Source organism: Anopheles ziemanni, chromosome 3, assembly GCF_943734765.1.
Source record: "Anopheles ziemanni chromosome 3, idAnoZiCoDA_A2_x.2, whole genome shotgun sequence".
Lineage (NCBI taxonomy): Eukaryota > Metazoa > Arthropoda > Insecta > Diptera > Culicidae > Anopheles > Anopheles ziemanni.
The window spans coordinates 76,884,039-76,956,127 of record NC_080706.1 but is presented as its reverse complement, the minus strand read 5'-3'; the positions used below and the strand labels follow the sequence as shown (position 1 = coordinate 76,956,127).

The 72,089-nt window shown below is 41.5% G+C and overlaps 1 protein-coding gene across 1 annotated transcript; it reads left to right on the top strand.

The window, feature by feature from the left end:
- Positions 1 to 24,029: 24,029 nt before the first annotated feature.
- LOC131285520 (uncharacterized) lies at positions 24,030 to 35,908 on the top strand. Its single transcript, XM_058314378.1, has 5 exons — positions 24,030 to 24,138; positions 24,196 to 24,394; positions 24,688 to 24,995; positions 25,065 to 25,730; positions 35,799 to 35,908. The coding sequence occupies exons 1-5, from the start codon at positions 24,030 to 24,032 to the stop codon at positions 35,906 to 35,908; spliced, it is 1,392 nt and encodes a 463-aa protein (XP_058170361.1).
- Positions 35,909 to 72,089: the final 36,181 nt, after the last annotated feature.

Below are 72,089 nucleotides of genomic sequence, written 5' to 3'. Positions count from 1 at the left end.
CTTAAGGGTTTACAGCCTCTAGAAAACTGTTAGAATGGAAAACTCTTTTCCTTCAATAGACACGTTAATATCTTATCATTTAATTTCTTCCGTTACGTTATGGTTATAAATCCTCAAATCTTCCAACTTCTTCATTGATCACAATTCTGCAAGAAAGTTTTGAGATGAAATTCAAACACTTATCCAGGGGAGTAAAAAAGTGTGTGGATCTTTTCGGAAGTCAATATTCGGTGGAACGCCGGTATCTTCTGGGGTATCTAAAGGTTTTGAGTATTACCTCACAACAAACAGTTTGTTATGTGTTTTAACTTACACTTGTACCGTTATATATAAAAAACTTCTCATTGCATTTAAATGCATACGCTTCTCAGCGCCAATGCAGATGTTCCTTTAATTACGAGCAAAAAGAATTCGTAGACCGTAAACAAACGTTATCCGTTCAAGTAAAAGCTAAGACTTCAGATAGAATTAGAACCTTAGGAAGGATTTTATTGATATCTTTTATTAGTACCATAAAGAGCCGTTGACTAAATTACGTCTATCCAAATACAAATGATTATTTTTCATACAAGTTAATTGGAACATAAAATATCTTGCTTTTATACTATATTTCTAAGCTTAGTCACTTACGCTATTATTGTCCACAAATGTCACCTTACAGAACTCGTAAGTTCTCACTCAAACCTAACAAATCTCAGTTCGAAAAGTCAGTCTAACATGAATCGATGTTGAGCGAGAGGTTTCTACCTCTAATACGCCATACTAGTCAGACTGGTGGTTCGCTGAACCGATCCAAGCCTGGGGATACGCGTTGCGAAAACCCTCCCTGCATCTCCTTCGTTTCCACCGTCTTAGAACGTCGCTCCATTCCACCTGCTTCTCCCTCCCACGTGCAAACAGTTTGGCGGAACTGCTGGGAACTGTTTGTGCCGGCGGCTAATGTTCACTGTTTCACTCGCGCCCGGCCGGTTTGGTTGTGCCGTGCCGACGTTGACGACCCTACCCCGACCCCGACCCACCCGGTAAACGCTTGTGTCTCTCCGCTTTTCGGACGAGTTTGAACGTTCCCTCTACGCCGAGTCACGGAACGGCTTGGGATAGTGCAAACTTCCTTTTTTTCCTGCTGCTGCTGCTGCTGCTGCCATCTTCTACCCTTTCAACTAACACCTTCCACTGCAGCCCGCGAAACCCTTGTGCCTGCCATTTCCCTTCCCGCTGCTTCCACTTTTGCACACCGACGAGACCGTGGTGGGGTAATTTGACCTCATTTCACGGACATCGCTAATGGCAATATTGTCGATGCACTGGAGAAGAAGAAACTGGCAGAAGTCGAGAGCGAAAGAGCTTCTAGTGAGCCGTGCAAAGAGACGAGACGTTCCTTTCCCTCCGCAAAACCCAAAACCCCTCACCGAATCCCCAAGAACTTCCTGCTTTGGGGCTCGAGCGCGCCCGTTAAAGGGTTTGTCTTGTCGGCTTTTGCGCTCACGGGTGTTGTGTGCCGTTGGATGCAGCGTGGACGCCGCGCCACAAACACCACACATCGTACGTGACCTGCAGACGGCGATGCACATTGGGCAACGACGACGACGATGACGGCGGGGCAGGCGAACTTCCAAAGAAGCAGGAAGTTTCCGCACGATGATGAACCCTCGAGAGTTGGAGCAGAGGAGAGAAACGCAATAAAAACAACGTCTTCGCGTCGAACGTCTCGCCCGGGGGATGAACGCGCACGGGTTGCGCTGGCGAACCTGCTGCTGGCAGATGTTGGCGATGACCGCGATGCCATCTCGGAGGTATCGGTTTCAATCTGCAATTAAAAGTTAGGTTAGAAATCAGAACTCCTTGGTTCGTCGCAATTCAATGGACAAGATTATCAGATTTTGCAATTGCAATTCACTCAACACTGCACTTGAGTGTTGTTGTGATTATAAGTCAATTCATATTTTTACAAGATTTAGAACAGTTGGTATGAGTCATGGAAAACTTCGCGTCTTATCAGCTTTGCGAGAGTGTCCCAGTTTTGCAAAAGCCTCATCGGCCTGCAGACGACCAATATTTTAGACTCAGTTTTGTTATCGCCAGACCGGAAAGGGAGTGGGGGAGCCTTTATCGGTTACCGGCACGGTTTTTTTTTCTCTTCATTTTTCGATTCAGAAAAGTGTGCCAAAACGGATGGGAATTCGGGCGGAAGAATGTTCGATAAATCTGGTCCCCAGGGGTGGCACCGGGAAGGCCGGGTGGTGGAATGTTAAGGGTCGTAAAATGTGTGCCATCGGTTATCGCTGCTCACTCAGAAGTTGCGGTAGAACGGAATTCATCAGAACTTAAAGAATCTTTTCCGTTACTGCTTTTTTACTGTTGTACAATTTTATTTATGTCTACGTCTTTTTCTTGTCTATTTTCATATCTTTTCTTGACCTTTTAGCAAAGAACAGAAGCAAAACAGGCATTAGAGAGCAAGAACAAGTTTACACCAAGATTAAAATAGTTGATAATGGATAAGATAAATTCGTCAAAAGTTTTCCTCTTCACGTAATACGCTTCAGCGGTTGCCCTCCCGTCTAGCTGCTGAAGAACAGGATTTTCCGTTTCATATGCCACATGCTTCTCGGTTTTGTTTACTCTTTCCACCGGTTGCTGCACCGTCGTTCCTCAGTTGTTCTCCGCCGAGTGCCGGAATGGGCGAACGTCGTGTCGACGGCAGCGAGCGGGCCACAGACCGGCCGGAGGTTCCATAATTGCATCTATTGAAAATGCAACCAATGCAACCGGAATGCATAATGATGTAATAATCATAAATACATTGCGGGCCCGCGGGCGACACAGTGTGCAACCCCGTCGCGTTCCGTCTTGGTTGCCGCTCGTTTTCCACGGCTTTGTGGCGTGTTTTATTTTGTCTTTTCGTCCGGGTGTTCCCTTGGGTTTACGTGCGTGATGGAGCACGTTGGAGTAGAATAGTTTTCCCTTTGGGAGGGAATGCACACTTTGCAGGGAATCGTTCGTCTGCAGTGAAATGAAAAATGTCAAATAATATGCAGTTAAAAGGAACACTTGGAACTGTGTTGGATGAAAAGCTTAAGCGGTTTAAATATAAGTACTTTGTTGTGAGTAACTATGAAAGATACGTGAAAAGGCTTATTACACGTAACTGACGTATACTTTACATATTTTAATTTTTTTTTTAACATAGTTGCTTAGATGCAAACAATCTGATTTATAGCCATCGCCAACCTTTACTGGCCTACGACCAACACAAGTGAATGACATATTTTGGTACCGCAATCCAAGACCTCTTCGAAGGTGTGACGCGTGGCGTTCGAATGACCAACGACGACCCACTCAAAGCCAGCACCTCGATATCGCGGTTTTGGATCTTGTGGTTCGTACTATTTTTAGAAGCGGCTAGCCTTTGCGCGCGGCCCAAAACGGTGGGGCCTATTTGGGAGGTCTCAGCTGGTCTCTTTCATGGTGGAGATTAACGAGACATTGGTGGCGAAAAAATGTGCATGTTCGGCCGGTCATGCTGCGCGCGGAGGGTCTTATTCGTCATTGCAGTATTTCTCATGCCTTCTACATCCGAATTCGTTTGAAAAATATCAAAGTCCGCTCCGGAGAACACATTATCGGATTCGGGGTAAATTAAGAGTTCGCCCAGCCGAAGCCTTTAATTACACAGTTCGTGCATGATCTTTTGTGCTGGAGTTTGTGTGCTTCGATATGGTAGACGCAATCCCATCCATCTTGAGCGAGTAAGATTAAGAGGCCTTAGTCGAAGACTTCGGGTGCTTATTCTGCTTCCTGCTAATCCTGATTTTGTTTCTTACCTTTGATTGATACCGTTTAAATCGAATAGGTATAGAAATCTTCACTTTGCACTTAGAATAAAGTATTAGTGATTCGTAAAAGAAAATACCTTAATTTTACTAGTTCTCCAAAATTATGTTTGCTAGAAGAATGCAGCACTTTTTCGTTTTGTTGATAGCCTTCAGGGTGTTTGGTGCGACAACTAAAAACTAGTTCCTACAATCTTAATTCGCCATCAACAACCGAGATCCCTGGTCTGGTATCGTTTCGGAATTGATTATCAAAATTCGACGTTGATCTGACGGGATCCGCCCCTCCCCCGGAATCCGTTCGCCATCAATCAACCGTGTGTGCATCAATTTCCGCCCATACACAGCAGAAGGGAAAATGATAGCCTGCGAAACTGCTTACCAAAGAGGGGAGGCCGCCCCATTAGTAGTCCCTCGGAATTAATCGTTTACTTGCATGCGGTGGCATAACATCATCCTTTTATACATAGGGGCAAAGGATGGCAACAGCGGATGGCGATCGAAACTGGCACACACAATTAGAAATTTTGTAGTCGGGATGACCTTCGCCCATGGTGCGGAGTTGCATTTTAGTTTGTTGTTTCTCCATGGGCGAGTGTATGTGTTTGTTGTGTGCGATTTCTTTGCCCTACCACTTCTGGAGGGTTCAGGTCTTTGGCTTTTAAAATTATTCCAATTATTGCATCCGACGAACGACAACCAAAGATTTTAATCAAGGGCCAAAGCGTGTACCAACACATCTTTGGATGGGACAGCAAAAAACAACGCCAAAACAAAATGCATTCAAGGTTATACACACACTCATATATGTAGATACATGAGTGGAGGGACTTTGGGAAGTGTTTGCGAGGGGTTCGAGAGGATCACGAGCAGCTATAGACGGAAGACCCTGTCGACTACCACCACAGGGATCCGACAGGGTGTATAATGAGGCGCACGGTACACCGGATAACGGTAGTCGTAATTTGTCTAACAGCTTCCCCTTCTGGTTGTTCAATCCTCTGCTAGCCTCCTGCCAGGTATAGTCACCTGGTGCCAAATAACAAAACGAAAAAATGGAAAAGATTGCCAATGTAGACCCAAAGTCTGTGTATCGCTTGCACCAGCACTCCTGGTTTTTTTTTATTGTTTGTGTTGTCCCGGCATTTCGGTCTGTTCCTGTTCTTCCTTTTGGTCCAGTGTAATTATATACCGTGCTGGAATTAAAAATCCAACCTTCCCCGGTATGCGCACACCGCAGTCGTAGTCCATAGGAACCCCCTGAGGGTAACGAGGCAGGATCTCCGGGCCTACCCTTGTATTGTGTAAGGTCGAGCCTGGCCCGAGGCCATCAGTGAAGGATGATTACCAAGGTAGGGAAGGCTACACAAAGGGGTATATGGTGCACGTGTGGTGGCGTCCCTCTAGGCTCCACGATGGAAACTTTGCACCGGTAGTTCCCGGATTCGTTTTATCAGATGCTACCTACAGAGGGCAATGAAATGATTTAGAAAGTAATCCTATCAACAAAAAACATGTAAGGCTTTAATAATCTAAGGATGATGAATGAATCGGAAAGCTAAACTGGACGCTCCGGTTTTAGGAATAAACTGCATGCATAGGAGTAATTCATTCAATTCAGATGAACCTGTGACTCAACCATAATTAAATGAAAGTGGCTACCGATGACCCCTACTACAACTTCAGCGAGTTTTGCGGATTTTTTTTTACCAAACGATTAGTTGAAAGCCACACATAAGCAGCTTAGAACATCACGTTACTTAGACGCCTGCTGGTAGCAGTTCCGTAATGTCCCACCACTGGGACAATCTGGTGAAAGAGCTCGACTATCGTTAGGATGTTGTTTACAGCGCGGTACAACGACGTACACCAGCCGAGTCCCGCTGAGCCTTGAAGGATTTGTCGAGGATATACCCAGGCAACCATTGCGCCGTACGCAACCGAGTCTCGGAAGGTAGGTTTTTTAAGCCCTCCTTGCTATTAAACCCTCGCCTCTGGAAAGCTATTTATTAGAGATTTGCGCGCGTTCAAGCAAACCACGCGGGCTAAAATCTGGGAGGGTCCAGCCGGTAGAACGTGCTACATCGGGTGAGTACGGGCCGTTTAATCCCGGGGTTAGGTTGCTAGGCAACAACAACTGACAGAAAGTCCGTAAATTGGCAAACGCCGGTTCTGGTGGGAAACGCGAACGGCGAACACGAGCTAGCGATATGGGATCGTTAAAGCCTCCAGCTGCCATCCCACGTGGCTTCATGCTGTGGGCCCAACACCACCCACCTTCGCGCGGATTGGCCTTTCGCTTTCGAAAATGTACTAGCGCTTCGATTTCGACATCGGTTTTGCTCGGTGGGCCAGACCTAGAGTGTGGAGCATGCATGACACGCTGGAACCGGGTCTGTTGCAGTCCGGGTGCAGTTGCTGCTCAAGATTTCGCCTAACAAGATTCCTTTCTCAACGTCACCCGCCTTTTCGAATCTGCAAGATCACGTGCGTGATGGCAGTATGGCCATGTTGTCGACAATAAATGTCGTTTAGAAATGTAGCGCTTTTATAAGAACTACATTCCAACGTGATTTTTTTCGTCGGTTGTTTCGTTCGAAATTGCCTGATAAGTTACAACACTTGTTATAAACTTAAATGCGTTTTATAGAATTTGTCCCAACGAGCGCGTGTAAAAAAGAATAAAGCATTTACTGGGGACGCTTGCTCGAGCGAATGAAAAAAAAACTATTACTTTGACGGTCGACCTCAGGGGAAATCGATCCTACGATATCGGTGACCGGTCAACTGATTGGCGAAGTTCCGTTTTTGGCGTTTGTGTATAATATCGATCTAGGTATCTTTTCTCAGCCGAATTGACAGCAGGCGTTAGGAACGAAAAGTGTTTCTGACAACTGATGGGAAATATGGTATAGACAATACCAATAGGTTGTATTTGTTCATCAATTAAGGTTTTTTGGACACTATAAAAAGTTTTCTTGCATGTTAAGGTCTGTATATTAATATCCTGAGAACTGCACTAATGAATTGGTAAAGGCTCGGGCCACTTTAGAATTTCATTCCTCTATTTTAACAGTAGATAATCGAGACTATCTTAGAGTTATGCAAATGGTATGTCATATGTACACTGCATGTGCCTATCTGTTTTGTGTAATAACGTACCGTTGTATGCGCATTATCCTTTTAATTTTTTCCCGAGCTGTCATTTTTTTCAAATTATGCTTCTTTCCTTGTAATCCATGTCGGATTGGTAGACTGTATTGTTAGCAGCGTTGTTATTTTTGTTTGTTTTTATGTTCCTTTACATTCTCCACGCTGGTCATTACCTTCAATTACACGATAATTAACTATCTCTGGGCTATCTCTAATTTGGCATCTCTGAGGCGTGTTTGTGTGTTCTTGTTTAATCTTCATCTGTTCATTCCTTTTTCCTTCTATCTTCAGATCTATCTTTGAAGACGATGAACCTGTCTTAGCTGGAAAAAGTAGACAAAAACATCCTCCAACTTGTTTGTGTCTGCCCTTTGGTGTGTGCGTGCATATGTCTATGTAGAAAGAAGGACATGCGTTTTTTCCTTGTGAAGTATTTTATGCAACTCATGATTCCCTTTGAGGTGAGTAAAATCGACTCAATCATACAAAGCCTTTTCTATTGCACAGTATTTCAAAAATATGCCCAGCTTCATCACACGCCTTCAAAACATTTCTTTCCTCCATATGAGTATCCGTATCATCTTTTTTCTATTAGTATTTTTCGTATCGAATCTTTCTTCGAGGATTGCGCCTACGATTTGCGATGAATTAACAGTAACTAATAAATGAATGGGGGAGAAGTAGCACCGAATATCAAACTAAACATGATGTTCATGATGTATTAAAGGGGTTTTCCCAGCGCCATGGAATGTGTTTTGATAAAAAAAGTATACATTCAATGGTTTAAAAACTGTTACCATAAAAGTTCTTGCTAGAAGGACGGGTTTTGTTTCCAAAAGAGGATACTTTAATACTTTTTAAGGTTGTTCACTGTCCTGGTAAAGTACATTGAAAAGAGTTTGGTTATTGGTTTGTTATAAACTAATTTTCAAACTTTCAAAGAGTAAAGACATGGAACATGAATTGTATTGGGCTTGGCTTGTCGTATAAAATTGTGTCTAGCGAGCCATTAAAAAACTCTGCACAAGATGATAAGTGATCAGAATTCAAATTATGAATCTGTGATATCGATTAACTTAATTAAAATCTTGTTCATCTGTTTTAACATCAATGATTCTCCGGATTATCTTATCCCTTGCGATGCAGCAAGTGCGAAACGCAATGATAGTGTTAAATGTCCCAAGCTTATCTGCAAGCAATTGACAGTTAAATCGTTCCGCTCATATTCTCCTTTGAGAAACTGAAATCGGCAAAAACTGGAAAACATAAAGCAGGCTTGACAAAAAATGAAGAGGATAATGCTTCGTCTTCCTCTCTCTGAATATCTTTTTCTCACATTATGATACAAAGAACCCCCAGGGTTTTGACTTCCGCTCAGGGGATGGCGGTTTTTCTAACGGTGGACGCTGTGTATGGGGGTCACACATACACAAAGCCACTCCAGGACATCGATTTCACGGCGCGAGTCAGCTTGAGCACGATTGAAAAGTCATGCTTCGCTGGTGCCCATCTGGGTGGACTTTAAAACCGCCAGCTAAGCGCCTTAGTTCCGTTTTTAAAAATGGCGAAAGTACCATTTAAGTTCAAGGATCGGCACTGTGGTAAAAAACCAGATGAAAAAAAGGAAAAATCGTGAAGAAACAAAAAATCAGTGTGGATTTCCGTTGAAGTAACGAACTTTTCAGCGAAATAAGGAATCCCTCTTGGTTGGTGGTGTGAGTGTCGGTGCATCTTTTCGTCCTTTCAAGCACATCACAAGACATCCTCAAGACAACCTTCCGGTCGGATGTCGCGAGGGGTTTCCAGGGGTCAAAGAATTCAACCCCATCTGACCTCGGGTGAACTGTTCCTGATGCCTAAGGGCCCGATTGGAGTTGAAAGATTGGGGACGATTTAGTTCCCCTTCCTAGGCGAAGGGTTTGATCTGAACAAGAACCCGGCCAAATCTACGGGTTCGAGTGTAACGGACTCCGTTTTCAGGTTAGATACGGAGGTAAAAATATTAATCTTTGAAGAATCCTGTGACTGGCCCGCTGACCGAACGGTCGGCTTGGTATCTCCGCGACCGTTGGCAGCCATTTACCCCGGAATAGGCCTCAGCCGTAGAACCGGTTTGTGCACTCGAGAGTGTCATCGGGACCGGGTGATTTAAAACCTCTGGAACATTTACGTCCGTTGCGACCCCGTCAGGTTCCGGTGGATATTTCCTAACTGAATACGACTTGACGGTTAATTCGCGCATCAAGCTTATCTCACTGCGGGAGTCGACCCCTCGACCGATTTTAAATCTGGCACAATCGTAAACGTCAATAGATTGCTTATCGGGTTGTTGCATCAATTCTGTACAAAAGTATGATAAGTGAGGGTAACCAGCTCAAGGGTGTTCATGACAGAATCGTTAAATGCTGACACCAGAACTACGAATCCAAATGAAATTCGAATAAGACAGATAGACGGGTTACAATACCTACCATTGGTAAAATTAGTTTTTATTGCTCATAAGCCACAACTGTGATAAAGCTCCCAGATATTGGTATTAGTCAATGCCGTAGATTATCTTTGGTATTAGATGTGGCTGCTAAGAGACTTTAAAATCAACTTTAACTATTTTCATCATGTACCATTTTCTCTTAGAAACAAATCTACATTGTAGAAAAAGTCAGAGCTATCACGTTCGCTTTTGTAAAGTCTTCGCAATTTTGATTTAATTGTTGCTTTGGGAAACGTCCGTCTCTTAATTCAACGAATAGTCTGCGCTGCGTCATTACCATTCGAACCTGTTGAAATACTCATAATCGGATGATAATGATTCCCGGGAATGTTATTTCATTGCCTACGAATAAAGGCTCCCTCGGTAATTCGCTTTTATTGTGAGTGTATCGAATTACTTGGCCCGTTTGGTTCCGACAGTCTTTGCATCTTACCAGAATCCTTGAACCATTTCCTCTTGGAAAAAATCAGCATTGGACCATGATGTCATTGATTAGTTTTCTGGATTTCTAAGCAATCCATATGCCGACTCATGGGATGCAAGAAGCGTACTGGTTCCTATGAAATTTGTATCGATCACAAATTGTATCCAATAAAACATGCAGCTTGACGTTATACCTAAGTAGTGTAGTCAAGTTCCAACGAAATGTTTACACCAATAACTTGTTTATAAACGTAGCTAATGCTAAAAATTGGTTAGTACTTCAGAAATTTTGTTTTCTTTGAATCTTTCATAACACACTACAGCACATGCAAATGGTTCCCAAGTGATGTTGAAGTTGTTTTGGCGTGTGGTATAATTTTGCAATCAAACTTATGTTGAATCCATAAGAATTTACAAAAACATCATATTTAGATTCAGTGTAAAATATTGTTTAATGTGAACGGTCATCAACGCCAAGTTAAACATACAATAAGCTGCTGTTGCTGAACGCCGGAAACAGTGTATATTCTAAAAGCCTTTACAATAATCATAGTCACTTAAAACATTTTGTAGATTCGTTGTATTTTTATGTCATATCAACAGTTTACTAATCTTTGGTTTTCATATTTAGGTTCGGTCAGCTTTGCTCGGTCAAGGCTTATCGTCACGCAATTACTGTTTTTGCACTTTCAACTAAACGCCTTCAGAGGCCGCATAATGGTATAGAAGCAAATGCCAGGCTGTAATTAAAAAATTATACCAGATAATTTTTGTATTTCACTTTAGGTAAAACGGCCCGGTTATACTTCCCAGTTATAGAACCCAGTTACAGGACCCGGTAACAGGGCCCGGTAACAGGGCCCGATAACAGGACCCGTTTACTGGACCCGTTTACGGAGCCTGGTAACACGGCCCGTTTACAGGGCCAGTTTACAGGACCCAATTTCAGGATCCTTTTACAGGGCCCGGTTACAGTGTCCGTTTACACGGCCCAATTACACTGCCCGTTTACCGGGCCCGGTAACAGGGCCCGTTTACAGGCCCAGGCTACAGGGCCTGCCCTTATGGATGTAGTTTTATTATTAATTTTATTCTGCGTTGGTTATTTTCATCACGTTGAAGCACCACCTTTCCCATGAGTAAATGCAATGTTCGAAAAAATTGTTTCCATAATCACGACAACGTTTCATTTCCCTCCTATTACACACTTTGAATGAAACTGTGTCTGCAGATTTCCGCTTTGCTTTGTTTTATTTTCCGGCAAAGTGACTATCGATTCTAACAAAACAAAAAAATATCTTTCTGTGTTCACGAGTGGAAACTATAGTAAAAAAGGACCATTTCGACATTATTATTCCGACCTATGAAGCAGATCTAATAATTGTTAAACTAAATACAATTGAGTGAAAGCAATTGTAGTTCAAAGGTGCAACAAGTTGATCATGACAAGTAGACGAACTAAACAGCTTAGTGTTACTATACTATGAATGGTCGACTCGCTAAAACGTACGGAAAATAACTTGTTGTGGTCTAGTTGATGATAAGTTAACAATGTCAACTATGGAGATTGCTTTTAATACTTTTAAATCCACCGAATCGATCAGATTGCTCGATAAATCGAACCTAGCAATGTTGATGGTGCTGGCGTCGTTGTCACTCTTTCAAAATGATCGTATCCTGTTGCGAATAAAATCGATCCACGAAAGTTTGGCGTGATCACAGAAGATAGCAAAGTCTATGTACTATATCAGTGAATAACTCATAACCACTTTGGACAGTTTCTTCTGCTCAGCATACTACTGATAATTTGAAGCTCTTTAATGGGGCTCTTCCAGTTTGTCGTTCGTATTAACCGCCATCTCCCGGAGTCCTTTTTGTTTGGTCTCGAGAAAGTATGTGTTGCACTTGTTGGACAGGTGTAGTCGTTGCATGATAGGGGAGGATTGTATGTAGACACGACTATCTGCATCCATCCTAATGTATTCCAGTATTTTCGCGTCAACATTGCAGACCATTAGCCGGATGAACATCACCATTGTCACATTACGTGGAAAGTATTGCTACAGGAAGACTTCCTTGGCAGAGCTTTACTTTATAATTAGGAATAATTTCAATGAAATGAAATTTCATGTGTGTCATAACAATTTGCACTCACGTTCACGGAACTGTCGAGGGAACCTCATAGCATTTTAAACAGTCACTTGAAATGGGATAATGATAATAAACTTCATCTATCTTTAATAATTTGGCTACCAGCTGTGTTGCTAGGCAACTGTGTAGTATTAATCGAGTATAATCGTTTATAACGCAATTATTTTTATTAAATATGCATTATCTGGCATTTTGGGCTGCTAAAATAAAAACTAAGCCCTAGATTGGTTTGTCCAAGTCTGGGCTAAAACAACGCAGCAAGCTGGTATTTTGGAACCGCATTGCATACCTTTTCGGGTTCTCGTATCTTGTATACGAGGGCAGACTGCAGTCTCTTTTTACGAATGGGTATCTAATGATTATTCCGGTTTCTAATGAAAGTGAATTCGGGTGTATGCAGATCTTTTGCAAAACCTCATGGTCTCGTTCACAAACCGCTGATTTTTTTTGTTCCTCAGTGTACCACGTACAGTCGATCGGGTTGCAGGCCATTTGGAGGCTTGTGACATTCGGCGACGTTCCATTGACATCGAAACTGGTGATCAAATTGTGCGACACATCAATATAAGTACCTTTTACTAGAACAAATGGTAGGTCTATGTTTGTCAACAAATTCATTTTGAGTAGTATCGTATCAATTTGCGGTGGAAAGCGGGTACTGTTCAGGGTGATGGCCGTCATGTTATTGGCGTTGAGATGCAGCTGCCTCAGGTTCCACATTGTTGCGAAGCTTTCTATGGTCACAGAAGTGATCCGATTAGACGCCAACCAAAGCGATGTTAAATTTTTAAGATTCTCCAAGCATGTAGGAAGACTGGTCAGGAGATTGGTGTTTATGTTAAGGAAATTTAAATTAGGAGTATCCCACTCGCATATGTTTAACGCCTGTAACTTGTTCTCGCTGAGATCAAAATAGGTTAAATAATCTGATATCAGATTTCCGGACAGAAGCGCGATTTGGTTAGCTGCTCCAGCGATATTAGAGAAAGCTCGAAATAGCCCCAAGTCGACCGAATGAATCAGGTTGTATGAAAAATTGATGTAAGTCTTGTTGAAGTTGTTGGGTTTGTTATAGTCGTTTGATATAGAAGTGATCTGGTTTCTGGTTAAAATAATTGATGATAGTTTCGCGAGTCCACAGAATATGGCGAAGTCCAAAAGATGTATATGTGATTCAATAATCTCTAGCTTGTATAGATTCTTCAGCAGTCGAATCGTAGGAGTTACACTCGTTAGACTACTGTTGACGATTTTTAGTTCCCTAAGCTTATCGTTCTCCTCAAACTCCATCGTTCGCAAACCTGTACGTTTAATCTGAAGGAAGTAAATGTTACACTTCCCGGAGAGGCTGAGTCGTTGCACCGCTGCAGAAGGATGTATGTAGACGCGTTTCGCTGGACCCACCCCGATGCCTTCTAGTATCCTCGCATCAACATGACTTACCAATAGGCGAACAAACGCAATAATTATTAAGTCATCGGGAATGTATCTATAATGGTAGGTTTCGGCGGTGGTTCGCAGATTTGTAATCACGCACATCCCATGGTCGCATTTGAGGCTGACGGCTTCGAGATGCGTTACGATCGTGAAGCACAGTAACAGGCTGAAATTGTAGAGGAGAATAATTCTAGTTAGTTGTAATACAACACGTAACAAAAAGTTCACAAAGCACAGACCACGGTAAGAAAACAGATCCAATCATCATTCACCTAATGTAAAACTAACTACGTTCGGGTCCACTAGATGTCTACGTATCGGTGGTAGATGAATGATGTCAATGCTTTTATAGTGCAGTGAAGCGCCGATAAAAATGCATTTACATCATTAGTATCGTCTAGTGCTATTGTAATCAAATTGTTTGTCTCAAATTAAGCGAATTCTCATTTACTCTTATTGTTAAATAAAAAACAAATACCAGGCTAATAATTGTTGCTCTTATTTGGCATTTAAGAACAAATTACACCCAAGCAACTTCCGGTGATGCAACCTGGAGCATTAATCAATATAACAGTAGCTATGGTTAGTGTTGGGTAGCCACTGAGCAGTGAGTTACTTACTTGCATCAAAATCTTCGGTAGTTCTGAAACATACTGGTACTCTGGTGGCTCATATACTGCTCAGGTAGCTCATCTAATCAGGTGCCTCACCTACTCAGATCTGTTAGTGGTAAAGTGGTTCTCAGTAAACTCAGTTTTGCCAGTGGCTCAGCAAACTCAGTAGGGTTTTTCTCACCAGTGTAACTGAGTTTTCTAAATCACAGAGCCCAACTAAGTTTTCTGTTCTACCAGCACAGCAGCAGAGGAGTTTACTAAGCCATCAGTGCAACTGAGTTTGCTGATCAACCTGAGGCGGTAGTCACCTGAGTAGATGAGCTACCAGTGCAGTAAGTGAATCACCTAAGTAGGTGGGCCATTTGAGTCGGTAAGCCACCTAAGTATTCTGCAGAGCTACGTCGATACAACACTTGTATTAGCTAGGTGGCTCACTCTGATCGCCAAATTGAGCAATGTAGCTTGACTCTGTTCGCTCAAACGAGTTACTTGACACAACACTAGCTATGGCAGCTAAGGTAAAACACAACAAATAGCTGTAACAAATGTAAAAAAAGTATTAGTAATATTTTGACCCATTAAGTGCTTTTTTACATTTTAAACGTAATGGCATCTTCTTTTACACCTTTTACCACAGTTTAGCGCGTTGGTCAAGGCTTTTAGTGGCATCGTCCAAAATATTAATACGAACGCCAGAGCTATTAAGATAACGCGAGCGTCGTTCAGCGATTCCCTCCAAAGCATTAAGAAGATGGCAGACCCTTCTAAGATAATGGGAGCACGCTTTCCGCGTTGGCCGCACCTATTAGACCGTTTGCCGCACCTTTTAGCGGCAGTCATTTTTCCGAGCTTTTTGTGAGCTCGTTTGTTCAAAGAATTGATTGTAGAGGTGGGTGTTTCATTTCGTGGTTTGAATTTTCCGTTACGTATCAATATTTTCGTATATTTTTTGTTTAGCTGGATTGTTTTTTCAAATGTCTCTCAGATGTTAGACTTTAGACTAACTCGCGTTACAAGTGAGAACGTTAGAGTACACTAAAGTGTAACTCACCTAATTTAAGTATTTAAGCATGTCGTTGACGAGGTGGTGTTTTGGTGGTTTTGCAAGGAATACTCGTCGTCTACTCTTCAAGAAAAAAGACAACAGGTACATTGAACTGACACAGTAAACCATATGAACATTATGTTGATACGGATACGATTTGTAGAATCATGAGAATATTTCTTAACCCCGGAATAGTAAAAGTAGGCTAACGGGGAGGTCTGCAGCAACATCAAAATGGCCCAAATCATGTACAGGCTGGCCCCGGTTTTCGTCGGCCTCGGTTTTCGTCGTTTGACAAATCGTTCGAAGCCGGTTTATAGTAGCGTGCTTTGTTGTTTACTTATGATTCAATGCATTTTGTAAGACAGAAGATCCAAACATCGACTCATAAACGAGTGGTGCAGGTTTTCTGCTCAGACTTCTTCGCTCAATCAAAAACATCTTCCAATTGAAGCACTGAATGTATTATTGTAAACCTACACGGCATGGAAACCAAAGAAGTAAAACGGAATATAAAACGGTTGATGGCCATTGATTTGATGATAAAACACACAAACTTTGTTATAGTTTGAAGAACACCTTCATATCAACCACTGAAAATTCTGACGAGAAGAACACACAACGTTTGTTCTGTGTACACAACCAACGTTTGTTCTGTGTCTTGAGTAGGTATTATAAACGGAAGAACTTTAGTCCGCTAGCCTCGGTTTTCGTCGCCGTCAAAGTCCCGTTTGGTGACGAAAACCGAGGCTGGTCTGTACTTGGTTATTGTACTAAATCTTGGTTTGTTCTCAAATGTAAAGTTGTCTTGCACGGTGTTGGCCGTTGTTTATTTTCACTAGTCCGTTTAGCCTATGGTTTTCTTTCTGAAGTTAAATGGAGAGACGAGGATTTTGACTGCTTGCTCGGTCCTTTTATATCTATCTACTTACGGTACCTTTCACTAACACTATTTAACACTATAATCTATTCCTAACTATCTACCTATAAATAATAATAGCCTATCAATAATATCCTCTCCTTCTTGGCTGTCCTTGACTGCTACCTGCTAGTAGTTCATCCCTAAGCGTCTGTTCTCTATGTTAGAAGCGGCGCGAACCAGGGTCTATACCCCATGTTAGGGGCGGCTGTACACTCTGTCCTGGTATCCTACGGGACGTGAAACAGATAGGAAGCGTTGTTCCACCGACGAGACAGGAGGCCTTACAAGCCACCCCCTGTATCGCTGCAACGAACAGTCTTCATGAAGAAATACCGATTTGAACCAATCATGCCAGACCCACGCAACTGAAAAAGGACTACGATTGGAAACTCGGTGTAGGTCTCTTACCTCACGAGGGAGTACCAGAATACTCGCAGAGGAAGTGAGAGCCTGCGGCTTCGAGCCTTCGGCTAGTAGCACTTCAAGCGGTTCGTTGGAAGGGAGTTTCGAAGAAAGTCTTACTTAATTTTTATTATCTGAATCGCTACTTCTACTTACTATGAGCTTTTAAAAAGTAAGTTTTTACATTGATGCATTCTTCTTTCAGTTTTTGTCAAGAAGGCAAATTGCGTTGGTCTCTCAACTGGCATTTTGCAATTCCTACATCTTTTTTTACAGTTCTTTTCACAGCTTTCTTAAGCTCACCTTCTTGTCTGTGGCAAAATATGAATCAAGACAGAGATAAACGATAGGAGATCAATAATGCAAGAGTGTGATTGCAATCAGCGTATTTTGATGGCTGAATATCACCACGTCTTTTTTATACTTTTACATATGAGTGTATTTTACGGTGAGTCGATCCCACGGCACCGAATGAACCCGTTTTATACCCCGCATTACTGCTTGGGTGTCCCGGGAAATCCTAAGCTACAGACCAATTTAATGTTTATTGTAGTATAACAACGTAGAAAAATTTGGTACTAGATAGTCTGTATCCTAGTGCATTAATTGAATGTGTATCCATTTTAATGTAATCGAAAAGTAAAAAATGGTTCAATATTTCAGCATTTAAAATTTGCACAATTCGTGAAAACAACACACAATCCTCGACTTTTCTTTCCTAGAAATTCACATAAGGTCGTACGCTAGTGATTAACCTTAAATTGAGTTCCTGCATCTCGGTGTCCGAAGATATTCGTTGCGATTCCAGGTTGCAATTTCTTTTCACGAATGAGTATCTAACGATATCCACTGAAACGTCTAACGTCTCAACTGAATTTAAAGTTGGATGGACCACCTCATGGTCTCGTTCACAAACAGCTGATTTCTTTTGCTCCTCAGTGTACCATGTACAGTCGATCGGGTTGCAGGCCATTAGGAGTTTTGTGACATTCGATGACGTTCCATTGACATCGAAGCTGGTGATCAAATTGTACTCTACAGTAATTCTAAAATTTTCTACTGGAATGGACGAAAGGTTAAGATTTGTCAATAAGTTCCTATCGAGATTTAGTCGTTTCAATTTAGGTGGGAAGTGGGTACTGTTCAGAATGACAGTTGCCATGTTGTTGTTGACGAGCGACAGGTGCGTTAAACTCCACATGGTTGCGAAGCTTTCTATGGCAACGGAAGTGATATGATTTGCGTCCAATACGAGGTCGTTAAGGTTGTTTAAATTTCCCAAGCATTGCGGAAGGGATGCCAGAAGGTTGTCGTACAATATGAGCTCTTCCAGGTTTGGGGTATCCCACTCACATATGTTTAACGTTTGTAATCTGTTGTTTGCCAGTTTTAAAATACGGATAGTTTTTGAAGTAAGATGTCCAGACAATGCCGCGATTTGGTTGAAGTGTAATTGAAGTTCATGGACGTTAAAGAAGGTGTCAAACACCTGCAAGTCCACTGAATTAATCATATTATGTGACAAATATATCCACTTTGTTGGCGTCGTGCAAGATTCTGTACTGTTGCTCGTAATGGAACGTATCTTGTTTAAACTGAAATCAACTTTCGACATGTTCTTTTGCCCACAGAAGATGGTTAAATCCAGTCGTTGGATAAGTGACCGCGAGATTTGTAGTTTACGAAGATTCTTTAAAAGCCTTATCGTAGGAGTTACACTCGCTAAACTGCTACCGATAATTTTAAGCTCTTTGAGTTTGTGGTTTTCTTCGAACTCGATCTCACGGAGACCTGTGCTTCGCAGATAGAGGAAGTATATATTACACTTGCTGGAGAGGCTGAGGCGTTGCATCTGCGGTGCAGACTCAATGGAAACATGTTTCGCTCGACCTGTCCCGATGCCTTCCAGTATGGTCGCATCAACATGGTGCACCATCAGCCGCCAGTACACCACTCTTACCACATCCTCGGGAATGTATCGATAGAGGAAGGTTTCTTGCGGAGTGCGAAGTTCTGTAATTCCACATAGCCGCTGGTCGCATTTGAAGCTGATGGCGTTGAGCGGCGTTACGATCGTAAAGAACAGCGACAGGCTACAATTGAAGAACAAAATGTTTCAAATGAGCTCGAAAATGGCACAAAAACGTTCACAAGCCTATCTACCAGTGTAAGGAAATAGATTTGACAGCCATTTATAAAATATCACTCTTCAGTTACGTTTGTCAGGATCGTTTTGGGTTTTGGATTGTGGGATAGTTAATGCGTTGCTTTTATATGCCAGAAACAAGCCGTAACGATAAGCATGAACATCATTAGCAATAACGACTATTATAATCCTATCGAGTATCATAAATGAGCCATGTTTAAATTTTATGTGTTGTTTTGGTTTATCTTAATTGAGACAAGTATTGAAGGTGTGTGTAGTATTTTTGCATGTGTTAGTTTTGGTTAACTGAAAGTCATATAGCTTGTTTATAGAAGAAAACATAACGAAGATGCGCAGCATAGAGCATGGAATATTTAATCCTGTTTAATATTTAAAACAATGTTTCACTCATTCGAACAGAGATTCTTGCATCTTTTGGGAGCAATTGTTGATTAGAAGCGTACATTTATTTCAGTAGTATCGTTCGGTTCAATTAATATATATAACAAACAAAAAACAAATGATTTTTGAATGTTCCTGCAACAAATTGAATGATATTGTTGAATAAAACCGATTGAATTGTATGTATTACCTTACGTATGAATTATCATGTCGTTATCAGTCGATTGTGCTATGTCTTAAGCTCTCAACGAAAGCAAACAGCTTCAACCCTGAACGTTATCAGGTTCAGTTTCATTCAAATCTACACACTGCAGTCGTTTATAGCTTACGTAGCGGATGATCCTTCAAAAGTATCTGCGTCCTTTCGATGCACACGATGTAGAGCATTGCATTTCGCATATTGACATCAATGGCTATTCCACTGAGACGCCACCATGTCCTGCGCTTGGGAAAATGGAAGCAGCAATGGGATTCGCCATTTATCATTCAGCAACCAATAACCTGCTCATAAACTTCACATTCAACTTTCGTTGCACCTTCTTCCAGCACAAACCTCGTTTCAGCTACAACTGGAGATCACCACAACTCACATAGTTCCAAAATAGACCTCGTTCTAATGGACGGAAGGCACTTCTTAAACATCATCGACGTACGCACGTACAGCGGCGCAAACGTTGACTCGAACCATTTCCAGGTCATGGTGAAGCTACGGCATAAGCTCTGCGGTGTCTCAACACATTGCGTCATCGGCTTGCCGCCACGCCAAACGTCGCAATGTGCTGAGACAACGAGGGCCACATCCTCACGAACGAGTGAGAGGTGATCGAAAGGTGGAAGAGCTACTTCAACGGGCGGAATTAGGAGAACCCAGTAGCAGTGCAGGCAGTATCGAGCAGCACATTAGCCAAGAGGTTGATGACGATGTGCTCCCACCATCCTTGGACGAAGTCACTAGTGCCATCAAGCAGCAGAAACAGAATAAATTAGCTGGCAGTGACCGGCTGGAGCTACGACTGTTCAAGATTGATGCGGTAGAGCTTGCCGTCAGTATGAACCAGGTATTTGTGAAAATCTGGGCCACGAAAGGATACCGGAGGACTGGAAGTGATAAAATGGACTGTGATAACTTTCAAGCAAACACAGTCCTCAATGCTGCCTACAAAATGCTATCCCAAATACTGTTTTACAAATGTTGTCGGCAGCTACCCAGCTAGATTTGTTAGAGGTAAATCCACCTTCACTCCATGGCAGATATTTCAGAAGTGCTGAGAACATTCAGATCCCACCTCTTCATTGACTTCAAGGCGGCCTACGATACCATACGCGGCCTACGGAGCTATGCGGCAGCACAGCTTCCCTGAGAAGCTGGTTCGGTTGCTAGAGGCCACATTTTTTTTTTTTTTTTGACGAGAGTTCGCATCTCGTACTCCTTCCTCTAGCCTTCCTCTAGCCATAACCAGACTCGTCCTCTTCCACTCTTTGCACTTGCGTACCTGCACTCAGCGTGCCCGCTTGTGCCACGTGCGACCCTTTTGTTCTGCTGATGGTCAGAAGATTTTCAATGGTTGGCAGGTCCATTCTACTCGTCTCTAACCAGCAACCCCAGGAGAGTGAACCGGAGCAAGCTCGACGGTGCCACAATCCTTCGTAGCCAGACGTCCACTCGTGGCTCGCACAAAAGTCTTGGTCTCAGTGCCCTGGGACCAGCAAAGCACTGGTCACCAGACCGCGACTTCTGCGACTTTTCGTGAATCTTCCAGGAGAGTGAATCCCTTCCGAAACACTTCCTACGTCTTCACGGTCCTGTCCGTTGACATAGGATCCATCCTAACCTCCGGAGAGGCTGAACATACCAGAGGGCTAGATAAAACCAGGATTAAAGATACCTTAGAAGGTCCGTTCCGACTGCGGCACCACGAGGAGGCCAGTATTCCAGGCGTTCACGCCGCACAATAAGATAGGTAAAGATCAGATTGGCCCAGCCACGACAGCCGGCCCACTAGAGGCCACATTGGAGGACATGCTGTGTGAGGTGAAGATGAGGATTTTCTGAGGCAAGGTGATGGACTCTCCTGCCTTCTTTTCAACATCGCTCTGGAAGGTGTCATGAGGAGCGCGGGCTTCGACATCCGTGGCACGATTTTCACCCGCTCTCTCCAATTCCTCGGCTTCGCGGATGACATCGACATCATCGGGCGGAACAATAGGACGGTATGTGAGGCCGCAAGGATTGGATTGATGATCAATACGACGAAAACAAAGAACCTGCTCGTCGGTGGCTCTAACAGTTACAGAGCCAGGCTGGGGAGTAGTGTATCAGTGGACGGCGTCAATGAAACATGTTAGATATTGAATGTGGCTATGCAGAACGGTAATGTTGCCATGCCATAGATGATGCGTTGTTGCCATTATAGAGCGCAACTTGTCAGATGAAACCTGCTACTTGTTAGTGTTTTGATGGGACTTTGGAATAAAAAGCCGGAAAAGGCTGTATATATCTAGCAGTACACATTTGGATGGACCACATGGACATGGATCGTTAGCGATCGCTAGCGCAGCAAAACATGCGCTCAACCAAGAGCGAGGGATTTAAACCTCTCGCGGTTCATACAAGTTTCGCTCACTCTTCATACAAGCTATGCTCGCGGGCGGGTCGAAAATTGTCGGCCCTGCAGCGCGAATGCGACAGAGCATCAGTAAGTCACTGCGTCCCACTCCGATACACGGGGGCAGGCCTGAGTTCATTCAAATTGTTTGTAGGGATGCTTTTGTAGAGCATGAAGCGCCGGTAAAAATGAATTGCATCATTAGTATTATCATCTAGTATCATTAGCATTATCGTACCTAAACTGATTGTTAAATAAAAAATTCGCAGGCTACTAATGTTCGGTATTATTTGGTGTTCAAGTACAGATTACATCCAAACAATCGACTTCTTAGTACATTTAAAGCATTAAACTCCTGCTACGCATGATAAGTCACATTGGGCATTGATTCGGCTAATAGGAAAAATCCACTCAAACACAAACAAAATACAGTAGATATCCGACATACGCGGTACTCGACATACGCGGATTCGGAGATACGCGGTTTTCAAAATTTGACAGTAGATTGGGTTTATTACATCGATGTAAATTCCTGAGATGTACAACCACACTAATAAATATGTAAATTACACATTTGCATAACTTACGCTTTTTATGTCGTTTATTGCAATCTATTTTATTCGAATTCGTCTGCATTGCATTCATATTAACGGACAAAGTATTTTTTTTTTGTATTCTATTATACATATGCACAAGAACTTGATCTCTTAACCCTTAGTATAGGTTATGTGTCAAGCAATATTCGAGATACGCGGATTTCTTTGGTCCCCATTATCCGCGTAAGTCGGATACCGACTGTAATTCCGTGAAGTCAAGAGCACTACATTGATTAGTCGCTACCTGAGGTTACAGAAAAGCGACTATTGCCGGTGCACATCTTTCTCTCTCCATGCCATCCGTGCCGCATTCGCTGCACATTCTGCGGCTCACTATTCCGCACGTGTCGGTTTCTTCTTTCTTTCGTTTGTACTGCAGAATCCTTCTATGTGTGTGATGATTCGTGAAAGACGCAGTATCGGCTCAACGACCAACACAATATGCCACAATAGGTACGGTCACACGAGACGAACCTTTGATGGCGAACAAAGTCAATCAACAGACAGGTCGCAGCATACCATGTAACGAGCCGAAAACCGTGGAAAAATTTTTGACAGTTGGTTAAAATTTTGTTTACTTCTCACGAACAGCGAAGAAAGTGGGGTAAAACTGCAAATTTGGTATGTTTCATCAAAAGAAAAAAGATTTGAGGCGTTCGAAATATGTTCTGGAGGAAGGCTGGGTATAAGGCAGACCAACACACTTAATTTCGGCAGTCACAGCGAGCAAAAGGATCTATATCCCATGATTTCACACAGAAGAGCAGTTTCTATCCGCAAGACGATGGATACTGTGATCTAGAATTACCAACTACCTATTTCGCGCAGATTTTGGCGGAGATCTCCCACAAGTATGCTGGAAATTTTTGTCACACTTTTTTAACCAACTGTCACAACAATGGCGGAGCAAAAAACACTTAGGGTACTTTCCATTTTCAATTTTAGTCGGTTTTGCTTGGCAGGTCCATTTTTCTTATTTTGACTTAGTAACGACATCGAATCCACCTGCGACTTTCTTGTTCGTGCACGTGTTTGTTGGGCCGTGGTTGACCCTCGGAAGGAAAATTATTATAAGGGATGCAACCTAGAGTTTTTATCTATACAACAACAGCTATGGGAGCTGTGGCAGAAGAAAACAAATAGCTGCTACAAATGTAACCAAAAAGTCTAAATTATAGTTAGTTACATGAAGCGCTATTTCTACGTGATGGTATTCAACTAAAAAAAATAAGTTTTGGTATTATTTTTTTTCAGTTTTGTCAAAAAAATAAATTGCGTTTTTCTTTCAGCTGGCAATTTGCAATTCCTACCTTTTTTTCTTGTTAGATGGCATAGAAACCGTAATTTATCATAGACCGTTACCCAATCGCAAAAATCGGATACTGTTCGGACCTCTCACTCTAAATCTGCACTTTCTCTCTTGCTTCCACTCGCACAAGGGTATGCAACCACTTTCTGCCGCGGCACCGAGCTGCGAGTGTATGCGTGAGCCATGCATGAATTTACTCCCTGCATCACGCATCCCCCCTTTGGGTCCCACGAACTTGCATCGTTCGTTTCCTCCATTCTTCATGCCCCGCGGTCGTTGCCCTGGGTCTGTCGTTTTAAATCGCTTTCTGTCTTTTTTGCGCTCGTTTTCTCTTTTGCTCATCTTTGGCTTCGCGCCAAAACTATGAAGTGACGTCACATTGCATTTGTTTACTACGATTTTTGTTGTCACTTGCGGTAGAATTAAAACGATAGTTGCGTTGATTACAAGTGAACAAAGTTTTCCAGTGTTTATAAAGTGCAAAATTAATTGTGCCAAAATGTCCGATCTTGATAGAATGAAAAAAACTGGCAATTTCAGTCGTAGGGTCGCAAAGTACCTGAAGATGGATTTACCAGTCGATGAAGAAGCAGGATCAAGTGGATTGAGTGAGTGGAAATAATGATTTTGTAATATTGAATTAGTGCTAAAGCTTTATTTTCCAGTGTCACAACAATTACATGCCGTTAATCCTTCGGATAGCACCGATTTGCCGTCTGAACCACAAGAGCATCAAGGAGAGGGATCCATTCATTCCGAAGATCCGAACTTAACGGATTATTTAGAATCGAGTGACGATGAGAGCTTTGGGTCTGAAGAAGACTATAAAAGTTTTGACTTGTTGCCCCTGCTTGTTTGTGTAAGGTATTGGGCTCTTTCAACAGGCCAAACAAAGCATTCGATAAACCTTGTGCTGCGCATATTAAATAGAACTGGAATGCGTTTCCCAACAACTGCTGAGACCCTATTAGAAAAAACTCCCAACCCAGCATCAGCGATTGTCAATATCGGAGGAGGACAGTTTTGGTTTAAAGGCATTCAAAAATGTTTGATAAACCAGTTCTGGTAAGTTTTTTTATTATGCTTCAATATTTTACCATATGAAATATTTTCTTAAGCTATGATAATTAGTTTAATTTTGATTTTCATTACGACAGGAAAACCACACCGTCTTGCAGTCAGCTGTCGTTGAACGTATCAATTGATGGCCTGCCCCTTCATAAAAGCACCACCTTGCAGTATTGGCCGATATTATTCAATATTAATGAGCTACCCCGTGTGCCAGTGATGGCAGCGGGCATCTTTTATGGGTTGTCCAAACCCGAAAATATTGAGCAATATCTGCGTCCGTTGGTAGATGAAATTAATTTTCTCATTGAGCACGGAATCATCATCAACGGGAAAAAGTTGTTCGTCAAACTGCGAGCTATTATCGCCGACACTCCGGCCAGGTCGTTCGTGAAAGGTAAAAATTAAATATGGTATTAGTTGGTAAATACGAACTTGTTTTCTATTATTTTGTTACCTTTTTCAGGTACTGTTGGGCATACCGGCTACGCAGGATGTATGAAATGTGTTGTAGAAGGACAATACAGTAGAGAAGGTCGTACGGTTGTGTTTCCAGGAGTAGGTGCACCAAAACGAACAGACAAGGGATTCAGAGAAAATGCGTACCCGAAACACTGCAAAATGATATCACCACTTTTAGATCTTAAGGATTTTGATATCATCAACGATGTGATTGTTGCAGATCGTTTACATCTGATAGATCTTGGGGTCATGAAACGTTTGCTGATTGGGTGGCGTGACGGATCGCTGGGCAAAGTGCGTTGGTCAACTTCGCAATGTTCGCAGATTTCGAAGGCGTTAGGCAATATTAAACTCCCTGCTGAAATCCATCGCCCACTGCGCCCTGTTGTTTATGCTGGGAAATGGAAAGGATCGGAGTTTGCCTCGTTTTTGCACTACGCAAGCATTGTGGTGTTGAAAGAACATCTCCCCCAAGAATGTTACCAGCATTTTTTGTTGTTATTTTGTGCAGTAACAATTCTATCCTCGCGTGTATACCGTCCGATGTGGTCACTTGCCGGACAGATGCTCGAAAGATTTGTCACCCAATATAGCCATGTCTATGGAGAGCGTTATATAGGCAGCAACGTCCATAACCTGCAACATGTGTATGAAGAGGTGGCTCGTTTAGGTCCGCTTCCAACGCTATCCACTTATCCTTTTGAGAATGAGCTACAGCATCTCAAGCGTCAACTGCGGAGCGGCTACAAAAATCTGGAACAAACCATAAACCGTTTATCAGAGCTAGATAAATTCCATATGTCTTTTTATATGAAAAGGGCAGAGGCATCGAATCCTCGCTGCAGCGAACATGCAGGAGTTATTACTTTTCGTGTTAGCCACAACTTTTTGTTACAAAATAATGTAAGGAACTGTTGGTTTTTAACAAAAAGTAATTATATTATGAAGTTCCATTCAGCTAGCAACGAACGAGATTCGAATGGTGTTTTAAAAATATTGTGCAATAAGTTACCTGAAAAAGCAATATTTATTGATTCTACCATGTTGGACATCCAGCTTCCAGAGCCATTCGATTCAAGCATGTTGAACATTTATAAGGGAGTACCGTGCAGATTGGCTGAAACCCAGGATGAGATTACTTGGAATGAAGTTAAATGTAAATTAATTGCTGTGCCTTTAACGACGCTAGACGAGGTTGTTTTTTTTCCTCTCATTCATACACTACAAGAATAAAAAAAATAAAGAGTAACGATGAAAAAGTTTTTTTTTTGTATTTTTTAAGGGCGCTGCAACTGAGCTAAGTTTCCGAAACATCAACAATAGGCATGTATATGTTGTCCTCTTATGCTCTATTAGTATGACAGGATGTCCTCTTGTAATCTTTTATATGCACTCTGGCTGCAGCATGTTGAAGTTTCTTCATCAAAAAGCTAGCAACGTGTTTGTCATCTACTATTAAATGCTCGTTACCCCCTATTTCCTTAAAAATACTCACCACCTCTTTAAAATTAATTAAACCTGTCTTTGCTTGCCCAGGTGTCCTACTGACCCCCGACCAATTAATGCTGGCAAAAAATGGCTTAGCAAAAATTATATCTATTGAATCGTGCATACGATTGGAAGGTTCTGCGCGCGTGACTTGGTTTTGCAACCAAGCCAACAGTTTTCTTTTATATTGAACGTTCTTTAGGTCGTCTTCAAGCTGCAGAAGTTCTTCTGTACTAGATACAGGAGAAAATTGAAAATCCGTCTCCTTACGGATGAGGCCTTCTCTAGGCCGACTTACTGCCACCAACGTGTCCAAAGTGACATTGGTAGTCGCAGTGTTGCGCAGAACTAAATCGAGTTTTGCTTCGAGCCTCTCATTTTGAAGTCGAAGTTCTCTATTCTGCTTTTCTAGTCTAGTGAACTTCTCTTCAAATTTGTCAGATATAGATTTGACCAGATTTAATAACGTTTGCATTGTTGTATCGTTGTTTGAATATGCTGCAACGACAAAATAAATACAATATATTGTTAATTGAAACACCTGAGTCCATTCTAATTGGATTTTGTGAAGAGCACAAAGTGTAGGTAGGTAAAGCAATTGAATGCAAAAGTAAAAATAGCAGTCAACATCAATTTAAATTTCTTTACTTACGAACTTCACTAGCAGATGAGCTCGGTTGGAATGTACGCGGGTTTTGTAGTGATTGTGGATTGTCTAAAATAGCAAAAAACAAATTAAAATTAAACACATACTCAGAACTATGTGCTAACGGCTATGCAATTTAACTTGCCCGATGGAATTTCTATGATCATAAGCTGATCATTTTCCGAAACATTCTGCTCATTAATATACACGGCTGTAAAACAAACAAATATTAAAAAGAATAACAAATAACTTTTATGTTCATACCCGTTTGTGGATCCATTGCTTCAGTTAGTTGATGATAGTTTGATGGTGATGATGATGGAAATGATATGTGTAATTTCGAACGCAATTATCTATAATAAGAGCATGGTTTGAATAAATAAATAATAATAAAAACCTCATAATGTAACTTAATCGATCTTGGATGCTGTTTGATCGATCACGAACGGTTCGATGACAGTTGACCAGTCGAACAAATTGCCGCTAGAGGGAAACTCCTGATAAGGATGAGAGAGTTAGGAGCAGTCGTTCTCACTCTACTATCTGGTATCTATGCACTGCTAGGATTCACTGGTATCAGCTGATACAAGTCAACGACCTGTGACAAATCCGAAATGATTGGTGGATTTGAGAACGACCGTTCTTTCGTTCTGTATAGCGAAAATTTTTAAACTTTGGCTCTAGTAAAATTATTGTCAATTTAAATGCGGAAAACTTTTTAACCAAAGCGGAAAAGAAAGCACGAATCGAATGGCACTAGATTCGAAAAATTATTAGATATTAGATTGCGTAGCACTTGAAGGTGTAAACTGAACTATGCTTACATTCAAACATTTCGTTATTTATATTGAATCACCAACCGGTCATGCAGAAGAGCAGCCGATAGCACAACTGGAAAACACTTCGTTCCATGGGTAAATATAAACCATCAAATAACAACAATCAATTCTACTTGCCTTCTTTCAGGAACAATTTCACCGTAAAAAGTTGTTTCGTCTTCGTCGCACAGAAAACAAACTCGAGTTATCACTTTGCACTTTGCACATCAATTAGAATAATATGGATATGACGCTTCCTTTCACGCCACCGTCACAGGCCCACAGGCACGATATACCCGCGCGTGTTAGAGCAAACGAGAAGCAGACAGCTGTCTAGACTCTCTGAGTCAGCACGGAGCACGGAGCTAAAGTACAAAGCAGGAGAAATAATCGAAGAGAGAGAGAACACGGGCAAAAAAAATACGACACAGATTTTTTTTTTTATGCAACGCGTTTGTGACGTCATCAATCGGGCATCACCCTAAACACACCGCAACACCGCAAAAATCGGGTGATGGCAAGTGCTCATGTGTGTGTATAACGCGGCGCGCTTCGACCGCGACACCCAAAAATCTTGATTTGAGCGATTGTTTAGGGGCTCAATTGGATATCCAATTTTTCTATGTGTAATATCCAATTTAGTATCCAAAACCCGCGTGTTCAAGTGACTGGGTAAGGACTTATCATACTTACTCATTTATTTACGCGGATAGTTTCCTATGGGGAGTAGAACTAGAATTCTCGAGCAATTCTAAGCTACAAACCAATAAAATGTATAATGTAGAATAATAACGTAGCATAATTCGTTAATAGATTGTCTGTATTAATTGATTGTTTATCCATTTTCATGTAATCGAAAAAGTCCAACAATGGTTCAATATTTCAGTAACTTAAATTTGGACAATCGTCAAATCAAAACACAACCCTCAACTTTTTTTTCCTAGAAATTCACATAAGGTCGCACGCTGGTGATTGATCCTCTATTACGTTCCTGCTCCTGGGTGTTTGAAGTTAATTCAACATATTTAAGGATGCAGTTTCTTTTCACAAATGGATATCTAACGATTTCCTTCTCGACAGAATGAAAAGTTGGGTGGACAACGTCATGGTCTCGTTCACAAACTGCTGATTCCTTTTGTTTCTCAGAGTACCATGTACAGTCGATCGGGTTGCAGGCCATTTGGAGGTATGTAACATTCGATGACGTTCCATTGACATCGAAACTGGTGATCAAATTGGACGCCACAGAAATTTCAAAATTTTCTACTGGAATAGATGAAAGGTTAAGGTTTGTCAACAAGTTCCTATTGAGTTCTAGTCGTTTCAATTGAGGTGGGAAGTGGGTACTGTTCAGGATGACGGACGTCATGTTATTGAGGGAGAGCGTCAGGTGCGTTAAACTCCACATGGTTGCGAAGCTTTCTATGGTTACGGAAGTGATATGATTTTTGTCTAACATGAGCTTGGTAAGGTTGTTCAGATTTCCCAAGCATTGAGGGATAGAAGCCAGAAGGTTGACGTACAATAAAAGCTCTTTCAGGTTTGGGGTATCCCACTCACATAGGTTTAACGTTTGTAATCTGTTGTGTGCCAGTTGTAAAATACGGATGGTTTTTGAAGTAAGATGTCCAAACAGCGCTGATATGTGGTTGCTGTCTAATGAAATTTTATAGAGGTTAAAAAAGACGTCAAACACCTGCAAGTCCACCGAATCAATCATATTATCTGTAAAAATTATCGTCTTTGTCGGTGTCGTGCAACATTCTGTACTGTTGCTCGTTATGGAACGTATCTTGTTTAAACTGAAATCAATCACCGATATGTTCTCATGCCCACAGAAAATGGTTAAATCCAATCGTTGGATAAGTGAGTGCGAGATATGTAGTTCACGCAGATTCTTTAAAAGCCTTATCGTAGGAGTTACACTCGCCAGACTACTGCCAACAATTTTAAGCTCTTTGAGTTTGTGGTTTTCTTCGAACTCGATCTCACGGAGACCTGTGCTTCGCAGATAGAGGAAGTATATATTACACTTGCTGGAGAGGCTGAGGCGTTGCATCTGCGGTGCAGACTCAATGGAAACATGTTTCGCTCGACCTGCCCCGATGCCTTCCAGTATGGTTGCATCAACATGGCGCACCATTAGCCGCTCGTACGCCACTCTTGCCACGTCCTCGGGAATGTATCGATAGAGGAAGGTTTCTTGTGGGGTTCGAAGTTCTGTAATCACACATGACCGCTGGTCACATTTGAAGCTGATGGCGTTGAGCGGCGTTACGATCGAAAAGAATAGCGAAAGGCTACAATTGAAGAACAAAATGGTTCAAATGAGCTCGAAAATGGCACGAAAACGTTCACAAGCCTAACCACCACTGTAAGGAAACAGATCCGAACGCCATTTGTAAAATATCACTCTTCAGTAACATTTGCCACGGTCGTTTTGGGTTGCGGGATAGCGAATGCGTCGCCTTTATATGCCCGAAACAAGCCATAACGATAAGCATGAGCATCATTAGAGTTAGGAATAGGATCTATTATAATGCTATCGAGGATCACAAATAAGCCGCGTTTAAATTCAAACTCTTCCCTATTGCGTCGCTCGTTTTGGTTTAACTTGATTGAGGCAAGTGCTGAAGGTGTTTGTGGTCTTTTCTCAGGTATTATTATTATTATGATTATTATTTTTATTGTAAAATTGTTTGCCATGTAGGCCATACAAAGTCCGAAATGCTTAGAATTTCAACGGATGGACAAACATAGGCGAAGGGAGTAATAAGGGATAGGGACCGAAGAAAGGGATTAGAAGACAGTGGATAAGAGGCGAGAACGGAAACTGACAAAGGACATGTTGTGATCGAACAGGTGACCAACGGCGTTGAAGTCCGACAGTGCGCGCAGCCAAGGGTCATTCTGGGCAAACAGAGACCAGCGTATGGGAATGTGTAAAGGAGGTCGGACCCGCAGCCTGTGGGACGGGACATAAAAAGGAATGGCTGCGAGAAGGACGGGAGAGTCAATGTGACCGTGGAGGATGTTGGCAATCAGTAACGAGCTTGCATGGCTGTGGCGGTCCTTGACACTGACCAGCCCCAGCAGGCGGCACCGGACCGAGTAGGGAGGCAAGGTAGCAGAAGGGTCATTCAGGAATCGCCGAATGGCAAGACACGTGAATTTCCTCAGCACCCCGTCCAATCTGTCCATCGCTGTGACGCCCGCCGGAGACCAGACAACGCAAGCGTAGTCGAGGATGGGTCGAACCCAGCAGCAGTACAACGCCTTCAGGCATAGGGGGTCGCAAATTTCTGATGACATGCGGGTGATGAGTCCCAGCATCCTGCTGGCCCGTGCGACGACTGAATGCAGATGCGACCTGAAAGTCAGCCGGTCATCGAGCCACACCCCGAGATCCTTGACTACGGTCACTCGAGGAAGAGACAGGCCACTGAGGTGGTAGTTGTGCACCAGTTTGTTGGGAGAGCGACCAAACGAGATGACACAACACTTCGCCACGCATAGCACCAGACCGTTGACGGTACACCAAGCCGAGAAGGCGTCTGCAAAATGTTGCAGTGAAAGAGGATCATTGGACGAGGACACAGGAAAATAAAACTTAACATCGTCGGCGAACATCAGGCAGCCCTCGGGAGGGAGAGTATTCGTTCGAATTTATAAGGATAATATAAGGAAAAACCAAATTGTGTTTTGATACATTGTAAGATTCCAAGAACAAAAAAATGTGTTTTTTTTTAACAATTTTGCGTTTAATTTTCATACGTGCCTGCATACGTGTGTTAACTAAGGCAGCGCTCTGTCAGCTATAGAAAAAGACAAACACGACAAACACGACAAAAAAAAAACGAACAAACCCATGCAATCATATGGAGGTGCTCTGTCAACCTGCATCGAACATGTCAGGCAAACACGACACAGAACAAAACAGTTTGATTTTGTCGTGCAGGGCTGTATCCCACGGTGAAACAGTACACCATTACCAAATACCTTATTTATTCTGCTACTTTGCTGCTGGGATGAGTAACAGTTCTTCACGACAATTGGCAGAGCACCCTTTGAACAGTGTCGTGTTTGTCTGGTTTGTTGGACTGTTCACAGAGCGCTGCCTAAGAAGTCTGCGTTGTGATGTTCAACTCGGTGGCATAAACGCACTATCTTAACTGTCAAGTGACATACATTAATCATAGTAAGTACGTTTATGCCGCCGAGTTGAATACCTCGGTTTTTCCTTATTTTTCGGCTTGAGGCAACCCAGATGCGTTAGAGACACAGTCCGATGAGTTAGAGACAAAATGAGATGAGTTAGAGACAACTGTCAATGAGCTATTTCAAAACCAGTTGCTTTAGAGACAACAGTTGAAGAGCTTTTTCAAAATAACGTGCGTTAGAGACAAAATCACCCACTTTCGAGGCAAAGTTGGCTGGCAAAGCCTGTATGAACGTACCCGGTTGACAGAAATTGACATTGTTGCTGGTACTATGTAGTTCCAGCAAGAGTCCCAGCAATCTGCCATGGAAAAACTTGCTGGTACTACATGACAGCTGCAAAAAATTTGAATTTTTGTCAACCGGGTAGGCAATCGCCGCTGCCACACAGGCCGCGTTCCGCAGCGCGATGTCAAATTTGACAACGCAGAAACTACTCGATTTGGTTGATTGATATTCAACGTGAACTATAACGGATTTATGGGCCAGAAGGCTAACGGCCACTGACGGCTTCACGTACGAAGCTCACGGAACAAAAGATTGATTAAGCGCGGAGGGCTTCACATACGAAGCTTACAGGCACATCGCAATGGCAAAGCCAGCAATCATAAAAGATGAACGGAAGATTAGTATAACACGTCTGTACTCGTCGGTGGCCAATGCAGAAGAGAACTTTATTCAAGTGACAATTCTTTACCATGCGGTCCGATTGACAGTTGTCAATTGACCGGACATGCGGTTTACAAGGTTCATACAAGCGGTTTACAAGGTTTATACAACGCTTGACGGCCGGCGTTCGATCCGGACGTTACACGGGCAACGAAACGAGTGTTCTAATATTCTCGTTTCAATGATAGGGAAACTGTATTAGGTCGTTATAAATTTACACTTATTTATGCGACGTTATCTGCACCCCCTCTAACTGTCCTAAGGCAATGACACCTGTTGGGGTCCATATCACGGAAGCATACTCGAGGATCGGTCTGACCCAGCAACAGTAACGCGCCAGCAAGCACCGCGGGTCCCGCACCTCCGAAGATAGGCGAGAAATAAGCCGCAGCGTACGGTTGGCCTAGAGTACCACTTCATCAATCTGCACGCAGAAGGACAAGTTGACGTCCAGCCACACCCCAAGGTCCTTGATACCCGACACCCGCGATAAAGCTACGCTACCAATACAGTAGTCGTGGTGGGTCACCCCAGCGGATCGACTGATGAGTATAACACAACAATCGAATGTGCAAAGCGGTTGAGGGATTCTTGAAGGAGTAAGAAGTCGAAATGAGAGGATATGGTAAGGAATAATTTTACATCGTCAGCATACAGCAAGTGCCCGTTATTAGGCACCACACCAAACACCCTCGCTGATATCCAGCAGGTTGCAACTGAGGATGTCACGGGGGGTATGAGCAAGGCCCGTAGGGCCAGGGGCCGCCGACTGAGCCTGGCCAACGAAAACGCTTGGAAAGTGCGTGGCGAAAAGTTTACAGGAGCCTTGAAGAGAGAAAGTGGTCTCTGCGGTGAGAGACATGGAATGGGGAACGCGGGAGGAACCGCGTCGGTTGCCGGATGTTAAAGTACCCCCAAACAAGAAAAAACATTGAAGGAGTTAAATTGATTCTAGAAGTATTCGATCCATCCTTTTCACCATTGTCAACAATTGAAATAATAAATTACAAAAAATAGCGCGAATAATGAAAACCAGCTTAACACGAACAATAAATAATAACATGGTATCGTTAATTGAATGATTAACTTCATATCAATTTAAAAAAAAAATCAACGTCTCTTTTTTTTAAATTGAAGGCATTTCTGGCGTTCAAAAAAGTGCTCGAACCAAATTTTTGACAACGCGCTGCGTTGTACATAATATCAGAAGCAAATGGTTGTTGAAGTTGTTTTGGTGTGTGGTATAATTCTGCAATCAAACTTATGTTGAATCCAAAAGAATTTACAAAAACATCATATTTAGATTCAGTGTAAAATATTTTTTAATGTGAACGGTCATCAATGCCAAGTTAAACATACAATAAGCTGGTGTTGCTGAACGCCGGAAACAGTGTATATTCTAAAAGCCTTTACAAGAATCATAGTCACTTTAAACATTTTGTAGACTCGTTCCCGGTTGACAGAAATTGACATTGTTGCTGGTACTATGTAGTTCCAGCGAGAGTCCCAGCAATCTGCAATGGAAAAACTTGCTGGTACTGCATGACAGCTGCAAAAAATTTGAATTTTTGTCAACCGGGTTGTATTTTTATGTCATATCAATACCCGGTTGACAAAAATTCAAATTTTTTGCAGCTGTCATGTAGTACCAGCAAGTTTTTCCATGGCAGATTGCTGGGACTCTCGCTGGAACTACATAGTACCAGCAACAATGTCAATGTCTGTCAACCGGGAATTGTAGTTCAAAGGTGCAACAAGTTGATCATGACAAGTAGACGAACTAAACAGTTTAGTGTTACTATACTATGATTGGTCGACTCGCTAAAACATACGGAAAATAACTTGTTGTGGTCTAGTTGATGATAAGTTAACAATGTCAACTATGGAGACTGCTTTTAATACTTTTACTGTTTCACTGTTTCAAAATGATCGTATCCTGTTGTGACTAAAATCGATCCACGAAAGTTTGGCGTGATCACAGAAGATAGCAAAGTCTATGTACTATATCAGTGAATATCTCATAACCACTTTGGACAGTTTCTTTTCATGCTTGCGCGTAGCAGTTACACTGGTCAGCCTACTACTGATAATTTGAAGCTCTTTAATGGGGCTCTTCCAGTTTGTCGTTCATATTAAACTCCATCTTCCGGAGTCCTGTTTGTTTGGTCTCGAGGAAGTATGTGTTGCACTTGTTGGACAGGTATAGTCGTTGCATGATAGGGGAGGATTGTATGTAGAACGACTATCTGCATCCATCCTAATGTATTCCAGTATTTTCGCGTCAACATTGCAGACCATTAGCCGGATGAACATCCCCATTGTCACATTACGTGGAAAGTATTGCTACAGGAAGACTTCCTTGGCAGAGCTTTACTTTCTAATTAGGAATAATTTCAATGAAATGAAATTTCATGTGTGTCATAACAATTTGCACTCACGTTCACGGAACTGTCGAGGGAACCTCATAGCATTTTAAACAGTCACTTGAAATGGGATAATGATAATAAACTTCATCTATCTTTAATAATTTGGCTACCAGCTGTGTTGCTAGGCAACTGTGTAGTATTAATCGAGTATAATCGTTTATAACGCAACTATTTTTATTAAATATGAATTATCTGGCATTTGGGATTTTGGGCTGCTAAAATAAAAACTAAGCCCTAGATTGGTTTGTCCAAGTCTGGGCTAAAACAACGCAGCAAGCTGGTATTTTGGAACCGCATTGCATACCTTTTCGGGTTCTCGTATCTTGTATACGAGGGCAGACTGCAGTCTCTTTTTACGAATGGGTATCTAATGATTATTCCGGTTTCTAATGAAAGTGAATTCGGGTGTATGCAGATCTTTTGCAAAACCTCGTGGTCTCGTTCACAAACCGCTGATTTTTTTTGTTCCTCAGAGTACCAACTACAGTCGATAGGGTTGCAGGCCATTTGGAGGCTTGTAACATTCGGCGACGTTCCATTGACATCGAAACTGGTGATCAAATTGTGCGACACATCAATATAAGTGCCTTTTACTGGAATAAATGATAGGTCTATGTTTGTCAACAAATTCATTCTGAGTTATAACGTATCAATTTGCGGTGGAAAGCGAGTACTGTTCAGGGTGATGGCCGTCATGTTATTGCCGTTGAGATGCAGCTGCCTCAGGTTCCACATTGTTGCGAAGCTTTCTATGGTCATAGAAGTGATCCGGTTTGATGCCAACCGAAGGGATGTTAGGTTTTTAAGATCCTCCAAGCATGTAGGAAGGCTGGTCAGGAAATTTGTGTTCAAGTTAAGTAGATTTAAATTCGGGGTATCCCACTCGCATATGTTTAACGTCTGTAACTTGTTCTCGCTGAGATCAAAATAGGTTAAATAATCTGATATCAGATTTCCGAACAGAAGCGCGATTTGGTTAGCTGCTCCAGCGATTTTAGAGAAAGCTCGAAATAGCTCCAAGTCGACCGAATGAATCAGGTTGTATGAAAAATTGATGTAAGCCTTGTTGAAGATGCAGGATTTGTTATAGTCGTTTGATATAGAAGTGATCTGGTTTCTGGTAAAAATAATTGATGATAGTTTCGCGAGTCCACAGAATATGTCGAAGTCCAAAAGATGTATATGTGATTGAGTAATTTCCAGTATGAATAGATTCTTCAGCAGTCGAATCGTAGGAGTTACACTCGTTAGACTGCTGTGGACGATTTTAAGCACGTTTAGCTTATCGTTCTCCTCAAACTCCATCGTTCGCAGGCGTGTGCTTTTAATCTGAAGGAAGAAAATGTTACACTTCCCGGAGAGGCTGAGTCGTTGCACCGCTGCAGAAGGATGTATGTAGACGCGTTTCGCTTGACCCACCCCGATGCCTTCCAGTATGCTCGCATCAACATGACTTACCAATAGGCGAACAAACCAAATTATTATTAAGTCATCGGGTATGTATCTATAATGGAAGGTTTCAGCAGAAGATCGCAGCTCTTCAATCACACATGTACCATAGTCGCATTTGAGGCTGAAGGCGTCGAGATGCGTTACGATCGTGAAGCACAGTAACAGGCTGAAATTGTAGAGGAGTATAGTTCTAATTAGTTGTGATACAACACGTAACAAAAATATTATGAGCCACAGACCACGGCCCATGAGCGCCGGTGGTGAGCCCTCGACGGCGTGGGTTCGAATCCCAACCGAGACCGGACCCTCCCCTGTACGAGAGGCCTGACTATCCACGTACAATAGGGTAAAAAAGTCTCGTAAGCCCTTAACGGGCAGGCATGACCAACAAGGTCGTTACGCCAAGAAGAAGAAGAAGAAGAAGACCACGGTAAGAAAACAGATCCAACCATCATTCGCGATATCACCACACCCCTGATGATTACGTATGGGTGGTGAATAAATGATGTCAATGCTTTTATATACCAGTGAAGCACCGCTTATATTGCCTTTGGATCGTTAGTATTATCATCTAGTTTTATTGTAATTCAATCGGGTGTCTCAAATTGGACTAATTCTCATTTAAACTTATTGTCAAAAAAAACAATGGGTGACTCATCACTTTCGCTCATCATTAAAGAACAATCAACAGTCAGGCTATTGACTTCCTTTTTTTTACGACCGGAACGCAACTTGAAGCCCTCATCTGTATAATAGTAGCTAGGGTTGGGTAGTATCTGAGCAGTGAACTTTTCAGGTGGCTCACCTACTTACTCCGGCTGGTGGCCTAGTAAACTCAGTTTTGCCGGTGGCTCAACAAACATAGAAGGGTTGTACCTACCAGTATTGCTGAGTTTACTGAGGCACAGAGAACAACTGAATTTACTGAGCCACCAGCGCAACAAAGTTTTTGAGCCACTAGCAAAAGTAAGGTTAATGAGCCGCCAGAAGAGCACAGTTAACTGAGCCACCAGTTTAACTGAGTTTACTGTGCCACCAGTACAACAGCATTTGCTGAGCCACCTGAGTAAGGGAATCACTTGAGTCGGGAAGCCTCCTCAGTATATTGCAGAGGTACGTCAATGCAACGCTTAGGTCAGCTAGGTGGCTCACTCTGGTCACGAAATTGAGCGATGTAGCTTAACTAACGCTCAAAAGAGTTACTTGACCCAACACTAGCTATGGCAGCTGGTGTAAACAAAACAAATAGCTGTAACAAATGTAATCAAAAAGTATTACTAATGCTTTGACCCATTAAGCTTTTTCTACAGTTTTCTTGATGTCACCTTCTGCGATGTTGCAAAATATGAATCGAGACAGAGATAAAGATAGGTGATCAACAATGAAAGAGTGTGTTAGCAATACATGTATATTTTGCTTGCATTTGGACCAAAACTGGCATTTGGACCGTCTGTTGAGTTTAATAATGAGAATGGTGATTATTAACATAAAGTCTCTGGCTCTCTTCCTGGAACCGAAATCCGATGGACCTTTGCTTAAGCAGGGGCATAGGTAAATTGAATTTACTTTAATCTACCCGTACAACATGCGTAAAGCGATAACCGGCATTATTGCGGTTGTTGTGTTAATGGGGAGATGCATTGCTATCGTACTTCAGCACATCGCAATTCATTAATTTTCACTTATTACCTTTACTGTTGTTCTTTTATTCATTAAATTCTATAGTAAAATGTACAAAGAACGAAGAAGAAGTAGAAGTAAAACGACAACAAAATAAATTACTCAGTTTCTTACATGCAATTTCACTCCATTAGCTATACATTTATGCCAATTAGCAGGGAAAGCAAAACAGAAGTATGGTTTTAGAGTATCAAACCTTGGATAAAAAATTAGATTTAGAGATTTAGCATTACGAACAAAAAAACATTCATTTTTATGTAAATTTAAATTTAATTTTGTAAAAGGTCTTTTGGTGATTTCTGGCTTTTTCTTGGAATTTTGTAATCTTTTTATAGTTTTTGTTAGACCGAAAGAAACAAATGACTTAAAGACATCGTTGGGATAAGTCCAAACGTTTCCTAGTTTTTGTAATAGATGGTAAATTTTAATGTTTTCATATGAAAAGAGTCATTTTAAAATTTTTTTTAGGCATTTTCCAGCTTTTCCTTGGGAGCTTTTAAATTTTCTGTTTTCCTAAAACTTTCTTAGGTAAAGAGGAACAAATCGTACGAAGACATCGTCAAGACTGGTTCAGCCGGTTTTGAGTTTTAGCTTCACGACCTAACAAACATTCATTTTTATGGTAAAACTTGGTATTTAACTAGAATAAATCGATGTCAACAATTGTTTATAAAAAAAGCTAAGAGCGTATTTTTATGTGATATCAGTGTGATAATTAATCTCCTTTTTACTAGGACAAAATTACAAAGGCCAAAACTCCCGTACTAACCTTATCATCATTATTTCTACCTGTAGCAGACGATATTCTAGCAGCATTAGTGGATTTAAGAACGCGATCATGTTTATTATAGCGTTGTCAGTGGGAATGATAATCGTAGCAGTTGATATTATAATCCTCTATGATGCATCACACAGACATTAATAAATTCATAAATAGGAATAATTTCAATGAAATGTAATTTGTATCATAATAACTTTCACCCACATTTATTGAGCTGTCGTGGAATCCTCATAGCATTTTAAACAGCTACTTGTAATGAGATGATAATAAATTGAATCTATCTCGAAATTAGTTTTATGAAATATGCATTACCCGATATTTGAGATTTTCATAATTGCCCACAAAAAAGCACAGTTCTAGATTGTGTTTCCGTTTGCCAAACAAGGTAGCAAGGTGGTGTTTAGTCCTGCGTTGCCTACGTATTTCCCGTATAATGCATTCGGACGCAGACTGCAGTCTCTTTTTACGAATGGATATCTAATCAGTGTTCCCGTTTGGAGTAAAACTGTATCCGGGGTTCTGCAGGCTCCGTACAAAACCTCATGGTCCCGTTCACAAACCGCGCATGTCTTTTGTTCCTCAGAGTACCATGTACAGTCGATCGGGTTGCAGGCCATTTGGAGGTTTGTAACATTCGGCGACGTTCCATTGACATCGAAACTGGTGATCAAATTGTGCGAAACATCAATGTAAGTGCCTTTTACTGGAATAAATGATAGGTCTATGTATGTCAACAAATTCATGTTAAGTACTAACGTATGAATTTGCGGTGGAAAGTGAGTACTATTCAGGGTGACGGTCGTCATGTTATTGGCGTTGAGATTCAGATACTTCAGGTTCCACATTGTTGCGAAGCTTTCTATGGTTACAGAAGTGATCCGGTTTGATGCCAACCAAAGCACTGTTAGGTTTTTAAGATCCTCCAAGCATGAAGGAAGGCTGGTCAGGAGATTGGTGTTCAAGTTAAGTAGATTTAAATTCGGGGTATCCCACTCGCATATGTTTAACGCCTGTAACTTGTTCTCGCTGAAATCGAAAGAGTCTAAATAATCTGATATCAGATCTCCGGATAGATGCGCGATTTGGTTAGCTGTTCCAGTGATTCTGTTGCAAGCTCGAAATAACCCCAAGTCGACCGAATGCATCAAATTGTTTGAAAAATGTATGGAAGTTCCGTTGAAGATGCAGGATTTGTTATAGTCGTTTGATATAGAAGTGATCTGGTTTCTGGTTAAAATAATTGATGATAGTTTCGCGAGTCCACAGAATATGCCGAAGTCCAAAAGATGTATATGCGATTCACTAATTTCCAGTATGGATAGATTCTTCAGCAGTCGAATCGTAGGAGTTACACTTGTTAGACTACTGTTGACGATTTTAAGCTCCTTTAGCTTATCGTTCTCCTCAAACTCCATCGTTCGCAGGCGTGTACGTTTAATCTGAAGGAAGAAAATGTTACACTTCTCGGAGAGGCTGAGTCGTTGCACCGCTGCAGAAGGATGTATGTAGACGCGTTTCGCGTGACCCACCCCGATGCCTTGTAGTATGCTCGCATCAACATGACTCACGAATAGACGAACAAATACAACCGTTAATATGTCATCGGGAAAGTATCGATAAAGGAAGGTTTCGGCAGAAGATCGCAGCTCTGTAATCACACATTTTCCACGGTTACATTTTAGGCTGAAGGCTTCGAGATGTGTTACGATTGTAAAGCACAGTAACAGACTGCAATTGCAGAGGAGAATAGTTATAGTTAGTTGTAATACAACAAGTGACAAAAAATTCACAAACCACAGACCACGGTAAAAAAACAGATCCAACCATCATTCACCTAATGCAAAAGCACCTGTGATCGCCTTCACCGGATCAATACGTAAGGGTGGTGGAAAAATGTTGTCATTGCTTTTATAGCGCAGAGAAGCGTCGATAAAAATGAATTGCATTATTAGTGTTATCATCAAGCATCATTAGCATTATCGCACTTAAACTGATTATTAAATAAAAAATCGCAAGCTACTAAGTTTTGGTATTATTTGGTGTCCACATATAAATTACATCCAAACAATCGACTTCTTAGTACATTTTTATCACCGATTTTACTATAGATGATGCAACTTAGAGATTTCATCTATACAACAGCTATGGGAGCTGTTGTAAAAGAAAACAAATGGCTGCAATAAATGTAATCAAAAAATCTTAATCATGGCTAGTTACATGAAGCGCTATATTGTGCGTGATTATATTAAATTTAAAGAAAGGTTTTGCATTATTTTTTTCAATTTTTGCCAAGAAAGCAAATTGCGTTGGTCTTTCAATTGGCAATTTGCAATTCATAACCCTTTTTCTTGTTGTTTGATGGCATAGCAAACGTGATTTTTCATGGTCCGTTAAGGACTTAACTACGTAGTTTCCTACGGGTAGTCGCATTAGAATTCCCGAGCAATTCTAAGCTTCAAACCAATTTAATGTTTATTGTAGTATAACAACCTAGAATAATTTGGCACTAGATCGTCTGTATCTTAATGCATGAATTGAATGTTTATCTATTTAAATGTCCGTCCAAACGTCCAACAATAGTTCAATCTTTCAATGTTTAATTTGTACAATTCGCCAAAAAACAAAAAAAACACAACACACAATCTTCGACTTTTATGTGCTAGAAATTCACAAACGGCCGTAGGCTGGTGATTGACTCTCTATTACGTTCCTGCTCCTGGGTGTTTGAAGTTATTCGATACGATTTCAGGTTGCAGTTTTTTTTCACAAATGAATATCTAACGATTTCCTTCTCGACAGAATTTGAAGTTGGGTGGACAACGTCATGGTCTCGTTCACAAACCGCTGATTTCTTTTGTTCCTCAGAGTACCACGTACAGTCAATCGGGTTGCAATCCATTTGAAGTTTTGTAACATTCGATGACGTTCCATTGACATCGAAGCTGGTGATCAAATTGTACGTCACAGAAATTTCAAAATTTTCCACTGGAATGGATGAAAGGTTAATATTTGTCAACAAGTTCCTATGGAGTTCTAATCGTTTCAATTGAGGTGGGAAGTGGGTACTGTTTAGAATGACAGATGTCATGTTGTTGTTGGAGAGCGACAGGCGCGTTAAACTCCACATGGTTGCGAAGCTTTCTATGGCCACGGAAGTGATATGATTTGCATCCAATGCTAGGTTGGCAAGGTTTTTCAGATTTCCCAAGCATTGCGGGATAGAAGCCAGAAGGTTATCCTGCAATATAAGCTCTTCCAGGTTTGGGGTATCCCACTCACACATGTGTAACGTTTGTAATCTGTTGTTTGACAGTTTTAAAATACGGATAGTTTTTGAAGTAAACTGCCCAAACAGTGCCACCATGTGGTTGAAGTCTAAATGCATTTCGTAGAGGTTAAAGAAGACGTTAAACACCTGCAAGTCCACTGAATCAATCACATTATGTGACACAATTATCGACTTTATCGGTGTCGTGCAATATTCTGGATTGTTACTCGTAATGATACGTATCCTGTTCATACTGAAATCAACTATCGACATGTTCTTTTGCCCACAGAAGATGGTTAAATCCAATCGTTGGATAAGTGACCGCGTGATTTGTAGTTTACGAAGATTCTTTAAAAGCCTTATCGTAGGAGTTACACTCGCTAGACTGCTACCGATAATTTTAAGCTCTTTGAGTTTGTGGTTTTCTTCGAACTCGATCTCACGGAGACCTGTGCTTCGCAGATAGAGGAAGTATATATTACACTTGCTGGAGAGGCTGAGGCGTTGCATCTGCGGTGCAGACTCAATGGAAACATGTTTCGCTCGACCTGCCCCGATGCCTTCCAGTATGGTTGCATCAACATGGCGCACCATTAGCCGCACGTACGCCACTCTTGCCACGTCCTCGGGGATGTATCGATAGAGGAAGGTTTCTTGCGGGGTTCGAAGTTCTGTAATCACACATGACCGCTGGTCGCATTTGAAGCGTATGGCGTTGAGCGGCATTACGATCGTAAAGAACAGCGACAGGCTGCAATTGTAGTACAAAATGGTTAAAAATTGTAGTACAAATGAGCTCGAAAATGGCACGAAAACGTTCACAAGCCTAACCAGCACTGTAATGGAGCAGATTCGTACGCCATTTGTAAAATATCGCTCTTCAGTAACATTTGCCACGGTCGTTATGGGTTGTGGGATGGCGAATGCATCGCCTTTATATGCCCGAAACAAGCCATAACGATAAGCATGGGCATCATTAGGGTTAGCAATAGGATCTATTATAATGCTGTAGAGGATCACAAATGAGCTGCGATTGAATTCAAACTCTTCCCTATTGCGTCGCTCGTTTCGGTTTAACTTGATTGAGGCAATTATTCAAGGTGTTTGTAGTCTTTTTCCATGTATTCGTTCAGGCCACCGGAAAGTCATATATCTTGTTGATATTGTTGTGCGTTGTATCTTCTCTAAAAATAATTTTCCTTCCGAGGGTCGACCGTGATCCAACAAACACGCTCGCGAAAAATAACCCTCATTCGATCGGCGTCTGATTCGATGTCGGTACTAATTCAAAATCAGAAAAATGCCCCTGCCAAGTATAACCGACCAACGCAAAATAGAAAAGGGCCCTGTTGTGTTTGTGTGTGTATGTGTGTGTGTGTGTGTGTGTGTTTTTTTTTAATTTGTTACGCGAAGAGGAAATCTTCAGTAAGACACCCCACACACTAGGGTAGTGTGGGGCTTTTACCCACTAAAACCTCTCCTCGACCACATCCCCTGGGAACTGCCGCAAGGCTTTACTTCCAGGGGGGGTTGTGCTCCCGCTCACGGCTAGCGATTGGTTAGTGGCTCCAATCCGTCGTCAATGCCCAACACGGGCCTGCCTCTGCTCCTCTCTCCACCTGATCTGCAGCTTCGTTGCCATCGCCCACATTCCAGCACCAACTGCCACCCAGTTTTCCTCCGAAGCACACATCACTTGCGTGAGGTTTCTCGCCGTCAGCACCACTCTGCAGCTCTGCACCATTTCGACGCGTTCCTCGCGGAAACGCGGACAAACAAACAGGACATGTTCTGCGTCCTTCACCATCTTGCTGCACCAGGAACACCACGGGGCGCTGGCATGCTCGAACCGGTGCAGGTAGGACTTGAAGCACCCATGGCCTGAGAGAAACTGCGTAATGTAAAACTTGATCTCTCCGTGTTTCCTCCCTACCCAAGGCGCGAGGTCTGGGATAAGGGTGTGTGTCCATCGTCCCCTGCCAGAACTGTCCCATCTGCTTTGCCATTTCCGCATCGTCTCCTGCTGAACCGCTGGTCTCACCGCACTGGAGCTGCCACCTCCTGCCGCCTTCCGTCGATAGCACTCAGCGTCTTCCTCCACCAACAAGCACGTGGGCACCATCCCTGCAATCACCGCGACTGCATCCAAGGATATCGTCTGGTATGCACAGGTTACCCGTATAGCAAGAAGCCTATGCACCCTTCGAATCCTCTCCTGGTACGTTGTGGCGCTCAGGGCATCTGCCCACAATGGTGCCGCGTACCGTAACGCTGACGTAGCCACCGTCGCTAGAAGGCGGCGTTTACTGCTTCTGGGTCCTGCGGTGTTCAGCATGATGCGCGAGATAGCTGCTGCAGATCGCGTTGCCCTCTCACAGGCATACTCGACGTGTGCCTTGAAGGAAAGCCGGTCGTCCAGCATCACTCTCAGGTATTTCAGCTTCCGCTGAGCGATGATCTGGGAATCACCCATCCAGATAGACGAAGACTGCCTCTGCTTGTGGCTGCTCACCAGTAGATACTCGGTTTTGTGGTGAGCAATCCCGAGCCTGTGCTGCCTCATCCACGACTTATTCCTACTACAGGCCTCGGCCGCAAGGATCTCCACTTCGGCTGCGTTCTCCCCAAGCACAGTCAAGGCGATGTCATCGGCGAAGCCGATGAGTTCTGTGCCTTTAGGGAGGTCGAGTTCCAGCAGCCCGTCATACATAATGTTCCAGAGGGTAGGCCCCAGAATGGAGCCCTGTGGAACACCTGCAGTTATGGCCGTGGACTCCTCGCCCCGCTCTGTGTCGTAGACTAGGCGACGCTGGCTGAGGTAACTCGCGAGGATCCTGCCCAGGTACTCGGGTACGTTGTGCCTCCGCAGAGCCAAGCCGATCGCATCCCAGCTGGCACTGTTGAAGGCATTCTTAACGTCGATGGTGACTATTCCGCAGCAACGATCTCCAGTCCTCTTCTTCTCGTACGCTGCTCTCGCCTTCCCCACTACCGCAAGGACTGCGTCCACCGTGGATCTCCTCTTGCGGAAGCCAAACTGCCGGTCGGAGAGCCCACTTTGACCCTCAGTGAAAACGCTGAGGCGGTTCAATATGATCCTCTCCAGCAGCTTACCGGTTGTGTCCAGCAGCCCCAGAGGTCTGAAAGAGGGAGGGCCGCCCACACCTTTCCCTGGCTTCGGCAGAAGTACTAGCTTCTGCCTCTTCCATACAGCCGGAAACTCTCCCGTTTCCAGAAGCCGCTGAAACGATACGCCTTCCGGATACGCCTGCCTCCGCAGCCTTCAGCGCCACATTAGGAATTCCGTCCGGGCCAGGAGCTTTGTCCAGCTTCAGCAGGCTAACCGCTTCCAGGAACTCCTCGTTGGTCACCGGCTCCACCCCCGCAGATAGCTCCTCAGCTGATGTCGACGAAAGGACACGGGTCGTGAGATCGTGCTGCGGAAACAGCTCCTCTATGATGCCACGAAGTCTGGTTGGGCACCTTTCCGGTGGGTGCTGGCCCTTCAGTTTGTCCATAACGACCCTGTACGCGTGTGTGTGTGTGTGTGTGTGTGTGTGTGTGTGTGTGTGTGTGTGTGTGTGTGTGTGTGTGTGTGTGAGAGAGAGAGAGAGAGAGAGAGAGAGAGAGAGAGAGAGAAAGCGGGGGGGGAGAGAGAAAACGAAAGGATGGAATATGTGACAGGCAAAGTAAAAGACGTAAAGCGGTAAAGAAAGGAGATGAGAGAGAGAGAGAGAGAGAGAGAGAGAGAGAGAGAGAGAGAGAGAGACAAAGAGGACGGGTGGGGGGAGAAATCGAGCGGAATAGGACGGAATGTTCATGTTGTGCAAGCAGGTAGCTTTACCTTCCGCGAAACGAACAAGACAAGAGATAGGGGATAGTTCCTTCCGCGAAACACAGAAGGTGAGGGATAGCAAGTGGCAGACTGTGCCGGCCGTCAAACCGATACTGCGCCTTTCGCGAATCGTCACACACATGGAAGGATTCTGCAGTACGAACGAAAGAAAGAAGATACCGACACGAAGGGCATAATGAGCCGCAGAATGAGTAGCGAATGCGGTACGTATGGCAGGAAGTGTTAATGTACCGCCAATACTTGCTTTTCTGTTACCTCAGGTAGCTAATTCAGGAATTTCATTCAATGCTCTTTACTTCTCTGAATTGTTTCGGACAATAGGGAAAATCTCTTCAAACAGGAATAAAACAATTCCCAATTTGGATTATCGTGCGTAGCAGGAATTAAATTCTTAGTTTACTCTAGACGCTAACGATTGATAAAACACCCAAAAATGTCAGTTTTGCTGTCACTTTTTTTCCGTTTCCAGCAGAGAAGTAATGTGTTCACCAAAATTTTATCAACAAACATAAAACATCTTCACAAACAACTATTTTCCATCTGCTTGCAATCAATACCAGGTGCGCAAATTTCTGCAAGTCTATTTTTCGCTCGCCGACCGACATTTTGACAGTTGACTAACTAACTGCCAGCATTTAACCGTTTGCAAAGGTTGCAGTACCCGGTTGTATGTGCTGTGTGGCACAGAAACGTGTACAATATGCTGTAATTCGGTTCAAGTCCCTGTCTTCGAAAAACCTCCTACTAACCGAGCTGTTCGATAGACGCGTTTGGTGTTTTGGTAACATTTTGCGATATGACAGTGCTTTTGCATACATATCGATGGGCGCTTCAGTTAAAAGGAGACATCCTACGCGTCAAGATCAGGCACTGGTCGAACAGGGAGAAGGTAAGATTAAGGACGGTAGGGGAGCCAAGGACTGCTGACAGGCCAGGTACCTGGCCTGAAAAACCTAGTCTCTTATAATAATTTTCCTTCTGAGGTTCGACCATGACCCAACAAACACGCGCGCGAAAAATAACCCTTTTTCGATTCGATGTCGCTGCTAATTCAAAGTCAGAAAAATGGGCCTGCTAAGCAAAACCGACCCTTCTGGGAGGAGCCATCTGGACCGCAGGAGTTTGTGGAGTCCATAGTAGGCACGATTCCCCTCAACAAAACGCCTCCGGATTACGCAGCTCACGTTGTTGTCCAAAGTTACGACAGTGCCGAGGTAGCAAAACTCCTCTACTACCTCAAGTTCGTCGCCGTCCACTGATACACTGCTCCCCAGCCTGGCTCTGTCACTGTCAGAGCCTCCGACGAGCAGGTTCTTTGTTTTCGTCGCATTGATCATCAATCCAATCCTTGCGGCCTCGTGTTTCAGACGTGTGTACGCCTCGCACACCGATGATGTCGATGTCATCCGCGAAGTCGAGGAATTGGAGAGAGCGGGTGAAAATCGTGCCACGGATGTCGAAGCCCGCGCTCCTAATGACACCTTCCAGAGCGATGTTGAATAGAAGGCAGGAGAGTCCACAAGTGTGTGCACAACGTAGATACTGTAGTTCTCGCGTGTTGCGCTCGACACAACTTTTCGCTGAGAAAGTCCCCCCCAAACTGCAACCTCCCTGAAAGTATGGATTAGGAAAATATTTCTGAATGTATGGTTGAACTAGGTGAAAGAGGTGACTCAGAATTAATACACGACCTCCAAAATGCAGCAAGAGGCCACATTTTTTACAATGTTATCGTGGTCAGAGATCATTTCAAAGATAACTTAAACAATAAGAGGTCTGTTCCTATTTGAACTGCGCAGGTAAAACATTGTGCAAAACGAAGCGTGTGGACCGAATTGCTGCTTTGCCTCATCTTCTCCAGCTATAGATTTTTGAACAACAACATTATATCGTATTTCTAAATTTTGTCGTAAGAAGCAATTTAAAAGATCATCAACAAGTTAGTTTGCAAACAAATAATCATTCATTACAGGTAAACACTTGAATGTTTTAGGTATCAATGATGCTCAGGCGACTCCGACGACGCCAACAGCGGATGCCAACCGGCCAGCAACATGCAACGCAACCTGGCGCGTCTGCGGCTTCATGACGCGGCCCCAATGCACCAGGACGCGGCGTAAGCGGCTCTAGACGACGCCGAGAGAAGCCTGCGAGAGGCGATACGCCTCCACAGAAATGCCCGCCAGCGCAAGGCATCCCGAGCGAGAGAACGATCCCAGCGCGGGAATGCTTAAACAAAAAACGGAAACGAGGCCCAATAGGGGCTAGATAAGTAGAACCACGGCTCGATAGCCAGACGCCCGCCCCCACGTAGCACTACAGTGTAGGTGTATGCTGTGTGGGGACACCAAAGGGCAAGAGCAGGGACTAGGGCGTTTATTTTTAGAAATCTGTTATACCCCATCTAGTATTGTAAGCGAAATAAACAACCAACCCCGATGTAAAAAAAAATAACACTGGACGCTTCAAATGAATCCTTGAACATATGAGGTAGAAACGCACAGAGTTCACTTTAAACTGAGCGTACAACGAAATTGATACGATCGAAGTCGTGCCGAGGGCCTTCATCTTTCTTGAATAATAGGACTATCAGTTGTGTTGCTAGGTAACTGCGTAGTAGTAATCAAAATATTTTTATTTTCACCGGCATTTGAGATTTTCACAATTGTTCCAATAAAAACACAGCTCTAGATTTGTTTGTCCAAGTCTGCCAGACAAGGTAGGAAGCAGGTGGTTTGGTCTTGTATAGCCTACCTTTACGAGTTTCTCCCGTATAATGTATTCGAACGCACACTGCAGTTTCGTTTCAGGAAAGGATATCTAGTCAGTGTTATGATATAGGATAAACTTATATTCGAGTTTCTGCAGAAATCGTACGAAATTTCATGGTCCCGTTCACAAACCGCTGATGCCTTTTGTTCCTCAGAGTACCAACTACAGTCGATCGGATTGCAGGTCATTTGGAGGCTTGTAACATTCGGCGAAGTTCCATTAACATCGAAACTGGTGATCAAATTGTGCGACACATCAATATTAATGCTCTTTACTGGAATGGATGATAGGTCTATGTTTGTCAACAAATTCATGCCAAGTCCTATCGCGTACATTTGCGGTGGAAAACGGGTACTGTTCAGGGTGACGGTCGTCATGTTATTGGCGTTGAGATCCAGATACTTCAAATTCCACATTGTTGCGAAGCTTTCTATGGTCACAGAAGTGATCCGGTTTGATGCCAACCAAAGCACTGTTAGGTTTTTAAGATCCTCCAAGCATGTAGGAAGGCTGGTCAGGAGATTGGTGTTCAAGTTAAGTAGATTTAAATTCGGGGTATCCCACTCGCACATGTTTAACGCCTGTAACTTGTTCTTGCTGAGATCGAAAGAGTCTAAATAGTCTGATATCAGATTTCCGGACAGAAGCGCGATTTGGTTAGCTGCTACACCGATTTTGTTGCAAGCTCGAAACAGCCCCAAGTCGACCGAATGCATCAAATTATTTGAAAAATGTATGGAAGTCCTGTTGAAGATGCAGGATTTGTCATAGTCGCTTGATATAGAAGTGATCTGATTTCTGGTTAAAATAAGTGATGATAGTTTCGCGAGCCCACAGAATATACCGAAGTCCAAAAGATGAATATGCGATTCACTAATTTCCAGTATGGATAGATTCTTCAGCAGTCGAATCGAAGGAGTTACACTCGTTAGACTACTGATGACGATTTCAAGCTCCCTTAGCTTATCATTCTCCTCAAACTCCATCGTAAACAGGCGTGTATATTTAATCTGAAGAAAGAAAATGTTACACTTCCTGGAGAGGCTGAGACGTTGCACCGCTGCAGAAGGATGTATGTAGACGCGTTTCGCTTGACCCACCCCGATGCCTTCCAGTATGCTCGCATCAACATGACTTACCAATAGGCGAACAAACGCAATTATTATTAAGTCATCGGGAATGTATCTATAATGGAAGGTTTCGGCAGAAGATCGCAGCTCTGTAATCACACATACCCCATAGTTGCATTTGAGGCTAAAGGATTCGAGATGCGTTACGATCGTAAAGCACAGTAACAGGCTGCAATTGCAGAGGAGAATAGTTCTAATTAGTTGTAATACCACACGTGACAAAAAGTTCATAAACCACAGACCACGATAAGAAAACAGATCCAACCATCATTCGCGATATCACCTATGATCCCCGATGAATACGTATGGGTGGTGAATAAATGATGTCAATGCATTTATATAGCAGTGAAGCACCGCTTATATGGCCTTTGGATCGTTAGTATTATCATCTAGTTTTATTGTAATTCAATTGGGTGTCTCAAATTGGACTAATTCTCATTTAAACTTATTGTTCAAAAAAAACCAATGGGTGACTTATCATTTTCGCTCTTATTTAAAATTAAAGCACAATCGACATTGACTTCTTATTTATTTTTTTACGACCAGAACGCAACTTGGAGCCCTCTTCTGTATAATAGTAGCTAGGGTTGGGTAGTATGTGAGCAGTGAACTTTTCAGGTGGCTCACCTACTTAGTTCGGCTGGTGGCCTAGTAAACTCAGTATTGCCGGTGGCTAAACAAGCATAGAAGGGTTGTACCCACCAGTATTGCTGAGTTTACTGAGGCACAGAGAACAACTGAATTTACTGAGCCACCAGCACAACAAAGTTTGTTGAGCCACTAGCAAAAATGAGGTTACTGAGCCGCCAGCAGAGCAGAGTTAACTGAGCCACCAGTTCAACTGAGTTTACAATGCCACCAGCACAACAGCATTTGCTGAGCCACCTCAAAGGAGTTACTTGACCCAACACTAGCTATGGCAGCTGAGGTAAACAAAACAAATAGCTGTGACAAATGTAATCAAAAAGTAATACTAAAGGCCCTTCCAGACGATGGCAATCTTTTCGTCAATCTTTCGCACACATTCAAACATGGTTGTCAGCCATGTGCAAAAATGGCGGATTCTGTCCATACGATGGCAATCAACGTTCATCAATGTTTCCAACAATGTTTAAGGTTTCTAAACATTTTTCATGGCATATAGTTATCTTGGTAAAATATGTATCAATAGAAAGTAACAACATATGGTAACTAGTTAACATCACAAAAGTGAATTTAATTAGTGGCATGATAAAAAAACTGAACCAACACTTGCCCACATGAAACTGACTCGTTCTAATTAATAATTTACTTAAGGTTCGTACAGGATATAGCTTAGCTTCGTTACCTTGTTGAATGCCAAACGGAACGCTGTCAACATTGCTCGTCAATGTTTCTAGCTTATCCATCGACCCATGGATAGCTCGTCAATTCGTTCAGCAATGTTGCTTGGCACACATATACAGTCAACGAAATCATGTACGAATACGGTAAACGTCAACATTGCCGAGAAACATTGCTGTCGTCTGGATGAACCTTAATGCTTTGACCCACCAAGCTTTTTCTACAGTTTTCTTGATGTCACCTTCTGCGATGTTGCAAAATATGAATCGAGACAGAGATTAAGATAGGTGATCAACAATGAAAGAGTGTGTTAGCAATACATGTATATTTTGCTTGCATTTGGACCAAAACTGGGATTTGGACCGTCTGTTGAGTTTAATAATGAGAATGGTGATTATTAACATAAAGTCTCTGGCTCATTTCCTGGAACCGAAATCCGATGGACCTTTGCTCAAGCAGGCGCATAATTAAATTGAATTTACTTTAATCTACCCGTACAACATGCGTAAAGCGATTAATGACATTACTGCGGTTGTTGTGTTAATGGGGAGATGCATTGCTATCGTATTTCAGCACATCGCAATTCATTAATTTTCACTTATTACCTTTACTGTTGTTCTTTTATTCATTCAATTCTATAGTAAAATGTACAAAGAACGAAGAAGAAGTAGAAGTAAAACGACAAATAAGTAAATTACTTAGTTTCTTACATGCAATTTTACTCCAATAGCTATACATTTATGCCAATTAGCAGGGAAAGCAAAAAAGAAGTATGGTTTTAGAGTATTAAACCTTGGATAAAAAAATTAGATTTTGAGATTTAGCATTACGAACAAAAAAACATTCATTTTCATGTAAATTTAAATTTTATTTTGTAAAAGGTCTTTTCGTGATTTCTGGCTTTTTCTTGGAATTTTGTAATCTTTTTATAGTTTTTGTTAGACCGAAAGAAACAAATGACTTAAAGACATCGTTGGGATAAGTCCAGTCGTTTCCTAGTTTTTGCAATAGATTTAATGTTTTCATATGAAAAGAGTCATTTTAAAATTTTTTTAGGCATTTTCCAGCTTTTCCTTGGGAGCTTTTAAATTTTCTGTTTTCCTAAAACTTTCTTAGGTAAAGAGGAACAAATCGTACGAAGACATCGTCAAGACTGGTTCAGCCGGTTTTGAGTTTTAGCTTCACGACCTAACAAACATTCATTTTTATGGATAGAGATGTGGGCGAACTATTAGCTTACAGCACAAATTGTTGGAAAAGCGACAGCTTAGTAGATTTCAACGATATTCTTGAAAAGTATTGATACAATCGGTTCAAAATTTGGTATTTAACTAGAATAAATCGATATCAACTCTTTAAAAAAAACTAAGAGCGTATTTTTATGTGATATCAGTGTAATAATTAATCTCCTTTTTACTAGGACATAATAACAAAGGCCAAAACTCCCGTACTAACCTTATCATCATTATTTCTACCTGTAGCAGATGGTATTCTAGCAGCATTAGTTGATCTAAGAACAGCGTTGTCAGTGGGAATGAGCATTTCAACATGTTGACTGCCAAGCGTTTTTAATACGCTGTTTTAGTACAATCTTTTTTAATAATTTTTTTATAACATTTTTTAATCCAACGATTTTTGAAGGTTAAGCAAAAACTTAGCTTCCCAAAGAATTGATATTAAATATTGCTACACAACTATTTGAAATGAACAGCTTATTGTAATGAGATAATAATAAATTGAATCTATCTCGAAATTAGTTTTATGAAATATGCATTACCCGATATTTGAGATTTTCATAATTGCCCACAAAAAAGCACAGTTCTAGATTGTGTTTCCGTTTGCCAAACAAGGTAGCAAGGTGGTGTTTAGTCCTGCGTTGGCTACGTATTTCCCGTATAATGTATTCGAACGCCGACTTTTTACGAATGGATATCTAATCAGTGTTCCCGTTTGGAGTAAAACTGTATCCGGGGTTCTGCAGGCTCCGTACAAAACCTCATGGTCTCGTTCACAAACCGCTGATGCCTTTTGTTCCTCAGAGTACCATGTACAGTCGATCGGGTTGCAGGCCATTTGGAGTCTTGTAACATTCGGCGACGTTCCATTGACATCGAATCTGGTGATCAATTTGGACGCAACAGAAATTTCAAAATTTTCTACTGGAATGGTCGAAAGGTTAATATTTGTCAACAAGTTCCTATGGAGTTCTAATCGTTTCAATTGAGGTGGGAAGTGGGTACTGTTTAGAATGACAGATGTCATGTTGTTGTTGGCGAGCGACAGGCGCGTTAAACTCCACATGGTTGCGAAGCTTTCTATGGCCACGGAAGTGATATGATTTGCATCCAATGCGAGGTTGGCAAGGTTTTTAAGATTTCCCGAGCATTGCGGGATAAAAGCCAGAAGGTTATCCTGCAATATAAGCTCTTCCAGGTTTGGGGTATCCCACTAACACATGTGTAACGTTTGTAATCTGTTGTTTGACAGTTTTAAAATACGGATAGTTTTTGAAGTAAACTGTCCAAACAGTGCCACTATGTGGTTGAAGAGTAAATGCATTTCATAGAGGTTAAAGAAGACGTTAAACACCTGCAAGTCCACTGAATCAATCACATTATGTGACACAATTATCGACTTTATCGGTGTCGTGCAATATTCTGGATTGTTACTCGTAATGATACGTATCCTGTTCATACTGAAATCAACTATCGACATGTTCTTTTGCCCACAGAAGATGGTTAAATCCAATCGTTGGATAAGTGACCGCGTGATTTGTAGTTTACGAAGATTCTTTAAAAGCCTTATCGTAGGAGTTACACTCGCTAGACTGCTACCGATAATTTTAAGCTCTTTGAGTTTGTGGTTTTCTTCGAACTCGATCTCACGGAGACCTGTGCTTCGCAGATAGAGGAAGTATATATTACACTTGCTGGAGAGGCTGAGGCGTTGCATCTGCGGTGCAGACTCAATGGAAACATGTTTCGCTCGACCTGCCCCGATGCCTTCCAGTATGGTTGCATCAACATGGCGCACCATTAGCCGCACGTACGCCACTCTTGCCACGTCCTCGGGAATGTATCGATAGAGGAAGGTTTCTTGCGGGGTTCGAAGTTCTGTAATCACACATAACCGCTGGTCGCATTTGAAGCTGATGGCGTTTAGCGGCGTTACGATCGTAAAGAATAGCGACAGGCTGCAATTGAAGAACAAAATGTTTCAAATGAGCTCGAAAATGGCACGAAAACGTTCACAAGCCTAACCAGCACTGTAATGGAGCAGATCCGAACTCCATTTGTTAAATATCGCTCTTCTGTTACGGCGCGTTCTAGCAAACAGGTCCCGCGAAGGTAGACCTCCTAGCTTTCTATTCCGCGTGGTAACGGTTTTTTAAATAAAGTAGGGGGAAGGATTACTGGTATCTGCCGGGACAAAATTGTCGAAGTCTCTGACTCTCTATTACCATCAAGTTAGTTGCTTCAAGCTTATGACGGAGGCCTATGCAGCAGATGGGGAGAGTTGATCGTTTTGATCTTTCGGATTGGGTTGCAGAATACCAGCGAGTGTAGCAGTCAAAATAACATACGACGTGAATCGTTCGAGTTTCAACTTAACACTGATTTATTCTATGATTTGTTTCTGTTGATATACCAGAGTTTCTTCATGGTATTTGTGTATGTACAAAGTTCGGATTACTTAAATGTATGTGTGAGAAGGATGGCGAAAAGGATCGGTGATCCTTTTTTGGGTTTCTTACCGATCGGTTTTTTCCCTGAATACTCTACCCACTTTTTTATGCGTTGTATCGCCTAAACATTCTGTTACTGGAGCGCCGGTAACCATCCAATCCAATCCTTGCGGCCTCGTGTTTCAGACGGGTGTACGCCTCGCACACCGTCCTAGTGTTCCGCCCGATGATGTCGATGTCATCCGCGAAGTCGAGGAATTGGAGAGAGCGGATGAAAATCGTGCCACGGATGTCGAAGCCCGCGCTCCTAATGACACCTTCCAGAGCGATGTTGAATAGAAGGCAGGAGAGTCCACAAGTGTGTGCACAACGTAGATACTGTAGTTCTCGCGTGTTGCGCTCGACACAACTTTTCGCTGAGAAAGTCCCCCCCAAACTGCAACCTCCCTGAAAGTATGGATTAGGAAAATATTTCTGAATGTATGGTTGAACTAGGTGAAAGAGGTGACTCAGAATTAATACACGACCTCCAAAATGCAGCAAGAGGCCACATTTTTTACAATGTTATCGTGGTCAGAGATCATTTCAAAGATAACTTAAACAATAAGAGGTCTGTTCCTATTTGAACTGCGCAGGTAAAACATTGTGCAAAACGAAGCGTGTGGACCGAATTGCTGCTTTGCCTCATCTTCTCCAGCTATAGATTTTTGAACAACAACATTATATCGTATTTCTAAATTTTGTCGTAAGAAGCAATTTAAAAGATCATCAACAAGTTAGTTTGCAAACAAATAATCATTCATTACAGGTAAACACTTGAATGTTTTAGGTATCAATGATGCTCAGGCGACTCCGACGACGCCAACAGCGGATGCCAACCGGCCAGCAACATGCAACGCAACCTGGCGCGTCTGCGGCTTCATGACGCGGCCCCAATGCACCAGGACGCGGCGTAAGCGGCTCTAGACGACGCCGAGAGAAGCCTGCGAGAGGCGAGACGCCTCCACAGAAATGCCCGCCAGCGCAAGGCATCCCGAGCGAGAGAACGATTCCAGCGCGGTAGGGGCTAGATAAGTAGAACCACGGCTCGATAGCCAGACGCCCGCCCCCACGTAGCACTACCGTGTAGGTGTATGCTGTGTGGGGACACCAAATAGCAAGAGCAGGGACTAGGGCGTTTATTTTTAGAAATCTGTGATACCCCATCTAGTATCGTAAGCGAAATAAACAACTAACCCCGATGTAAAAAAAAAATCAACGATGCTGGACGCTTCAAATGAATCCTTGAACATATGAGGTAGAAACGCACAGAGTTCACTTTAAACTGAGCGTACAACGAAATTGATATGATCGAAGTCGTGCCGAGGGCCTTCATCTTTCTTGAATAATAGGACTATCAGTTGTGTTGCTAGGTAACTGCGTAGTAGTAATCGAAGTTCTGCGATAGTGTTTATAGCGCAATTATTTTTATTTCAACCGGCATTTGAGATTTTCACAATTGTTCAAATAAAAACACAGCTCTAGATTTGTTTGTCCACGTTTGCCAGACAAGGTAGCAAGCTGGTGTTTGGTCTTGCAAACCCCGTTGACAGAGTCTCTTACTCTCTCTCCATTTCATCTCGTCATCCCTTTCCAACCTTTAAAAAAAAAGAATCTTTCTCCCTTTTCTGGGTGTTAAGCAAGCCGTAGACGTTACATATTAATCTGCACAGATGTTTGACGTCTACAGCCTTTCCTTAGCTATTTCCAACATCCCTCGAGATATTCGGGATATCTGGAGGGATGTTTGACAGACGATGGGTACGAGAGAACAAAGGAAATCTGTAGACGTCAAAGATCTGCACAGATTAATATGTGACGTCTACAGCCAGCTTTAGTTTTTTGATGCGATCAGTTTTGCTTTGGTACACCAAGTGCACTTTCGGGTGTAAGTTAACTTTGAGCGAATTTGTCAAAGCAGTCAGTGTAGGATTGTAAACAACACGGAGAATGTTATCCAATGTTGTTCTTCAACAAAATTGGTGATTCAACATCTTAAAAAGTGTTGTTTTGTATTTTTTAAAGTGTATTCAAATGTTGTGAAAAAAGTGATTGTCAAGCGGCACAAACAGCAGCTGATGTATGAATTGGACCATGACGAAGATGCGGCTTCGAAGCAGAATGAAGGCCTATCGGCACCACCAGTGATAGAATGGCGATCGTGGTAAAATTAATGGATAAGTATTTAAACAATATCAGCAGTAGAATATTGTATTAATATTGTATTGTATTGCATTGTTTTAATAAATTGTCATCCTCGCGATTTTACAAGATAACAAAAACACTTATTTTGCACTTAAACTTTTAACACTTAACACTTTTTATATGGACTTCTGTTAGTGGGGTAGCCTATCTTTTCGTGTTTCTCCCGTATAATGTATTCGAACGCACACTGCAGTTTCGTTTCACAAATGGATATCTAGTCAGTGTTTGGATACAGAGGGAACCTGAATTCGAGTTCCTGCAGAAATCATACGAAATCTCATGGTCCCGTTCACAAACCGCTGATGCCTTTTGATCCTCAGAGTACCAACTACAGTCGATCGGATTGCAGGTCATTTGGAGGCTTGTAACATTCGGCGAAGTTCCATTAACATCGAAACTGGTGATCAAATTGTGGGACACATCAATATTCATGCTCTTTACTGGAATGGATGATAGGTCTATGTTTGTCAACAAATTCATGCCAAGTCCTATCGCGTACATTTGCGGTGGAAAACGGGTACTGTTCAGGGTGACGGTCGTCATGTTATTGGCGTTGAGATCCAGATACTTCAAATTCCACATTGTTGCGAAGCTTTCTATGGTCACAAAAGTGATCCGGTTTGATGCCAACCAAAGCACTGTTAGGTTTTTAAGATCCTCCAAGCATGTAGGAAGGCTGGTCAGTAGATTAGAGTTCAAGTCAAGTAGACTTAAGTTCGGGGTATCCCACTCGCATATGTTTAACGCTTGCAAGTTGTTCACGCTGAGATCCAAATAGTCTAAATAGTCTGATATTAGATTTCCGGACAGAAGCGCGATTTGGTTAGCTGCTACACCGATTTTGTTGCAAGCTCGAAACAGCCCCAAGTCGACCGAATGCATTAAATTGTTTGAAAAATGTATGGAAGTCCTGTTGAAGATGCAGGATTTGTCATAGTCGCTTGATATAGAAGTGATCTGATTTCTGGTTAAAATAATTGATGATAGTTTCGCGAGCCCACAGAATATACCGAAGTCCAAAAGATGTATATGTGATTCAATAATTTCCAGTATGGATAGATTCTTCAGCAGTCGAATCGTAGGAGTTACACTCGTTAGACTACTGATGACGATTTTAAGCTCCCTTAGCTTATCATTCTCTTCAAACACCATATCTCGCAGGCGTGTACGTTTAATCTGAAGGAAGCAAATGTTACACTTCCCGGAGAGGCTGAGTCGTTGCACCGCTGCAGAAGGATGTATGTAGACGCGTTTCGCGTGACCCACCCCGATGCCTTCCAGTATGCTCGCATCAACATGACTTACCAATAGGCGAACAAACGCAATTATTATTAAGTCATCGGGAATGTATCTATAATGGAAGGTTTCGGCAGAAGATCGCAGCTCTGTAATCACACATGTACCATAGTCGCATTTGAGACTGAAGGCTTCGAGATGCGTTACGATCGTAAAGCACAGTAACAGGCTGCAATTGCAGAGGAGAATAATTCTAATTAGTTGTAATACAACACGTAACAAAAAGTTCACAAACCACAGACCACGGTAAGAAAACAGATCCAACCATCATTCGCGATATCACCTATGATCCCCGATGAATACGTATGGGTGGTGAATAAATGATGTCAATGCTTTTGTAGAGCAGCGAAGCACCGCTAAAATTGCATCTGGATCATTAGTTTTACAGCCGTTGCCACCTATGTTCAGCTCTAACCCACCGATGATTAAAATAGCTCATCAACTGTTGTCTCTAAAGCAACTGGTATTGAAATAGCTCATTGACAGTTGCCTCTAACGCATCTCATTTTGTCTCTAACTCATCTGACTATGTCTCTAACGCGGGCAACCCACTCAAGCCGAAAAATAAGGAAAAACCAAAGTAATTGTGGTTATGATACATTGTAAGACTCCAAGAACAATAAACATTATTATTTTGGTATACTTCAAAGCTATTTTTATGTAATTTTGAACAATTTTGCGTTTAAGTTTTACACGTGATTTTGCGTTTAATTTTTACAGATACACGATTCTATTGTAATCTAATCGTGTATCTCAAATTAAGTGAATTCTAATTTAAACTTTTTATTTAAAAAAACTAATGGCAGATTAATCATTAAAGTCTCGCTCTTATTTGGCATTAAAGTACAATTTACAGGCAGGCTTTTGATTTCTTATTTCTTTTTTTACGACCGGAACGCAACTTGAAGCCCTCATCTGTATAATAGTAGCTAGGGTTGGGTAGTATCTGAGCAGTGAGCTTTTCAGGAGGCTCACCTATTTAGTTCTGCTGGTGGCCTAGTAAACTCAGTTTCGCCGGTGGCTCAACAAACTTAGAAGGGTTGTATCCACCAGTATTGACGAGTTTACGTATAAAAAATAAACGCAAAATTATTTAAAAATACATAAGAATAGCTTTAAAGTATACCAAAATAATAATGTTTATTGTTCTTGGAGTCTTACAATGTATCATAACCACAACTACTTTGGTTTATCCTTATTTTTATCTTTGCCTGCGTTAGAGGCATAGTCAGATGAGTTAGAGACAAAATGAGATGCGTTAGAGACAACTGTCAATGAGCTATTTCAATACCAGTTGCTTTAGAGACAACAGTTGATGAGCTATTTCAAAATAACGTGTGTTAGAGACAAAATCACCCGCATTCGAGGCAAAGTTGGCTGGCAACGGCTGTATCATCTAGTTCTATTGTAATCTAATCGTGTATCTCAAATTAAGTGAATTCTAATTTAAACTTTTTAATTAAAAAAAACTAATGGCAGATTAATCATTCAATCAATCAAGTACAATTTACAGGCAGGCTTTTGATTTCTTATTTCTTTTTTTACGACCGGAACGCAACTTGGAGCCCTCATCTGTATAATAGTAGCTAGGGTTGGGTAGTATGTGAGCAGTGAGCTTTTCAGGTGGCTCACCTATTTAGTTCTGATGGTGGCCTAGTAAACTCAGTTTCGCCGGTGGCTCAACAAGCATAGAAGGGTTGTATCCACCAGTATTGCTGAGTTTACTGAGGCACAGTGAACAACTGAATTTACTGAGCCACCAGCACAACAAAGTTTGTTGAGCCACTAGCAAAAATGAGGTTACTGAGCCGCCAGCAGAGCAGAGTTAACTGAGCCACCAGTTCAACTGAGTTTACAATGCCACCAGCACAACAGCATTTGCTGAGCCACCTCAAAAGAGTTACTTGACCCAACACTAGCTACGGCAGCTGAGGTAAACAAAACAAATAGCTGTAACAAATGTAATCAAAAAGTAATACTAATGCTTTGACCCATTAAGCTTTTTCTACAGTTTTCTTGATGTTACCTTCTGCGATGTTGCAAAATATGAATCGAGACAGAGATTAAGATAGGTGATCAACAATGAAAGAGTGTGTTAGCAATACATGTATATTTTGCTTGCATTTGGACCAAAACTGGGATTTGGACCGTCTGTTGAGTTTAATAATGAGAATGGTGATTATTAACATAAAGTCTCTGGCTCATTTCCAGGAACCGAAATCCGATGGACTTTTGCTCAAGCAGGCGCATAATTAAATTGAATTTACTTTAATCTACCCGTACAACATGCGTAAAGCGATTAACGACATTATTGCGGTTGTTGTGTTAATGGGGAGATGCATTGCTATCGTCTTTCAGCACATCGCAATTCATTAATTTTCACTTATTACCTTTACTGTTGTTCTTTTATTCATTCAATTCTATAATAAAATGTACAAAGAACGAAGAAGAAGAAGAAGTAAAACGACAGATAAATAAATTACTCAGTTTCTTACATGCAATTTCACTCCATTAGCTATAAATTTATGCAAATTAGCAGGGAAAGCAAAACAGAAGTATGGTTTTAGAGTATCAAACCTTGGATAAAAAATTAGATTTAGAGATTTAGCATTACGAACAAAAAAACATTCATTTTCATGTAAATTTAAATTTTTTTTGTAAAAGGTCTTTTCGTGATTTCTAGCTTTTTCTTGGAATTTTGTAATCTTTTTATAGTTTTTGTTAGACCGAAAGAAACAAATGACTTAAAGACATCGTTGGGATAAGTCCAGTCGTTTCCTAGTTTTTGCAATAGATGGTAAATTTTAATATTTTTATATGGAAAGAGTCATTTTCAAAATTTTTTCTCATTTTTCAGCTTTTCCTTGGGAGCTCTTAAATTTTCTGTTTTCCTAAAACTTTCTTAGGTAGAAAGGAACAAATCGTACGAAGACATCGTCAAGACTGGTTCAGTCGGCTTTGAGTTTTAGCTTCACGAACTAACAAACATTGCTTTTTATAGATAGAGATGTGGGCGAACTATTAGCTTACAGCACAAATTGTTGAAAAAGCGACAGCTTAGTAGATTTCAACAATTTTCTTGAAAAATATTGGTACAATCGGTACAAAATTGGGTATTTACATAGAATAAATCGACATCAACTCTATAAAAAAAGCTAAGAGCGTATTTTTATGTGATACCAGTGTGATAATTAATCTCCTTTTTACTAGGACAAAATTACAAAGGCCAAAACTCCCGTACTAACCTTATCATCATTATTTCTACCTGTAGCAGACGATATTCTAGCAGCATTAGTGGATTTAAGAACGCGATCATGTTTATTATAACGTTGTCAGTGGGAATGATAATCGCAGCAGTTGATATTATAATCCTCCATGATGCATCACACAGACATTATTAAATTCATAAATAGGAATAATTTCAATGAAATATAATTTGTATCATAATAACTTTCACCCACATTTATTGAGCTGTCGTGGAATCCTCATAGCATTTTAAACAGCTACTTGTAATGTGATGATAATAAATTGAATCTATCTCGAAATTAGTTTTATGAAATATGCATTACCCGATATTTGAGATTTTCATAATTGCCCACAAAAAAGCACAGTTCTAGATTGTGTTTCCGTTTGCCAAACAAGGTAGCAACGTGGTGTTTAGTCCTGCGTTGCCTACGTATTTCCCGTATAATGTATTCGAACGCCGACTTTTTACGAATGGATATCTAATCAGTGTTCCCGTTTGAAGTAAAACTGTATCCGGGGTTCTGCAGGCTCCGTACAAAACCTCATGGTACCGTTCACAGACCGCGCATGTCTTTTGTTCCTCAGAGTACCACGTACAGTCGATCGGGTTGCAGGCCATTTGGAGGTATGTTACATTGGGTGATGTGCCATTGACATCGAAACTGGTGATTAAATTGTGCGACACATCAATAAAAGTGCCTTTTACTGGAATAAATGATAGGTCTTGTTTGTCAACAAATTCATGTTAAGTACTAACGTATGAATTTGCGGTGGAAAACGGGTACTGTTCAGGGTGACGGCCGTCATGTTATTGACGTTGAGATACAGATACTTCAGGTTCCACATTGTTGCGAAGCTTTCTATGGTCATAGAAGTGATCCGGTTTGATGCCAACCGAAGCACTGTTAGGTTTTTAAGATCCTCCAAGCATGTAGGAAGGCTGGTCAGTAGATTAGAGTTCAAGTCAAGTAGACTTAAGTTCGGGGTATCCCACTCGCATATGTTTAACGCTTGCAAGTTGTTCACGCTGAAATCGAAAGAGTCTAAATAATCTGATATTAGATTTCCGGACAGAAGCGCGATTTGGTTAGCTGTTCCAGTGATTCTGTTGCAAGCTCAAAATAACCCCAAGTCGACCGAATGCATCAAATTGTTTGAAAAATGTATGGAAGTTCCGTTGAAGATGCAGGATTTGTTATAGTCGCTTGATATAGAAGTGATCTGGTTTTTGTTTAAAATAATTGATGATAGTTTCGCGAGCCCACAGAATATACCGAAGTCCAAAAGATGTATATGCGATTCAATAATTTCCAGTATGGATAGATTCTTCAGCAGTCGAATCGTAGGAGTTACACTCGTTAGACTACTGATGACGATTTCAAGCTCCCTTAGCTTATCATTCTCTTCAAACACCATATCTCGCAGGCGTGTACGTTTAATCTGAAGGAAGCAAATGTTACACTTCCCGGAGAGGCTGAGTCGTTGCACCGCTGCAGAAGGATGTATGTAGACGCGTTTCGCGTGACCCACCCCGATGCCTTCTAGTATGCTCGCCATCGGGAAAGTATCGATAAAGGAAGGTTTCGGCAGAAGATCGCAGCTCTGTAATCACACATTTTCCACGGTTACATTTTAGGCTGAAGGCTTCTACAATATGTCATCGGGAAAGTATCGATAAAGGAAGGTTTCGGCAGAAGATCGCAGCTCTGTAATCACACATTTTCCACGGTTACATTTTAGGCTGAAGGCTTCGAGATGTGTTACGATTGTAAAGCACAGTAACAGGCTGCAATTGCAGAGGAGAATAGTTATAGTTAGTTGTAATACAACATGTGAAAAAAAATTCACAAACCACAAACCACGGTAAGAAAACAGATCCAACCATCATTCACCTAATGCAAAACCTCTTGTGATCGCCTTCACCGGATCAATACGTAAGGGTGGTGAATAAATGATGTCAATGCTTTTATAGAGCAGAGAAGCGCCGATAAAAGTTAATTGCATTATTAGTGTTATCACCAAGCATCATTAGCATTTTCGGACTTAAATTGATTGTTGAATAAAAAATTCGCAGGCTACTTATTTTCGGTATTATTTGGTGTCCCAGTACAAATTAAATCCAAGCGATCGACTTCTCAGTACATTTTTATCACCGATTTTACTATAGATGATGCAACCTAGAGATTTCATCTATACAACAAAAGCTTCGGGAACTGTTGTAAAAGAAAGCAAATGGCTGCAATAAATGTAACCAAAAAATTATGGCTAGTTATATGAAGCGCTATTTCTGCGTGATGGTATTCAACTTTAAAAAATAAGTTTTTGCATTATTTTTTAAATTTTTGCCAAGTAAGGAAATTGTGTTTGTCACTCAACTGGCAATTTGCAATTCACAACTTGTTATCTTCTGGTTCTTGTGTGTCGGCATAGCAACCGTAGTTTATTATGGACTGTTAAGGACTTACCATACTTATTCATTTAGTTACGCGGGTAGTTTCCTACGGGGAGTTGAATTGCCGGGCAATTCTAAGCTACAAATCAATCCAAAGTAACATTTCCAAGACCTAATAGACTTAAACAAGTTTTATCAATGTTTTAACATGGGTGTATTAAGTCCAATTGGTTTTATAGAGGTTTCTCAGTATGCAAAATAGTTTTAATAATTTTAACATCTTTAAAACCTTTCAAGGATAGCTATAAAACCGATCATTAAGTCTAAAATCTTTGTCATCTTGAAAAGTCTGTGAATACATTGTTAAGTCCTTCTTAAAACCTTCTCTTAAAACCAATCAGTTACAATGCGTATTAAAACCATATAAACTTGTGGCGGCCATAAAGTAGTCTTGTGGGGGAATCCTTAAGATTGCGTTAAGAATGTTATTGAAGAGTCATTTTGTTGCTAGCTTTTTTTGTTTTGGGTCATAAATAAGTAGAGAAAAACCAATTGTGGTGAATATTTCAAACGAAAATCCACTTTAAACGGGCAAAAATTAAGAAAACACAACCTATCCAAGTATCCCATTCAAACATATTCGTCAAAAACATTGGCGATTGTGCATGGACTTTCATTGTTGGATGTGTGATTTAGTGCTCTTGTCGTGATCGGTGCACTTATTTATGTGGAATAAAGCTATACTAGCTATTGGGGGTCCGCGACAGCCGAGCGGTAGCGCCGGTTAGAAAAATCGGCCGGGGCTCACCACTTCGACGGTGTGAGTTCGAATCCCAACCGAGACCGGACCCTCCCCTGTACGAGAGGACTGACTATCCACGTACAACAGGGAAACAAGTCTCGTAAGCCCTTAACGGGCAGGCATGACCAAGAGGTCGTTTACGCCAAGAAGAAGAAGAACAACATTGTTAGAACCATGATAAAACTTAAAATGTTACTTGAGATTACATATATATATATATATATATATATCTACTACATATTTTAGCTTTTTTTTATGTATGGATTTCTATGTACACCTAAAACTCGACCAACATTGAACCGTCGCTTCTGAAACTTTTCACACATTAAGTTTAAGTACTGCAGATGTTGTTGAAGGTTTGTTTGATCACAATTTTTTGATAAAATCATCTAAATTTCACAATTTAAACTCAGTTTTACTAACACAAACAAAACAAGCATGTAAACAAATGTCAAGGTGTATCTACCATAGTTACACTAAGGTTTATACATCGCGGGGAAATTGATGAAATATCAAAAAATTTAAATATGTCGTTATTGTAACTATTAAATTCAAACATATCTTTCAAGTATTAGTTAAAACCATAATTCTTTTCTCAATTCCTTCTTCACCGCGCAACGCCGGGGCGTCAAGCTAGGGGATATATAACCTGAATAATCTACTACATATTTTAGCTTTTTTTTATGTATGGAGTTCGGTGTACACTAAAAACTCGACCAATACTGAACCGTCATTTCTGAAACATTTCACACATTAAGTTTAAGTACTGCAGATGTTGTTGAAGGTTTGTTTGATCACTGTTTTTTGATTAAATTATCTATATTTTACAATTTAAACTCAGTTTTACTAACACAAACAAAACAAGCATGTAAACAAATGTCAAGGTGTATTCGACATAGCTACCCTAAGGTTTATACATCACGGGGAAATTCATGAAATATCATACATTTAAATATGCCGTTATTTTAACTAATAAATTAATTCAAATTTTTAAGTAAAGAGTAAAACCATAAATCTTTTCTCAACCTTTTCTTCACCGAGCAACGCCGGGGCGTCAAGCTAGTAATGTATAAATAACGTAGAATAATTTGGTAATATCGTCTGTATCCTAGTGCATTAATGATTGTTTATCCATTTTCATGAAATCGAAAAAGTCCAATATTGGCTCAATGTTTTAGCAATTCGTGAAAACAACTTTTTTCGACTTTTCTTGCCTAGAAATTCAGATAAGGTCGCACGCTGGTGATTGATCTTCCATTGAGTTCCTGCATCACGGTGTTCGAAGTTATTCCTTGCGATTCCAGGCTGCAGTTTCTTTTCACAAATGAATATCGAACGATTCCCGTCTCGACTGAATTTGAAGTTGGGTGGACCTTCTCATGATCTCGTTCACAAACCGCTGATTCCTTTTGCTGCTCAGAGAACCATGAACAGTCGATCGGGTTGCACGCCATTAGGAGTTTTGTAACATTCGATGACGTTCCATTGACATCGAAGCTGGTGATCAAATTGTAAGCCACAGTTATTTCAAAATTTTCCACTGGAATGGACGAAAGATTAAGATTTGTCAACAAGTTCCTATTGAGTTCTAGTCGTTTCAATTGCGGTGGAAAGTGGGTACTGTTCAGAATGACGGACGTCATGTTGTTGTTGGAGATCGACAGGCGCGTTAAACTCCACATGGTTGCGAAGCTTTCTATGGTCACGGAAGTGATATGATTTGTGTCCAATGCTAGGTTGGTAAGGTTTTTTAGATTTCCCAAGCATTGCGGAAGAGAAGCCAGAAGGTTATCCTGCAATAGAAGCTTTTCCAGGTTTGGGGTATCCCACTCACATACGTTTAACGTTTGTAATCTGTTGTGTGGCAGTTGTAAAATACGGATAGTTTTTGAAGTAAACTGTCCAAACAGTGCCACTATGTGGTTGAACTCTAATGAAATTTCATAGACGTTAACGAAGGCGTTAAACACCTGCAAGTCCACTGAATCAATCATATTTTGTGACAAATATATCCACTTTGTTGGCGTTGTGCAAGATTCTGTACTGTTGCTCGTAATGGAACGTATCTTGTTTAAACTGAAATCAACTTTCGACATGTTCTTTTGACCACAGAAGATGGTTAAATCCAATCGTTGGATAAGTGACCGCGTGATTTGTAGTTTACGAAGATTCTTTAAAAGCCTTATCGTAGGAGTTACACTCGCTAGGCTGCTACCGATAATTTTAAGCTCTTTGAGTTTGTGGTTTTCTTCGAACTCGATCTCACGGAGACCTGTGCTTCGCAGATAGAGGAAATATATGTTGCACTTGCTGGAGAGGCTGAGGCGTTGCATCTGCGGTGCATCTTCAATGGAAACGTGTTTCGCTCGACCTGCCCCGATGCCTTCCAGTATGGTCGCATCAACATGGCGCACCATCAGCCGCCAGTACACCACTCTTACCACATCCACGGGAATGTATCGATAGAGGAAGGTTTCTTGCGGAGTGCGAAGTTCTGTAATTCCACATAGCCGCTGGTCGCATTTGAATCTGATGGCGTTGAGCGGCATTACGATCGTAAAGAACAGCGACAGGCTACAATTGAAGAACAAAATGTTTCAAATGAGCTTGAAAATGACACAAAAACGTTCACAAGCCTAGCTACCACAGTAAGAAAACAGATTCGAAAGCCATTTGTAAAATATCACTCTTCAATAACGTTTGCCAGGGTTGTGTGATAGCGAATGCGTTGCCTTTATACGCCCGAAACAAGCCATAACGATAAGCATGAGCATCATTAGGGTTAGTTATATGGGTGTAATTACACCTATTATAACCCTATCGTGGATCACAAATAAGCCGCGTTTAAATCTCTCTTTTTATCTATCTATTCTATCTATATCTAATATTTAAAAGTCACCGTTGTCTGTATATAAATATATATTTATATATAAATTAATTTTAAATGGTTTCACTAAGCTGGAAGCACTTTTAGATTAAGAATGCAAAATGTGTTTTAACGTGGTTTCGTCGACTAAAGGTAATACTAAAAAATAGTATTTTCAGCAAAATTTAAGTTTGTAAAAATCGAGATATTGAATGAAAACACTCTTTTGTTTGGAAATTATTTCTACCCGGATGAAATCGGGTTAATCAGCTAGTAATATATAACATTTAGCAACTTGTAATGTGTAAGATTTTATAAGCTCAATTTACATGCACGTTTTTTATGCAATCGGTAGTCTGCTGCTGAATTAGAAAAAAAAATCCCAACCAACTGTCCCGCAACAGCAGAACTGAATTAGCGTCTTCATGATCGATCCTTATGCGCTTTGTTCTCGATTTGAAGTCACTAACTTTCCACGGATGTTCAGTATTTTCAGTTTGTCCACAAATATGAAATATGAACAAAAATAGCTAAACGTGTTTTCTTTTGGCATAAAGTACCAAACTGCCGTAACCATTTCATAACATTGATTGCTATAGCAACCAGCTTGATTTGGGAAAGTTTAAGGATACTTGGATTTCCAAAATAATTTTCATGTTGATATTGTGTTATGAAGCAATTTTAAAATGAAGCGCGGCACCGGGCCCGGGCCTTATGAAATACGTTCAATAGAGGCAAGTGAAAAAAATGCTCGACACCGGGTAACTTGCAAGGGGTCTTCGTATAATTTAACAAAAAAAAAAACAAAAAACAAAACAAAATGCACCACACACAAAAGTGATGGCGAATTTATTTATTTATTTATTTATTTATTTATTTATTTATTTGTATAGTCGTCGGATCTCATAGGTCTTCACGACACAACTTAAGTATATATTACAAAAACGGGTTAAAACGCGTGATTACAGAATCGTTATACGAGGCGAAGACGTAGGCGCTCACGAAACACTGACGTAGAAAGATTAAAGTCACATAAGTCTAAGACTGAGTTCAAATTGTTGCACATAACTTGTAGCGGGTCGCATTGCCCATAGTTTGTCCTGGTACGTTCAGTACGGAAATGAAACCTCGTACGAAGTGATCTGCTGGGTGCATAAAAGTTGACCCCACCCAGAAGGGCAGGGGAGTCGATTTCGCCTTTCAGCAGTTTAAATAGAAACGTACACAGCATGTCCTGACGACGCTTGTCAAGAGGATCCAGGCCCAGCAAAAGGCACCGTTGTTTGTAGGAAGGCAGCACCTGATTATTTCGCCACGGAAGAAGACGAACTGCATACCGGGTCAGTTTGCGCTGGATACTCTCGATGCGGGTGATGAAGTGCGCAGATTGTGGAGACCAAACCACACAACAATAGTCAAGAACGGAGCGTACAATTGCACAGTATACAGCTTTGATACACATCGGGTCGCGAAAGTCACGACAAACTCTTAAAACGAGACCCAGCAGTTGATTGGCCTTAGAGATGACGTACTCGTAGTGCTCAATTTCCTTAGCATTGTTTTCTCGAATACCTGGATACACGATTTTTCAAGTGCTTTGAAACACATACAAAACACAAATTCATATAAAACACAGTCTCATACAAAACAAAAGTATTGCGAAGATGGCCAAATCAACGAGATCCAGAATCCAGAGCTAACTCCGATGAACAGACACGTAGAAACTGAAGGTGATTTTTGATAGACATTTTTTAGCAAGAAATAGTTTCGAAGTTTCCTAAGATTGATATGAAGTCGGACATTACCGATTTCAATGGGTTGAAAAGTGACCCAACTGGACTTGGAATAAAATGTTGAATGAATGTAAAATTCCATATATCACCCTCTAGATAGCTTTTATTTAAAAATACATAGTGCAGCCATGCCGTGTAACCGGGCAAATGAGCCAGTTGTGTTCAAAAGATCTGTGCAGGATCAGTCTCGTAACTTAGGTAGGGCAAGACTTAGAGAGAAGTAGTTGTAGTAATAGTGTTGCAAATGCAACGTGAGTGAGAAAAATAAAGGAATTCTTTAAGAATTTCGCTAGTGGAATAAACTAAAAAATTAGTCCTTTATTCGTATTGGATTTTTTCACACTAAGTCTGTCACGTCTGTGGCCCCCCTTTATATCCTTTTGCCCGTGAGTTCCACGGGCAAAATAATACGTTGGTACTCAGCCCGTTACGTTAAGCTGCTATCGTTACAGGGTTTCTACAAACCATTTGTAACAAATAGTATTTTTTTTAGTTGATGAAGGCTTGATGGAGGTTTTATCGATGTTGTTTGATTGAAATTTGGTGAAATATAGCTGCCATTCGAACCATCTACTAAAAACAACAATTTCGTTGTTTTCCGAGATAACAGATATCAATTTCACATTATTTGAGGTCTCTATGAAGAATGGTCTCACTTTTAACGTTCAATCTTAGCTCAGACTCTCTCTATTGTCCTCCTCTTCAGCAAAATAATAGCAAAGCTAAAATTGAATGGGAATTACGCACAATCCACCAAGTCTATCTACATCAAAGCTGCCTGGAATGAAGCTAATTTTTTATTCTTTCGAACGTCGTATGCTGATATACATATGATCCCTTAATATGATGAAAAAAAAAAAATAGTATTACAATTATGGAACGGATTCTTTAACATACTAATCGGGTTAATTAGTTAGTTTTTTGTAATAAGATAAGATGGACGAGGGTAGGTTCCTATGGGGACTCGAACCCACACCGCCAAACGAACCCGTTTTATTGGTTTTAAGCTACAAAGCAGTTAAATGTCTAATGTGGAATAATCACCCAGAATAATTTGGTAATAGATCATCTGTATCGTAGTCCGTGACAGCCGCGCGGTAGCGCCGGTTAGAAAATCGACCCATGAGCCGGTTAGAAAATCGGCCGGGGCTCACCACCTCGACGGCGTGGGTTCGAATCCCAACCGAGACCGAACCCTTCCCTGTACGAGAGGACTGACTATCCTTGTACAACAGGGAAACAAGTTTTGTAATCCCTTAACGGGCATGACCAAGAGGTCGTTACGCCAAGAAGAAGAAGTATCCTAATGCATTAATTGAATGTTTATCCATTTGAATGTAATACAAAAGGTCCAACAATGGTTCAATGTTTCAGCATTTTAAATTTACACAATTCGTGAAAACAACACACAATCCTCGACTTTTCTTTCCTAGAAATTTACATAAGGTCGTACGCTGGTGATTGACCTTCCATTGAGTTCCTGCATCTCGGTGTTCGAAGTTATTCGTTGCGATTCCAGGTTGCAGTTTCTTTTAACGAATGAATATCGAACGATTCCCGTCTCGACTGAATTTGAAGTTGGGTGGACAACCTCATGGTCTCGTTCACAAACTGCTGATTCCTTTTGCTGCTCAGAGAACCATGAACAGTCGATCGGGTTGCACGCCATTAGGAGTTTTGTAACATTCGATGACGTTCCATTGACATCGAAGCTGGTGATCAAATTGTAAGCCACAGTTATTTCAAAATTTTCCACTGGAATGAACGAAAGATTAAGATTTGTCAACAAGTTCCTATTGAGTTCTAGTCGTTTCAATTGAGGTGGAAAGTGGGTACTGTTCAAAATGACAGCTGCCATGTTGTTGTTGGAGATCGACATGCGCGTTAAACTCCACATGGTTGCGAAGTTTTCAATGGTCACATAAGTGATGCGGTTTGTCTTCAATGAAAGGATGGTAAGGTTTTTCAGATTGTCCAAGCATTGCGGGATAGAAGCCAGAAGGTTGTCGTACAATATAAGCTTTTCCAGGTTTGGGGTATCCCACTCACACATGTTTAACGTTTGTAATTTGTTGTGCGACAGTTGTAAAATAAGGATAGTTTTTGAAGTAAATTGTCCAAACAGTGCCGCTATGTGGTTGAACTCTAATGAAATTTCATAGACGTTAACGAAGGCGT

What these genes read in the sequence shown, in the direction of transcription:
- LOC131285520 (XM_058314378.1), top strand. Translation starts at nt 24,030, where the DNA reads ATGTCCGATCTTGATAGAATGAAAAAAACTGGCAATTTCAGTCGTAGG. An exon ending in AGCAGGATCAAGTGGATTGA is followed by an intron (nt 24,139 to 24,195) that starts GTGAGTGGAAAT and finishes TTTATTTTCCAG; the next exon opens with TGTCACAACAATTACATGCC. An exon ending in TGAAGAGGTGGCTCGTTTAG is followed by an intron (nt 25,731 to 35,798) that starts GTCCGCTTCCAA and finishes TTTGTTCCTCAG; the next exon opens with AGTACCAACTACAGTCGATA.